At 38.3% G+C, this 61851-nt stretch overlaps 7 protein-coding genes and 1 non-coding gene across 8 annotated transcripts; all 8 read right to left on the reverse strand.

Moving 5' to 3' along the window:
• Positions 1–2226: 2226 nt before the first annotated feature.
• LOC147293909 (zinc finger protein GIS-like) lies at positions 2227–2787 on the reverse strand. Its single transcript, XM_086234209.1, has one exon. The coding sequence runs from the start codon at positions 2785–2787 to the stop codon at positions 2227–2229; it is 561 nt and encodes a 186-aa protein (XP_086090335.1).
• A 13104-nt stretch (positions 2788–15891) lies between these two features.
• On the reverse strand, positions 15892–16740 carry LOC147293910 (transcriptional regulator SUPERMAN-like). The gene is made up of 2 exons (XM_086231145.1): positions 16098–16740; positions 15892–15992 (listed from the first exon to the last, which is right to left on the reverse strand). Exons 1-2 carry the CDS (start codon positions 16738–16740, stop codon positions 15892–15894), a joined length of 744 nt encoding a protein of 247 aa, XP_086087271.1.
• Positions 16741–19966: 3226 nt separating this feature from the next.
• Positions 19967–20734, reverse strand: LOC147293911 (uncharacterized). Its single transcript, XM_086231146.1, has one exon. The coding sequence runs from the start codon at positions 20732–20734 to the stop codon at positions 19967–19969; it is 768 nt and encodes a 255-aa protein (XP_086087272.1).
• Positions 20735–23766: 3032 nt separating this feature from the next.
• On the reverse strand, positions 23767–23869 carry LOC147293912 (U6 spliceosomal RNA). Its single transcript, XR_015120969.1, has one exon. It is a non-coding gene; the product is annotated as a U6 spliceosomal RNA (small nuclear RNA).
• An 889-nt stretch (positions 23870–24758) lies between these two features.
• On the reverse strand, positions 24759–26773 carry LOC147293913 (Protein kinase superfamily protein). The gene has a single exon (XM_086233163.1). The coding sequence runs from the start codon at positions 26742–26744 to the stop codon at positions 24993–24995; it is 1752 nt and encodes a 583-aa protein (XP_086089289.1). The 5' UTR covers positions 26745–26773; the 3' UTR covers positions 24759–24992.
• A 2192-nt stretch (positions 26774–28965) lies between these two features.
• LOC147293914 (quillaic acid 3-O-glycosyltransferase CSL1-like) lies at positions 28966–34064 on the reverse strand. The gene is made up of 8 exons (XM_086231736.1): positions 33322–34064; positions 33126–33224; positions 32312–32446; positions 31929–32141; positions 31702–31801; positions 30917–31095; positions 30426–30779; positions 28966–29911 (listed from the first exon to the last, which is right to left on the reverse strand). The coding sequence occupies exons 1-8, from the start codon at positions 33931–33933 to the stop codon at positions 29366–29368; spliced, it is 2238 nt and encodes a 745-aa protein (XP_086087862.1). The 5' UTR covers positions 33934–34064; the 3' UTR covers positions 28966–29365.
• Positions 34065–38806: 4742 nt separating this feature from the next.
• Positions 38807–39894, reverse strand: LOC147293915 (uncharacterized). Its single transcript, XM_086231147.1, has 2 exons — positions 39484–39894; positions 38807–39385 (listed from the first exon to the last, which is right to left on the reverse strand). The coding sequence occupies exons 1-2, from the start codon at positions 39892–39894 to the stop codon at positions 38807–38809; spliced, it is 990 nt and encodes a 329-aa protein (XP_086087273.1).
• A 10469-nt stretch (positions 39895–50363) lies between these two features.
• On the reverse strand, positions 50364–56322 carry LOC147293916 (quillaic acid 3-O-glycosyltransferase CSL1-like). The gene is made up of 8 exons (XM_086232508.1): positions 55460–56322; positions 55261–55359; positions 53841–53975; positions 53458–53670; positions 53229–53328; positions 52277–52461; positions 51782–52135; positions 50364–51270 (listed from the first exon to the last, which is right to left on the reverse strand). Exons 1-8 carry the CDS (start codon positions 56069–56071, stop codon positions 50725–50727), a joined length of 2244 nt encoding a protein of 747 aa, XP_086088634.1. The 5' UTR covers positions 56072–56322; the 3' UTR covers positions 50364–50724.
• Positions 56323–61851: the final 5529 nt, after the last annotated feature.

Consider the following 61851-nt stretch of genomic DNA (forward strand, 5'->3'; position numbering starts at 1 on the left):
TGCTTTTGGGACCACCACATAACTAATCTCATAATCCAAACTATTAATTATTTAGGTCATACTTCAAAGATCATCATTGCAAAAAATCAACTAAATCAGAAATTATTTAGTCATCTAATTGAGATTAAATAAATAAACGATCAGTGTTTTCGATAAAAACGTATAAATAGTTATTGTTATAATCAAATGACTAAATGCCTTCCGATTTTGGAGATTTTTTACAGGGATGATCTTCGAAATAGGGCCTAAAAAATAGACGATTCAGATTTTGAGATTACATTGTGCGATAGGCCCAATATGGTGGTTAGCTTTATATTAACTTACTAATTAACCAGTTATCTTTGTATAAAAGACAAAGAAAATATGAACCATTATACATGTCACATTTGTGCGCCAATTAATTAGGCAAGGTTAATTAAGATCGAGTTGAGACAAAATATTGATTAGGATTTTTTAACCTTTGTGTGCCCTATGACGTATAATCTTCTTTCGGTAATAGGCTCCAATTAATGATGTATGTATACAGTATATAAAGTGTCCAATTACCCTCTATAGACTATAGAGTATAGTTGGTTTCTGATTTTGCTAACATAGAGCAGGCACTGTCTCTTCCAATAGGGCCTAGACATGGCCGGAGCAAAACGAGGGATTTCGACCTGAAAGTGAGGCTTAATAATGGCAGTTTGTAGTCATGATCATCAATTAAAATTAAGATTTATTGTTGATCATGCAGCACATCTACTATATATTATGCTCGAAACTACAAATTCAAAAATAATTTATTAATTAGTAGTATATTTGTCTTCAATTTTTTTGAATGATTTGTTCTCTTAGTATAATAATCTATATATATATTATGCATAATGCATGTGCCTCCACGTGCACCCTCTCAACAAGTAGAGTAATATTCTCCCTTCGAAGAAGTTTGCAGTTTGTACGTACTACATATATATTAGCATCATAACCTTTTGTATATATCAATCAATACATAAAAGAATTATGGCTATCCGACCTATAGTCTTCTCTAAGTAGTGTACATGTTCTCAACAAAGAAAAAGAAAAGGCTTGGAACCTATCATCATTAATTTTAATTCTTTTTGTTTTATAATTAAAGACCTTTAATCACTTTGTCCCTATATATACGTTCTTCATCGCCAACTTACTATTTTGGGTCCTTAACCACACACAAAAAAGGAGAGAGAGAGACAGTGTACCAAAATAAAGGTTATGATCATATAGAGTTGTAGACCTTCCTCTTTTAGTGAGAAAAGATACTATTGGCTATAAAGGTCCATCAGTTGTTCAATTCTATGACCTTAATTCATCAATCTTCTGTCATCATATGTGTGCTTTCCATGGCAGCTGACGCTTCACATGTGATGGCATTCTTATACTGCTCAGTGTTGATTTATTATATATGGTGTAGCAAGCATAGGGCAGATGACCATCCTTTTAAATAATATATATGTTAGTTAGTAATTATTAAATCATGAAAAAATTGCCAAAGAAATTTATATAGGGTACTTGATCTTCACTATATATTAGCTGTTAATCTTATGCTCTGTGTCTTTTGTTCTTACATGAGAAAGGTAATGTGTGCATGCTATAAGATTTCTGTAAAGACTAAAGAATTTTGAAAGATTAGCATGTCATGTTAATAGATAACCAATTTAAAAAACACAAAGGAAATCATTGGAAAGTTAATAATTATAGGATATATATATCATATATTCTACAGCAGATAGGGAGGGGGGGGGGGGGGGGGGGGAATCATATATATATATAGTAGCTAGAAATTAAGTAGGATTAATTAAATCCGCTATAATTACTAATGCAATGTACTTCTAAGCTATATATATGGTTAATTTGTATACAAATATATGATTAATAACATAATAAGCTGTACAGAGTATTGCAATAGTACTATTTCATTAACAAATTATTTGCCCCCCCCCTTTTTTTTATGCATTCTATATAATTAATATGTACCAAGGAATATCATTCTTCTCTTCTCCATTCTTTTTGATATAGACGATTAAACGAAAAAATACACACACATATATATATTTACAGTGAACTTCTTGAACATATAGTTTATATGTATACCTCAAATATATAGTTCGGTACTGGAGGAATCTACTGATATATGTATCTGTTTCCTTGGTACTAGTAGTACTGCATCCTTAGGTTAATTAAGGTATACACAAAAAGGTGTACATACATGAATCATCCATGGCCAAGTCGAAGCTCCAAATCTACTTCGTCACCATTCCTCACTCCCCTTCTCAATTCATGATCATCCTCCAAATGAGTGGGGCTGAACCGCAGGCTCAAATTTGCGCCCCAAACTTCATGGTTGACACTCAAACCCTGAGACCTTGGGGCAAGTGAATGATGATCATCTTCCATGGCATAACCATATGGGAGTCTAGGGGCAGACCCAGATGGCTGAAAATAGTAATTTCCGTGTGCATGCCAAACCGGGTAGGCAGCCGCCGGCTGGCTTGAAATTGGGGTGCTAAGTTGAGAAGAAGTCATGGACATGAATTCGTCGTTCGAGTAGTAGTGGTTATTAGTAGTACCTGAGATGAGTTGCTTCGCTTTGGCTCGGTCTTTCCGGTGGATGTTCATGTGCCCTCCCAAGGCCTGAGCGTTGGTGAACCCTCTCTTGCAGAATGTGCACTCGTAGCTTCGTTTCACATCTTTGACTCCTTCCAACCGTTGATCATTTTGATCGTCTTCATCACTTGAAGTCTGATCTGGGCTTCCTAGTTTCCAAGATTCCATGGTGGAATTAAGGCCTTAATTGCTGATGATCTTGAATAATTATGGTGGTGATCAACAAGTTGAGAGAGAGAGAGAGAGAGAGAGAGAGAGAGAGAGAGAGGGTTATATTAATGGTGTGAGATAGATGCAAGCTAGTATGACATTGGCATTGTCATTGTGGCTTTAGTGGATTTATATTAAGGGGGAACACAGTTTTGGCATTTGTTGAGAGACTTTTTCTTGTAGCCGGCTCTAAGATGGATTTATTTTGAGACATTAATTTATATATATTAATTACTTGTTTATTTATTTTTGTATTCTCACCCTTAATATCTTTCTGCCCCCCTCCTGATTTTGGGTTTGTACCATCTGGTTGTTATTTGTCATCATCTCTCGTATGGGGATTTTCTGCAGCTAGCATATATACTTGAATATGACTAAGCTAGAGCTACTATTAACAGCATGTACAACTCAAATCCCACATGCTATATATTCTTATTTTGAACAAGTTTTTCTGTTCACACTTTCTATTCATAATGTGAAACCTTCCCACTCTGCAAATTCTACACTCCAAAAAGGGAGTTCTCTTAATTACTTGTATCTATATGCAGATATAACTTGTTTTCTTACCCTACTTGGTAGGTTGATTGGAAAGAAATCATGTGACTAACTTGTTAGTTTCTTCGTCCGGAAGAAAGTCAAACTCTGGTTATAGTGTGAGAGGATAAGTATTTTACCAATTACACTTACACCCCCTGAGGTTTATCGTCTTTTCACATACACCCCCTGGGGTTTCAATAATTACACATATACCCCATGAGGTTTTAAAACGGTTGCATATAACCCCCTACAAGAAAAAAAAATAAATAAAAAAGAAAATATTTGTATTCAGGTTGGACCTTACACCTTGAATAATCTTATTATGCTATTTAATCTCTTAGCATGTTTTTTTGCATAATTTCTCATCATTTTCGTCTCACTATAAGGGGTTATATGTAACAGTTTTAAAATCTCAGAGGGTATATGTGTAATTATTGAAACCCCAGGGGGTGTATGTGTAATTAACTCCTAAAACTATATATAAACTCTCACATTAGCCCATCCGTGTAAATTGACGGTAATTAAATTCCTATTATTCGATCTATACTGTATCCCTATTCCATATTCATTTGAACTAAACTAATTAAGACCCAACTAAACAACTATCTCTAGTCTTATTATCTATTAGGACATGAGAGATGGGAATAGGGGAGCAGTTCAAAAGGAATAAATAGATAGTAACCCATTACTTTTAAAATGGGAAAATCTCTACCACACCATTTGTCTCCTTGTGCAGTAGCAGTTATTAGCTGGTTCTTTTTGTACCAGAGACTCGGAGAGACGGCCAAATTACAAGACGTCTGCAGTGCTGTGGCATCTGATATATATGGTACCATTGAACCTAATTGACCATGTCTCTCAAATGATATCAATTCTTAGTAGGAGGAGACGGCTGCTTCCTTCTTAATGTTTTATAATCCCCCAAATTAATCTAAAATTATAATAATGATGATAATGATAAGAGGGCAACAGTCTTGGACAAATGGAAGATAAGAGGGGTCAATGACAGCAACATGAGTGCTGTACTAGTGCAAGCACGTACTGCCACTTCAATTTTGATTAGGAACCATAACATAAAATAATGAAGTGGGTTTGTGCAGGTACAATCCAAATTGTGTCTGCATCTCCCTGGAATTCGAATTTGCAATCAATGTATAGTGGGTGTTCAAACTAGGCTTACTTATACTACATAGACATATAATTTGACAGACAATTGGTTCTAATTAATCCTTGGGCCTATTTGAACCAAAACATGACCGGCCTGCTATTGTGGGTTCAATATGGTTGGGCACCCAAGAATATTAAGATAAGAGTAGTGCTAGGGATTATAAATTTATGTGCTAAATTTGAGTCACAAATGATGTGGCATATGCCACATCTCCTTCATCAGCTTTAAGTTATTGAAAAATAATTTACCCTCAAAATAAAGGTTATAATAGGGGTGGTGTTATTAATACTATACCTTATAAATATAAACTCGTCATTCACTTATTTTATAACATGTGTATTGATTACATCATATGACCGTATTATGGTTATACATAATAATATTTCAAAAAGAATGTGAGTGAACCCTATGTGGCATATGCCACGTCATTTAAGATTCAAATTTAGTACACAAATTTAAGATTCCTACCATTATTATTAAGATAAAGAATGAGTGTGATAAGAGTTATGATTAAATTAGGTCCATGGTTAATTTGATCCTACCAATGTAACCAATTAAGAAAGGGTGGGGGAGGGAAAATTGAGAGAGTTGGGTTAGTTATAGGTTTGCAGTGCACCCATACAATTTGGGCCTAAATGTTGGGCTTCTGTTGAAACTAATACACTATATTACTGTCTAATTGAGTAATTGTCCACAACAACTTAGTTTGGTCGTTGAGTTATTCACACATGTGGCTCTAATTAAGATCGAAACTTTTCTTGCTAAAAATATCTCGAATTTTTGGTCCTCCCACAAAAATTTCCAAAATTGCATAGTTGGATTAGAGGGGTATTGTGTCATGGGCTCATTTTTCACTCAGCGGCCGGAATATGTCCATGCGACGCCAAGATTCCTCGGAATCAAGGCCAACCTTTCCTTGTCGTTTGTTTCTTTCAAGATTTAGACCCATTCGTTATCGTCTCAAGGTTTGTCAACAAGAACTACTCGTCTCGAGTCTCGCTTATAGTGACTATACAATTGCCTTATTGCTTCCTTATGCCAAGGTTCTCAGCCAAGACACTTACCCGATCGATAAGTCCTTATGATGCCGACATTCCATTTTCTCATGTCGGGTCTTACTTTATTCTCACATCTTAACCGTTGTGGCACTAAGGGCTAACTCATGCCCATAGTCCTTTCCTCGAGTTGAACATGTAAGCCAACTTGCAAGCATGCCATCCAAGTGAGCAACTCTTGTCTGATGCCCCATATTAACTTTATCTCGTTAGCACAGGGTCGCCCCCTCCCGTGCGTGCTGGCATCACCTATTGCGTATGGCCGAACCTAAGTCGATGCGTTCATTGAGTACTACGTGGTCAAGGTGCACCACAGAGTCTCCGGGAGTTCGCATAAAGCCCACAAGTTGTCAATACGGCGCGGCATAAGAGAATCTCTCATGTAGCCTCGTTTGCAAGAGCCTAGCGAAATACACAAGCTCTCACGCTCGCTTGTACTATCCGTGGAACCTCCTGTCCCACAGAGACACATGACTGCCCCCCGGAAGTCATGTGCCTACCCCTAGGTCCCCAAAGGTTTCTAGAATAGCTCGCTTAAGTGCTGGCGTCGGGGGTAGTGGAGAGCCTAACACCATATTTCCCCTTAAAGAGCATTTTAAGACTTTTTTCTCAAACTAGGAGGAAACATATATCAACTTGCGTGAGGACTCATAATGGCCCATAATAAATTGATTCGAACTCCGAATGACGATCCATCAGTTACGTTAGACTCGTTTCGACCTCCTGAATTTATCGGTATTTTTTAGTTTTTTCAAATTCCAACCGAACCCCTAATCTAAACTACAGAATTACCTTTCTACGCGCGCAACCCGGCCATTCTTCGTCAAACGAATGCCACACTTTTGCCATTCAACCCCTCATCCTTCATATTAATGTTTCGAAAGCACATCTATAAATGAGGACCATGACATCCTCCCCCACTTATCATTTCGATGCCTTCATCGACGTGCCTCCGTCTTTGCTCAAAACACTCTTCAGGTCTTCTTACTCTAATAGGGTTGATAACAACGAGTACTGTCCCTCTACCTCCATAGAATCACCTCTGTGACGACCTTCTCGAGCCCACTCTTGGGACTTGGCCAAAAACATGTACCGAAGCATTCACCCAAACTTAATTTCTCATTTTCCTAAACTCAATGTTGATTTGATTCCACTACTTCAATTGCCAGCTTTCCTCCTCCGAGCTTGGATGTGTCCATTCTTGTGTATGGAATTTCTTGCTTGTCTATTTGGAATGCTCCTCTAAGCTTCAATGAGTTCACTCTAGGACATAGAACTTCTCTCATAGTTGTTTGATAGCTCCTCAAAGCTTGAGTAAGTCCATTCTTGGACTTGCAGCTCCTTTTATCTATTATTCGACTCAACTCAAAAAGAGATGCACCCTACTGGGTGTGGTTGAAAACCAACCGCACTCCTCTGCGGCACCTCGTGCTCATTCGTAGAGGAAAAGACCTATTGCATTTTTGCGCGCACTTGTTGGTTATTTTCCCATCTTAGCTCTTCTTCCTTTCTCTGCTATTCTTTGGCACTTAATTGCCTCGCTTGCTGGCACCAATCAACTCTTTGACATAACCGTCATACTACAAGACTTCGTCGTCTCACATACTAGACCCTATAGTAGAAGTCATGCACAAGTCACTGAGCTGAACAACCTCTATTGTAGTTTCACCTTCATAAATCCGTTTACCAACACTAAACTCTTGTTCCTCGATCTGTATTCATCTCACTTGTGTATTTATCTCAAGTTCTTATCCTGCACCTCTGTGTGTTCAACTCTATTACTTTCGCGGGCTCCCCCACTTAAGCTAGGAATTATTGCCCCAAATCAGTCTCTTGTTGCGCACATCCGTGCAGTCATTTCATGATGACACTCGTGGGCTCCCTCACTTTTTCTATTGATGCTCTCGACGATAGCCGTGCAGTCAAATATGGCTCAATACAAACTTCTCTCAATGTCCATGCGGTTGTCTCGCAAGTTCTGAAAGAAGTGCGCCCTTCTGGGCGAGGTTGTCTAACTTACTACATTATACAGCTCAAGTGATCCACCGCAAATCCCTCAAGTGAAGCACATACGGACTTTGTCCTCTTTGTTTCTTGTATTGTAACCCTCGTGGCCTCCGGATCTTATGTATAATTTGCCTTCATGGCTTTTTAACTTTTCCATTCGACCCTTATGGTCACGTATTGGCTCTTTCGCCTCTTGTTTTACTCTTTCTCACATTCTTCGCCTTTGTTGTTCTCAGGATGTTGCCTCTTGCAACCCTCATGTGGCTTTTCCACTCTTGTGTAGCTCTTTGCTCCCTTTTGTGCCTCCGCACTAAGGTGCTTTCGCTTCAACTGTTTTGTACAATGTTACCTCTTTTCTTGTCTCGATACCTCGATAAGAATGTTGGCTACCATATGGCAACTGCCGTGATTTACATGAACTCGACAATCGCAAGAGCAACACACGAATTCAGCTTACAAAGTACTTATGAACCCATGCGCTACTCTTACGGCTTATATGCTTCAATAGACCAATGCGCCACTTCGACGGCTTACAAGAATTTATTAAAGAAAGCGCAACTTCAACTCTCAAGCTCTTGTGACTCCTCCTTGAAAAATGCACTATTTTTTCATAGCTGTCAACGCTTCCATTAAGCCTATCCCTTCATTAGGGCTTCACTCTAGCCCATTTTCTTACTAGGTGCCTCCACAATTTGTTCTTTTGCTTGCTCGGTGCCTCTGCACAAGTATTCTCAACGATAACCGTAGGGCTGTGTCTCTGTTGCTCATCCACTGGTTTTGACTTGCCCTCTATGGGCTTCTCCATGTCACACTCTTTGGCCTTCGGGTTCTCTTTCAACTTTCAATGTTGCCCCGCTCAACATCTTTGTTTGTGTGCACCATTCAAGTTAGTGTTGTCACCAATTTGGCCATTCTTGACCAATATGGCTCTGATACCAACTGTTACGGGCTCAAATTTCACGCAGCAGCCTGTGCGCCGCTAAGATTCCTCAGAATCAAGGCCAACCTTTCCTTCTGGTGTGTTCCTTTCAAGATTTAGACCCATTTGTTATCATCTCAAGGTTTGCCAACAAGAACTACTCATCTCAAGTCTCGCTTATAGCAACTATACGATTACTTCCTTGTGCCAAGGTTCTCAGCTAAGACACTCGCCCGTTCGATAGGTTTTTATGACGCTGACATTCCATTCTCTCATGTCGGGTCTTACTTTGTTCTCACATCTTAACCGGCATGGCGCGCACTAAGGGCTAACTCATGCCCATAGTCCTTTCCTCAAGTTGAACATTCAAGCCTGCTACTCGAGTGAGCAACTCTTGTCTGATGCCCCATATTAACTTTCTCTTGTTAGCACGGGGTCGCCCCTTCCCGTGTGCATGCTCTTTTATATATTTTAGCTAGCTAGCCATATCTCTTAATGACCACTTTCACTTAAACAACTACCTTTGCAGCCTCTTCATAATCCTATTTGTCTCCCTCTCTTTGTATGTACTTTTACACTCCACATGCGGGGAACCGTCTAAGTTATTTTTTCATCCCTTGAGGTTTATAAGGTTAAGCTTAATTTGTTCATGCAGAAATCGGTTTGTATAAAACATGTAAGTTCATAGCACATCCACATATACACCATACATTCCAACATTTGATTAATTTGGTCATCCTTCCACCAATCTAGTATATATCCTTTATATATTGTATTAAATACAATTAATTTAAAAAAAATATTTAAGTTTCAATCCAAAAGCTAAAATAGCCTAATTCAAAAAAGCCAATCTTTTCAAACAAAAAGCATCTATATATTTAAAACTTTAATGTAATTATAAAATTTTTTTTGCTTTATATTTTATTTTTTGTTTGGTTATGCTAAAACTTTAATTTTGAGTTATTAATATAGTGGTTTCTATGAGTATTTACTAACCGAAGAATAAAAAAAAAAAGATGTAAGTTGAGAATTGAGGGCCCAACTTTTATGGTTCGCCTCGGGCCTCACTACAAGAATTATGGGATATAACATCTGATCCGATGTGTCTCCTTTGGTGAGAAGTAGTGACTATTATGAATTGTAATGGGCTATAGTGACAGTGCAGCTAGTCTTGGCCTGCCAATCCCCTATATCAGGGTTCCTAAAGCCCAATCCATGCTGAAAGTATGTTCGTCTCTCACTATTAAACCCATATTCCATTATTTTTTTCACTTCAGTTGCATCTCTGACATTTTGATTTGACTTTGTCGGGTAATCTGTTCCCTAACCATGTTCCAACCCACATGTCATTGCAACACTCAATGTATGCATAAATCAGTCCCTTACAATAAACCATACTCAATGGAGGCTTCCAAATCTAAACTCCAGCTTTACCTACAAGACTAGCTCCATTGTTGGCATACGTTTTTCATTTCTTTATATACCAACTTATACTTATTATTCAAATGATGTGAGATTATATACACGGTGCCATATAATAGGGAAAATTATAGGGAAATCCTTTACACGTTTTATAATAGGGAAAATTATAGCAAAAAGGCTATTAATATACCTCTCTTTTTAGGCGATAATCCCGTTTTTACTATTATAAACGATTTGTTTCAATCAAGGATTTCCGTCAATTCTGTTATAATTTCCGTTATAACCCTCAGCCTTGTCACAACCCTCCTTCCTAGCCCAGTCATAACCCTCTCCCCCTCCCCCTAACCACCTTAGCCTCGTCGCACCCCTCTCCCCCAGCCCCATTGCGCCTAATAGAGAGAGAGAGAGAGAGATATATATATATATATGTGGGGAGTCACCGATGGAGGAGGGTATAGGTCGGTGGTGGGGAGGATTTTTCATTTTAAAATTAATTAATTAGTTTTATTTGTTTATAACTATTTTAGTTTTATTTTTTGTAATTATTTATTTTTATTTTTTAAATTATTTTTTAGAGGAAAAGACACTTGTACCCTTAAACTTGGCCGGTTATATGCAATTTTTAACAAAACTTTTGACAGAATTGATGGAATATCCTTGATTGAAGTATTTTGTTAATATTGGTACTTGATTGAATCAAAGTGAAATCGAGACCCTCAACTAAAAAATGGGGTATAATAATAGTACTTTTGCTATACTTTTTCATTTATAATACATATCAATTATTTCTTTCTTTAAATAAATGCTAATCATACGAAGCCAACTTAGTACTCTCCTTCAAATATTTTAGCTAGGAATAGTCATTGTGTGTGACCTAATACATACAAACATTTTTGGTCCAACCATTTTTGTTCAATTGATTAAAGAAAAATATGAGTTAATTAACAAAGGGTTAATTACATATATATACCTTAACTATATATCACTTATCAGTTGGGTACCTATGGTTTAAAAACTTTCATTAGAGTACATCAACTTATGTTTTTTGTCAATTGAATACCTCCGTTAGTCTGACCGTTAAATGCCTACGTGGCGCTGACGTGGCACACGCGGACCCCACCATTAAATATTAATTTAGCATTTAAAAATAGCCACTAAACCAAAATTAATTAAAAAATAAAAAAAACCATTAAAATTATATAAAATTGGAAAAAAAAAAACCAACCCCCACCTAGCACCCTCCCTCCCCTTCCTCCCCCACCCTTTCCCCACCCAGGCCATCGCCCCTCCCCCCCAAACCCAAGCCACCCTCCACCTCTCCCGCCCTTCCCCCGCAAACCCAGGCCACCCCCTCCACCTCCCTCACCCCTCCCCCCAAACCCAACCCCCCTGGCCCGTCGCACCCCCCTCCCCCAAACCCAGTCGCACCCCCTCCACCTTCCCCGCCCCTCCCCCCCAAACCCAGGCCACCCCCTCCACCTCCCTCGCCCCTCCCCCCCAAACCCAGTTGCACCCACCTCCCCCTCCATTTCGTGGTCCAACAATACATTGCTTGACTTCATGTCTCTGTGTATAATGTGAGGGATGCAATTGTGGTGGAGGAAACAGAGTCCTTTTGCTGCACCTCTTGCAATCTTTTTCCTTTCCTCCCATGTTAATTAGAATCCGTCTGTCACGTGTCTTGGTTCTCCCATGAAGCATTTCTTCAAGGCTTCCATACTCCATGTATTCGTACACCAGGAGCCTCTCTTCACCAATTTTGCAATAACCCAATAGGGGCACAAGATTTCGATGCTTAATCTTCCCCAGAGTTTCCATCTCTGCCATGAATTCACGGTCGCCTTGGCAGCTTAACCTTATAAGTTTCTTGATTGCAACACTGGAGCCATCTTTCAACGTTGCCTTGAACACTTCTCCAAAACCTCCACACCCTATAAGACTATCTGCTGAGAAGCCATTGGTTGCTTCAATGAGTTGGGAGAATTTGAGCTTCCTTAGCTGTCTTTGGAAAGTTGCAACATTAATTACAACTAGGTTTGGGGGGGAGGGGCGAGGGAGGTGGAGGGGGTGGCCTGGGTTTGGGGGGGAAGGGCGGGGGAGGTGGGGGGGTGGCCTGGGTTTGGGGGGGAGGGGCGGGGAAGATGGAGGGGGTGCGATTGGGTTTGGGGGAGGGGGGTGCGACGGGCCAGGGGGAAGAGAGGTTGGGGTTAGGTGGGAGGGGGGTGCGACGGGCCAGGGGGGTTGGGTTTGAGGGGGAGGGGCGAGGGAGGTGGAGGGGGTGGCCTGGGTTTGCGGGGGAGGTGGGGGGTGGCTTGGGTTTGGGGCGGAGGGGCGGTGGCCTGGGTGGGGAAAGGGTGGGGGAGGAAGGGGAGGGAGGGTGCTAGGTGGGGGTTGGTTTTTTTTTTTTTTTTTCAATTTTATATAATTTTAAAGGTTTTTTTTTATTTTATTAATTTTGGTTTAGTGGGTATTTTTAAATGCTAAATTAATATTTAATGGTAGGGTCCGCGTATGTCACGTCAGCGCCACGTAGGCATTTAACGGTCAGACTAACGGAGGTATTCAATTGACAAAAAACATAAGTTGATATACCCTAATGAAAGTTTTTAAACCAGAGATACCCAACTGATAAGTGATGTATAGTTGAGGTATATATATGTAATTAACCTATTAACAAAATGTGAAAATGATTGTAATAGGAAAAACTGTCCATAGACGCAATCCCTTAATGTGATAACAAACAAAAAGAAGAAAACAACAATAAGAATGTTAAAGATCAGCCTCCTTTCTTTCTCATTTATATTTGGTTTACATATTAATTCCATGGTTGAGTGGCTGCTTAATTTATATTTAGAGTTAATTTTATTATGATATTAGCATAAAATGGTATAATATATATAATAATGATGGTTCTTATGGACTGAATGGGTGGGCCAAAAATGAACACTGCAAGGCCTAGAGTATTGATTCTTTAACAATATATGGGTTGTATGCAGCTGGGAGTTGTATTCTGTACTGTGGCCAATTTATGGGGTCCGTTTGTCTTAGCCAGACAAAGTCTGTATCGATCTGGGAGAGCTACTATTCATTCAACATGAAATGATACGAACATGACGTGGTGCATGTCCTGCCCTTGTAAATGTTCGAAAGTCGAAACTCATTCACAGACCATGAGACCAGTAAGCAGAAGCTGACTGAGTGACTTTTAACTGAGTAGAGTTTTGTATGGTACATACGTGATGATTACAAAGGAGAATGGCCACGTGGTCTCTCTTCAATTCTTTTCCGTTCACTTAGAATTTGTACCAGTGATAGAAAGCGAGCACGAACCTCGTGCATACTGGGTGCAAATGTCTAGCTTATGTTAAATTCACCTAACGGGACTCAAAATATTCAGTTTAATTAATATTTATAGTTTTAATTAGAGTTCATCTTTTAGGACCTAGGTCATAATGTATGGGACGAATCTATAGGGGTAAATGGGGTCAATAACACTATGAATTTATTTTTATTTTTCCGCTCTATATGTTAGAAGCTTCACCCGTGATTTTTTATTTGATCCTTAAAGTTTGAAGGGGAAGGGCGCGCAATATATTTATAGAAATGTCTCAAAGAAGCTGTTGATTTTCTAAAAATAAAAAGAGGAGCAGTGGAGCACGTATTTTCCGAGAAGCCATTATATTTACTGACTTGCTTAAAGCAATGTCATTTTAAGTAGTCACTTAAAAACAATTAAAACATTTCAGCAAACACACCCTGCAGATCATGAGCCCCAAGTCATAGTTCAGTACTTTGCATCTTGTCCAAATTTTTCCCTTCACTTCTTAATCTTGAACCATAAGCAAATATTCTTGAATCTGTCACTAATCATATAGGTTAATTTTTATGTTAATACCAATAAGCTCCGCAAACAAAAAAACAAAAAAATTCCTCTCTTTGTAGTGTAAAAACTCATCTACTAGAACTAGTTAATATGTATTGGCAATGACCAATTAATTTTTTCTTTTTACTTCTCTTTCTTTTGTTGGGGGATGTGTTTGTAACTACGTGAGTGTGTGTCCTGACTGAGTACTATGTTTGGCTAAGAGTTTGGGGTGTCTCAGTTGTCTGCAACAGTTTGAAGTGACCAAAAAATTTCATTCCATGTAAAGGAAAAGGGAAAAAGCCATCATACCATTTGACATCCAGACATTGTCGGGAACATGCAATCCATCAGATTTGGGGAAAAGCACCCAATGAAATCGACCCACTAAATACATGTATATCATTGACATGGCCAGTGGCAACCCATGGTTGATGGTACTCTCTCTCATATGCAATCAAACACATCAACGTATGTTATAGATCTCTAGCTAGCCCTTTTATTAATTTCCGATGGTTTGTTGTTTTGGAGTTTGTTTTTTGCCGATTCATTAACCTGTTGAGTGAATATAAAAAAGTTTTGTTTGGCCGGATTTGATTGCATTATCATCAAGCTATAAGGAATGTTAACTTTGGAGAGGACCAAGCTATAAGAAATAGGTGTATTGACTATATATATATATATATATAGAGAGAGAGCTTTTAAGTGCGAATTAACATTTGTAATTTTGTACCATTGTTGAGCACTCGGGAAGAGGCATCAAGTGCTTGGTGCTGTTTTTTCATTTGTTTACAGCTAGCTGCTTCTTGCTGATTGGTGCCTGTTTAATATTATTTTTCAAATGATTCACCTTTATAAAAGTGTACAATAACTTTTAGAGGTTTTATGTTAAGTGCCTATTTAAAATTCTAAAGTTAAATCTAACATAAAAATTAATAAATTAAATTTAAAGGTCAAATTTTTAAAATTTTACATTATTGAGAATTTGACAGCAACAAATACGAACGTACGTGCAAATGATATATATAGAAAATATGTTTTTAGGCGGGATGCAATTGCATGGGAGAGATGATTTGGAGATAAATTAATTAGATGATGAGCTCTATATATAGTGTACGTAGTTCATTATAATTATTTTTCTCTCTCTCTCTCTCTCTGGTAATTGTGTGGAATGTTGGAAGTTGTTAGATGGCTTGTAAGTGACCTAGCTAGCTAGCTAGTTAGCTAGGTCGTCGGACATGATGAAGACCACATCTGCTGTTTCATTAATTATAATCCTTTACTAAGAGGAGTACCTACGTACGTACATTGATTTTCTTTTAATAATTAATTAGAACATTATTATGAGTAGAATAATCCAATAGAAGATCGATAGGCCTTCAACTCAACCATTTTACTTTCTAATTAATATATATATATATATATATATTACACCACCCGTTGTGTTGTTATTGTCAAGTTACAGTTAACCTAACAAGTACCACATGCACCATGCCACCATATATTAACAATGTTTATAGCTAGAAAACAGCAACAACAAAATAAGGGAGAGAAAAAGAAAAAAAAAAAAAAGATTCAATTCCTGGATATATATATATATATATATATATGGGAGCACTCTCTCTCTCTCTCTCTCTCTCTCTCTCTCTCCTTCAAGGGAAAAGGAGAAGACATCAGTCAAACTTCATAATTGAGCTATCATTTATCAAAACTGCAAACTGCTACTTAATTAAATGTCTCTGGCCATGCCATCTTATTTAATTTCCTCTAGCAAGCAAGAACTTAATGAAAAATATGCTCAACTTAATTTCCACTTTGTTAAATACTCATCATATATATATATATATATATATATGATCAAATAAAATAAGCTATAAAATAGAAAATTATGTTGTGGGAATTCGTAGTTCAATGGGATAACATCTGATCATTAATACAATATTTAACTTAAGCATGTAATCTTACATTAATAGTAATGAAGCATCTCCTAGTTAAACACCTAGCTAGCTGTGTGACTCTTCATAATAAGTTGTTGATCGATGATCAAAATTAAGCAGTTAACATACCTTGTTAATTAGCGAAAGCTTGCTAGCTAGGCAGGAGTATATGATCCTAATCGAAGTTCCAAATCTAAGTCCTCCTTTGAGTCACCAAGCACTCCGATCTCCAAGTCCAACCTAACATTAATCTCAGCTGCTGCCTTGTTCAAATTAGTCATATTGCACCCATGCTGATGAAGATGATCTTCTTGTGATCTGAAACCATCACATTGATCTCCAACTCCAACCCCAACGCCACACAAAGATTGTGCATTGATCTTCATTTTATTGTTTAAATCCCATTTAGGTTTGAGGTTTAAAGGAAAGGGAGGAGGATCAAAAAGGGCATTACCATCCACATTAACCCATTTTTGATCACTATGGCAAGCTTTAGATGGTACTGAAAATATTCTAGGAGGAGGAGGTTGTGGTGGTGATATCAAAGACGGTAGTGAGCTAGGAAAGGGTGATGTTGATGATGATGGTGGTGGTGGTGGTGGGAAATTAGGGTTAGGGTTAGGTTTAAGGTTGAGATTAAGAATAGTAGTAGTAGTAGTAGCAGTAGTGTACTGACCATGGTCGTGAGAATCTACTAGTGTTGGGCTTGGGGGTGAGTAGTGTGATCTGAGCCTGGCTCGGTCTTTCCTGTGAACATTCATATGGCCGCCCAGAGCTTGAGCAGATCTGAATTCCCTTTTGCAGAAGCTGCATGTGTAACACCTTGGAGGCCATGAAAACCCATCATTCATGTAACCATCTTGATCTTCATACCTTTGTTGGTTGATACACTTCTTCCATGAATCTTTAATCTGGATTTTGTCGTTGTTGGAATCTCCAATATTATTAATGATGGCCCTAGTGACATTAATACCATGGTCTTGTTTCAAGCTGTTCCTCTCCATGTGTATACTTTGATTCATTGATCAGACCTAACAAGATGAATAAGAAGACAGCAGTCTAGAACAAATCATATACATCATCAAGTTTAAAAGGATGAAAGAAAAAAAATTAAAAAAATACATAAATAAAATAGAAAGAACAAAAAGTAAGGTGATGACTCTGACCTGCTGAGAAAAATGGTGATGATGGACTAGTATTGGGGTTTGAGTCTGAGAGCGAAAGAGAGAGAGAGAGTCGTGTGTACGTAGTGATTAAACTATTAAAGCCCATCAAATTTGTAAACCAAAGAGTACTGAAAATCCAATTGGAGGGTACCCCTGAGAGCTAGCGTTCCATATGTTAGGTCACTACTTACTATACGTCCAACCTCGGTCTGCCAGGGTTATGCCTTTTTGCCAATTCTAGCTCAGTTTTTGTGGATCTTATTAAATTGTGTCCAATTATCATATATATTGCCTTCGTGAGCTTCACCACATGTCTCAATTTAATTGGTCAATGTATAGCCCCTCGAGTATTCATACATCAATTAAGTTCCCAAGTTCCCATGAGCAATATTAGTAAGAAATAAATTCTCATGCTCTCATCCAATATTCATGTACATCTTGGGCACTCGATTAGGAATTTGGATCTTTATTAATCTTTATAGTGCTGATATTGTGCTTATATCTAATACTACTTGATCTTGAATATAAGCACGATATCATCAACAACAAAAATCAGCAAATGATCCTATTAATCAGATAAATGTACTATTTCACACAAAATCGAATGCATTTGTCAATTTAGTATTTTTGATGAATTGACATACTAGTTAAGTTTTGATCTAATAATTTGCACGTATGAATGTTTTTGCTTCATTGCCAAAATTCTCAGTTATTCACTATTGGTCACACTCATTTGTACGTATAGTTATCTACGAATGAGTTGAGTGTATGTAAGTTGAAATACAAAATGAATATAAGTTGAGATAATACCCAGGGTTGGTTCTAGTGTACAGCCAGGGCTTATATAGGTATGTGAGACATTTGTATATAAAGAAGTTGAATTCGTAATATTTTTTGAGTATGTGTGAGGTTATATGCAAAATGAACACATATGGGCTTCGTATTGTATAACTTTGATTTTTAACATAAATTCTATTATAGTATGGGATCATTAGGATCTAACACAAAATAGATTATTAGATTTTGCACCTGAGAGTCTGAGACAGTTTCCTCTTCTCACGGGAGTTGGTTTAATATTTGGACAATGAATTATAGAATCTAATAAAAAGATTGCAATTTCATACATCCATCTTACTTATCTTTTCTTTTTTTTTGACAGACGCTTCTCTTGGAGTTTGTACTTCAAAATTCTATAATGCTTGGCTTTTTATGTGTAAATAGGAAATAGTCATTAGAAAAGAGAAATTGACAAATAATTAAAAACGTATCAAATTATAACTTTAAATAAGCGGTCTTAATTCAGTACTTCCATAATTTTCTTGTATTTATAAATTATTAAACTCTAAAGTATAAAGAAGAACCCTTAAATCTATAATACACTATTTGAATTGAAAGCAAAGAAAAACAAAATTAAGTAGACAATTCAATTTCAATATTTTCATGTCCTCGATCTTGGTCAATTTTTCTTTGACGCATGTTGCATTGCATATAGCACTTTGCAAAGCTGATAAGTGGGTAGGTCGAGTTGCTAAACCGCTTAAAGTGTTGCCACACGTTTATTAAATTAATATATATTATAAATTTAATTTCAAAGGGCCGGAATGCATTGGTTTACACACCGTCGTCATTCGTCAATGTCCAAAAAGAAAAAGATATCTGAGTGCACCCAGATTTCCATTTCCATTTTCCAGTATAAAAGCAGTGAAAGTTTTATCAGAAAACCCACATAGCCAAAAGATCCTACCAAAACAACTCTGAGATTTAGTGAAAGACACAGTGGCCAATTGGGTCAGTCCATGTCAACCAAAAATGGTGTGTGATTTTATAAGGCTTCTAACCCCAGTAGCATGGTTTACCCGCAGTGCAACTCTGCTGTGCCGTCTCTTCCACTCATAGTTTTATTGTCAGTTTGATATTTGATATTTGATTTTTGGACCACCCGGCCAATCAAAATTTTGTCTAGCATTAACTAATTAATGTGAAGTTATTTAATTTTGTTACTCATAATTATGCCATGTTTATGTGTTAGGACAAGAGGAAAAAGACGAGACCAAGACTATATATAGGCCATTGGGGCATAATTAATTGTGTCAGTCACTATAATGGTTGTTTATGAGAATCAATGCGATTTTCCATTGATTGCTGTCTCATCAAATTAACTTGTTAACTTGAAATGCTAGCTAGCTTTAATCTCTCGATCTTGTTTTTTTTAAGGGAGAAAAAGATAACTTCCCATCACTCTTTTCTCCATCTCTCTAGATCTCTAAACTCTGCTATAGGAGCATAAACAATGATCTTTACACAATTTTGATGAGAAAGAGAACTATTGGTTGGTTTGCAACAATGATCTTTACGCAATTTAAGGCCTTCTACTATGGGGATCCCTAAATACCCAATACCCAAATCAATTTTAGGGATTAAAAAGTGTAAAAATATAGATTTTGGGGATCATTAACACAATGGTATTGATGTCCAAATATGGGGATATTAATATTTAACTCATTTACTTAATTTTAAAATTGATTAAGTGCCCGTTAATTAAATATTTAAAATATTTTATGATTAAGAATATTATATCATTGTTAATAATTTAATTAGCTTTTCAAAATGACACCAATATTAATATATTAATATTAAAATATTAAAAACGTTAAACACAATACAATTTATTTAATTTCACAATACAAACACATAAACTAAACCACAAACACATAAACTAAACAACATTGGCCCCTCAAGCATGTGGTGCGCCTCCTGCTTGGATCCATACGTGCTCAATCAAATTTTCCTTCAAGTGTTCATTCACACGCCTATTTCTAATCAAATTGCGACGGACATTCTTCTCAGGTAAAGATGATGGAGGCCCACCTTGTATGCTTGGTTCCACGCCGTCATACTCTGATTCTGCTCTTCTAATCGCCTCTTCCGCGTTAAACTCCTGCTAGGCTGGATCATCTTGTTGTCGCTCATCATCGACAATCATATTGTGCAATATTATGCACGCTTTCATGATATAACCTATATCATCCATATCCCAATAACGAGCGGGTCGTTTGATAATCTGTCATCGGGCTTTTAAAATCCCAAACGCCCTCTCCATATCCTTACGGAAGCCTTCTTGTTTCCTCGCAAACAACCTGTGAGGTTCCGAAACTGGATTGTGTATTGATGAAATTAAAGTCGCCCACTTAGGGTAGATCCCGTCAGCAAGATAGTATGAGATTTTGAATTCCACATCATTGACACTATATTTCACCTTGTGGGCTCTTCCAGATATCTCCCAATCAAAAAGGTGTGAGCAGTCCAACACGGTAATGTCATTGTTAGAACCCGGAAATCCAAAGTTTGCATGCCAAATCCACGTGTCGTATGAGGCAACTGCTTCCAAAATAACGGTAGGTGTATGATAATGCCCACGATAGTGAGTTTGCTCAGCCATGGGGCAATTTTGCCACACCCAGTGCATGCAGTCTAAGCTTCCAATCATTCCTGGAAATCCTCTCTGACGCCCCTTTCGTATGAGTCTTCTCATATCCTCCAAGTTAGGTCTGCGGAGATACTCCTCCTCATAGACGTGGGTGATGGCTCGACAGAACTTATATAGTGCATCCTTTATGGTGCCCTGGCTAATGGTTAGTAGCTCTGCAACCCCATCGAGGGGTTGGCCATACGCCATCACTCTCAATGCCGCAGTCACCTTCTGATGGGGTGTGCAACCAAGTCTACCGAGGGCATCTGGCCTGGATTGGAACCAATCATCATGGAGGTACACATCGTTCAGAATCTTGTTGAATAGGGGTTGATGCATACGGAAGCGTCTCTGAAACGTCATTGTGTCTTCTATCGGTGCATGGATGAAGTAATTATGCATCAGCCTCTCGTGAGCGCCTTCCCTATCCCGACGTGTGTAATGCCGACGAGAACACGTACCACCGTGACGTGGACGTAGGGCGACGACTGATTGCCCCATGGACATAATTACACACCCCATCAGCCTTCTGCCTTCTGCCTTTCTCTACCCTCTCGTAACTAGTATCGGAATCGTCATACTCGATCTCGGGAGGACTCGAAGATGACGATGAAGACGATGCGTAGTTGAAAGGATTCATCGAAGTTTTGATCGGATGATAAATTATCCTGAATAGATAAAAACTATGTGAATTTCAATTGACGAAGTTATCACAATTTATAGATAGTTCATAATAATAGGGTACGTGACCTATCATTTCATGCAGGGTACGTGAATAGTCATATCATGCAGGGTTAGTGAATAGTCACTTCTGCAGGGTACGTGAATAGTCACTTCATGCAGGGTACGTGAATAGTCATATCATGCAGGGTGCGTGAATAGTCACTTCACACAGAATACGTGAATAGTCATATCCTGCAGGGTACGTGAATAGTCACTTCATGCAGGGTACATGAATAGTCACTTCAAATCCATTACATAATTCAAATCCTACCGGTAGGGGAATAGTCACTTTAAACATAATAATTCAAATCTTAAACATAATTTAACTCTCAAGCATAATAAAAACATAATTCAACTCTCAGACATAATAAAAATATAATTCACATCTCAGACATAATAAAAACATAATTCAAATCCACTAATTATTTGGAGGGTACCCTGGGTATGACTGGTTGAGGTCGGTCATATCCGGGTAGTATCCGGCTGAACTAGAGGTAGCACGTGCACGTCTTCTTGCAATTATTTCAGCTTGCTTTGATCCCCAATACTCTCTTTGCATGTCATTCATGTTTGTCAAGTCTTTGTCCATAATCTGACCTTCCTCCCACTCTATTGCCCTGTCAAGCTTCACCTGTTCTCTTGCTTCTCTTGCCCTTTCTCTTGCTTCCTTCGCCTTTTCTCTTGCTTCCCATGCCATGTTTCTTGCCACTTCTCTTTCTTGCCTCGCCTTTTCTCTGTCATGTCTCATTTCCTCAGCTACACGTGACCTATCATTATATTCGTCAATTGCCTCCAACATATGAATTTGGTGGGGATCAGCTGCCTTGGCTCGCTTTGCTTTATTTCTTCCTAGTGGCCTTGGGCGTGAAGGACCTACCGGTTGCCATGATGGTGGATCATCATCTGTATCAAGGCAAGTCTCATCTTGATCATCCGGTGTGTAATCGGTCGGTGCGTCCTGATCTCTGACCCGCACAGTTGAATTTGCAGCTGAGTACTTGACGCATTCTTTTAAATCCTTCCAAACGTGGAGCATGCTAAACTTTTTTCCATTGTTCTTGTCTTTATATATCTCAAGTGCGTCCGCAAACTACAAAAATTATGGCACATGAATAAATTATCAAGTATCAACAATGGAATAAACATACAACATTCAATTAAATATATATTCATAAAATAAAACTTATCACATCGTCTGAATTCGCACCGCTTTGATGTCTCCTTTCGGCATCCAAAAACGAAGCATAAAATTTGTTGCAAAAGGCGGCAATGTCCTTCCACCGTGATCTAATTGCGCCCATCGTTCTGCCCGTTGATCTGCCCAAATTACGCTGAAAAATAATGTAAACTTCGGCCTAGAATACATCATTTTTTTGTTGTGCACCGAGTTCCGAATTTGGAGACTTCTCTAGCCAAGCTTGAACTAGAGCAATATCTTCATCTTTGGCCCAACCAAGACCTCTAACCATATTGAATTCACTAAATTTGATGAAAATGTGGTGTAAAAGAGAGAAAGATGTGAAGAAAAAAATAAGAAGAATGAGGTTTATATAGAATTTCTGGTGTACTAGCCGTTATAAAATTAAAGGAAATTTTTAAAAAAAATTCTGAAATTTTTTGACAATTTTTTCGACTTTTTTCTATATTTATTATTATTATTTTTTTCAAAAATAACATCTAAATTTTATGGGCCGTTGATCTTCAACGGCACACACATCTTGACCATTCATTTTGAAATGACCCACACAAGGCCCACCTTTTCTGGGCTATTGGCAGGGAGCCGTTAGCCAAAGCTCTCTCATTTGGCAATTGATGAAGATGTATGCAGGAGCAGGAGTTGTCAGCTGATGTGGGAGTATCAACTTTAGACAAAGCTCCAGTGGGTCCCGCGGCTTGCCATCATGTGAATGAGAGAAGTGTTTAGTTTTTTATTTTTGGTGGGCCAGCATGTGTTTTGGGGATTAAAAATTTTTGGGGTTAAGATTCCGGCCCATTGTACATGGGTTATACCCAAATAATACCCAAAAAATAGAATTGGGGATCAGATACAGCCCCCACTGTAGAAGGCCTAACATACCCATATCCCTAGATTTATTAGTTGGTTAATTTGAATTGTACGTTCTAACATCATTACTTGTTTTTCTTTTCTCCTTTTTACATGAAGGCTTGAACTAAATTAATAATAATGTTTGTGTAATGAGTATTAACTCAAGTGACATGAGATGAGTGAAATGAAGGTAGACATCCTATTATTCGGATTTATTGTGTCATGTAAGGTGTTTTTCTAATCAGTGACAAACCTGTGTAAGTGTTTTATTTTGACTTAATAGCGCTTTTTTTAATATTTTTTTAAAGGGGAGATGAAATTTAAACTTAGGACATCTCTAACATTATGAAGATAAATATCACAAAACTACAAACTAGTTAGTCACTTTTCTTTTTTGTTAACAATAAAAGTGCCTCTCTAAACAAAACTTTTCTTTTATATATTTTAGCAAAATACTACAAATGAAAAACATTGTTTTCCTCTATCTATAAAGTATATATATTTTTGCATTGCAAGAAGAAGTTCAATTGTAACTCCTCTAACTGCATTCAATTTGTTCTTTGGCTCTTAATACATACCTTAAACACATCAAAGAACATCACCCAAAAATTGAAAAACAAAAAAAAAAAATTTGGACCATTTCTCGATTTATGCGTGTCATCCTTGCGCAGGGGCCATGCTAATCTTCTCTGTATTGTTCCAATTTTATCGGATGTCTCCGAAGGGACAATATAGGCAGCGGAGAGAACCAATATAAGAAACTTATGAAGGGTGTTGCTTTTCGATGTGAGATTATATGCTTCCTTGTTTAATAGTCACGTGGGCTTCCTTCTTTGATAGTCAGGCCCAGCCCAATGTCTCTTTAGCACCTGGGCCTTTCTTGGAAGAGTCATCCCTAAACTACTCTGAACGAATAGAATATAAAAGAATGAAGCCCATAAGAAACCTCATTCCCAATTTCTTGTTTTTAAGTAAGGAATGGTGTGTGACTGGTGCCTGGTGGAGACAGTTGATATATAGACGAGTGAGTAGTGACTCATCTCAGAAAATTGGATTTGCATGCTGTCTGTTACATAACAATTAATGTACCTTCGACAAAAAATTAAAAATAAAAAGAAATAAGAAAAGTAGTCCAACTGGAGGCTTGGCCTCATCTCAGAAAATTGGTTGCACTGTCTGAATTAGGCAATGAGTGTTCCTATTTTTCACCTCCAAAAAAATACTGTCTAGATTTCTGCCATACGCTGATACGCCTGAGTAATAATGATTAATGACAATCTATCTCTCTTGTTTCTTTCTCTGGGAACCAACGAGTACTTGTCTCAACCCAACTATAGCCCAAGCCCAACCTTACAGTGAATAGCTCGCAATTCTCAAGCCCAAACCTTCAAGCCTTGCTTCCCTATTAATGTACCCTATGAACTCAGTAATTTGCATAACTCTTAATTAATATCATAACTCAATTTGCATTTTCCATAAGAATAATATGGCCATAATGTTTCATGATCACTCAGGCTAGGCATATTTTTTAGTCCCATAAATCATAATGGAAAACAAAAAACAAACAAGGAAACTACATATGAGACAAAAAAGGAGAACCCCTCATTGAATGAAACATAATGGTTTATTTTCTTAGAAATTGACCAACTCGATCTATTTGATGTAATCCGATTATCCGACACAAATGTAAAGCCTCCTATAGTAATAGCAAATGGCCTTCAACTCATACATGCCTATGATCACTTATACTCACTAATTTCTAACCAAAGTAAAAGGAATACAAATTGTGTACTATTATATACTATACTAGTTACAAGTTACAAACCAAACAATGCCTTGAAAGAGGTAATATTAATGAATGCCAGCAGCAGCAGCATTGTTGTATGCACCAGAAATCTGAATCCTCAGAAACTCCAACTCCATCTCCAACTGGAAGTTCCTCTCCCTCTCACTTTCCAACTCAGACCTCATCCTCTCAATCACTTGTCCCATTTGCTCCTCTCTGCTCACTGGCACCTCCCAATTACTTCCTTCCTCCCCCCCTTGCAACATCCCAATCATAGTCATCACATTCTGCCTCTGATCATCCAAACTCATCACAAAAGCCACCAGACTCCCCACCATAGCCTCCCTATCAACACCCCCATCCACACCACTGTAATTACTAAATTTGCCCACATTCATCTCACTACACCCACCCACTTCCAATTGTGTAATCCCCTCCTCCCCAACTTCACCTGGTGAACTCGGATTTGACTCGAGTGACTCACCCCCCCTGTCCTCAACTATGCTTTCATCACTCACATTAATCTCCTCACTATGCCCACCCACTTGATCTTCCTCCTCCCCAAGCTGACCCGGAGAGCTCGGATTCGACTCGTCCTGAATGTGAAAGATGGTCTCCCCACCAAACCTCACCATCTTAACAAGCGAGTCGCCCTGAGTCGACTCAGTAGCCGAAAATGGAAAGAGAACCGGGTCGAGATCAAACCCATCCTCATTGAAATTCCACCCACTAATCCTCCTCTGCCTCACCAAATCCCCAGCTTCATCGTCCTCTTCTCTGTCCTCATGACCGCCATGAATCTTGGTCATCGTCTCCTTAAACCTGTCCTCCACGCTAGGCAACTCCTGCACCACATTCTTGACCAGAAAGTCCGAGCCCAATTTGCAATTCTTGAAAAAAGAATGCTTCAACAACTTGTCCGCACTGGGCCTCTTAGTTGGGTCCTGTTGGAGACACAAACCCACCATGTCCTTAAACGCTTTGGAAAACTTCTTGTGCTTGTAATTCTTGTCTGTTTTATGCCCCTTCTCATAATCCGAAAAGCGAAAGCGCTTGGTAATCTTCAGAAGCAGAGACTTGGAAGGAGGCAAATTGGAGAGAGGAGGACCTCCATGAGCCAATTCCAGAGCTGTGATCCCAAAAGACCAAATATCAGCTTTCAAGCCATACCCATTGTGCGAGTGAATCACCTCCGGCGCCATCCAATACGGCGTGCCGGCGACATCAGTGAGAAAAAACGAGGACCCAAGAGCCGAATTCTTGTCGTAGACAGAAGCCGAGACGCCGAAGTCGGCGAGCTTGACGGAGCCGTTGGAGTCGATCAATATGTTGCCGGCTTTGATGTCGCGGTGGATGTGGCCCTGGTCGTGGAGATACGAGAGGGCGTTTAGAGTGTCTTTCAAGACGACGGCGATGCAGGGCTCCGGGAGGCCGGTGGGGAAGGAGGAGGAGATGATGGACTGGACGGAGCCGGCGGACATGAAGGGCATGACCACCCAGAGGCGGCGGTCCACGGTGAAGGAGCAGTGGGCGCTCAGAATGTTGGGGTGGGAGAGGAGCGACATCGTTTTGGTCTCGAGGCGGATGTTGTCCAAGTTGGTGGTGGCGGTGCTGTGGGACCCGCGGTCGAGGTCGATGGCTTTGATGGCCACCAGGGCCAAGTTGACGGGGACGCAGATGGCCTTGTAGACCACGGCGGAGACGCCTCGCCCGATTTCGTCCAGGATGTGGTAGGCGTTTCGGTCCAGAGGGAATTTGGTAATTGCTTCTTCATGGCTTTCTGCTTCCGCCATTGGTTGGTTCAGTACGTGATCCATCAGATGAATGGGTTTTCAAGGAAATGAAAAGTAGGGTTTAAGCGGTATTCTTGTGAAGGGTTGATGGGGAAAGAAGAAGAGAGTCGGTGAAAGACTGTCTTTCTTTGGACGATGCATGTGAATAATCAATATGGCTTTTATAGCTTTATATGGAGGATGGTGGCATTCAATATGTAATTTTATTTATTGTTAAAATTTACATATATTTGATATGCAAATTATAAGTTCAATATGATATGATTGAAACTTTACGGACCAAAAAAGATGATGGAAACTTTTCTCTTTTCCTTTTAATTTCAGATTATAGGAGCACAATTGGGTGGTTAGGAGAAGGCCTTCGACATGAACAAAGGTCTAGAAGGATTATGGGCTATGGCGGGCATGTCAATATATTGTTATGTATTGTTGCTGTTCAGGCCCACATTATTGGGTTAGGCCCAGTGCCGTGGAAAAGTTTCATGCTGTGAATTAAATTTGGTCCAGAATTTAAAATGTGCGGAAGCATATCTTGCTTGCTCGAGCATGATAAGTATATATTACAAGCTAGTCCATATTATTGAATATATCAAAGTTTCCTTCTTCTTTCTTATTGGGTAATTTGCCATGTTCAATGTGAGTGACTTTTGTTATTGGGTAATTTGCCATGTTTATGTATCTTCTTTTTTTTTTTTTTTTTTTTTTCTTTTTGTCAAAATTAACAACTTTCATTTAGATTTGGGTTGGGGTTTGATCAAGCCACAACCATATATGGACAAGGGCAAAGAAAAAAGAAAAGAGATTGATGATGAATTGAGTGTCTGTCTCTCTTCGCAGGCCACTGTCACTAGGGGCAACTTTTGATTAATTGCAAAACATGTCTTTGATAGCTCTAGCCCTCTTTCCTTGGGCCTCCCTTTGTAACCAAAAAGCTGCACATACGAGCACACATTAATTGTGACCTTAACAAAGAACCCTTCATTCAATCAAACATCATATATGGCTTAATTTTTTGGATGGAAAATGTCAAATTCCATTTCATGTAATTCGGAACAAATGTAAACTTTAATTGCTCTAGCAAATAGCTATAGCATATGGATAAGCCAAGTGGGCTATTGGGTCAAATTGGGCTTAACCTGGAATTGGACTTCAAGTTCACTCAGCATTGCTACTCAGATCCTAAGCCCATAATGGGGATAGGATAAGCCTAATTTGTGTACCTGGTGTGTGCATGTTTCATTGTTCGATAATACCCCTTACCCCATACATCATATTATGTTTTCCTTCATACATAGATACCAATTGATCATTGTTAATTACCACAATATTGTGAAAAGGTAATTGTTATCAAGTTTGAAACCAGGTGGAGATCAAATATTACATAAGTAGTGTCACACGAATTCCATTTCTTATGTTCCATTTCTTATATATCATGAATATATAAAATGGCGGATGGAGGGTACTTAAGGTACATTTGATATTGGTGCTAACTAGCTAGCTTGCTCTTCAAGTAGCTAGCTAGCCAGATAAGGGTGAACGTGAAGGCATGCAGTACTGTGAGTCCTTGCAGGCCACTAAGGCTACAAACAGGCTAAACAGCTACCTGCAGACTCCACCAATATTGGTTTGACCAACCAGCCATAAACTTTTACCCCAAATTAACAAGACTCTCTCAAAACAAATGTTCACTTTTTTTTTTTGTTTGGTTGCAAAAATGTTCACTTTTCAGGTCTCAGATAAACTATTACCTTCTTTGTCGTTTGTCCTGCACTACCAGGCCTCCAAAATCCATTAGGTACATACTGAAATATTGTTATCCTATATATTCGATCATAGCCAATAACCAAGGTTGGTTTAGCAAAGCGCTATCTCCTTCTAATATTTTAAAGGGATGACACTAAATTTAGAGCACCAGGTGAATAATGTGAACGGATTTCTACATATGAATTAATTAAATCAACAGATGATCTTGAGTGATATATGGATCAGGTTTAACTCATTAATTTGGGTATTGGGTTAAATTTGTTGGAGTAGATGGGTTAACTTATGGCTAGTTGGCTACTTATTAGAGAAAACAGAGAGAACCATTCATATTCATAAAAATGCCATTTTCAAAAAACTCAAAACTCCAAATCCATTATCCATTAGTATGTTACCATAAAAATGTCATTTTTACGGTAAATAACAAAGAGAGCCATTCCAATATAAAAATGTCATTTTTTTCTCGAATAAAAGGCACAAAAGATACTCATAACTCCATAACCATCATCCATTCAAAGTATGGTACCACAAAAATGCCATTTTTAATCAAAGATAGCCATTCCTAAACTAAAAAATATAAAGCAGTACTAAACAACAAAACAAGACTTAAAATTAAACTCCATTTTTAGGTAGTCCTGGAAACAGAGACTGTTGATGAGCAGCAGCCCCAGTTGCAGTGGTTGAGTCTCCTCCACCATCTTGACCTTGGTTGTTCTTCATTCTGTTGTGCAGAAACACCCGAACAGTAATAGAGATGTATATATACATACCAACAGTAAAACAATGTCACGGAGTGCTTTATGTTCGAAACAAAAAGAGAGGAGCTAAATAGCATTTATTACTAAATTAAAAAAAAAAGAAAAAAAAGTTGGATAGGTAATTTGCTACATGAAAATAATAGAACCAAAACAATAGAAAAGGAGGGAAGCCATAGCAGATAGTAGAGTGACTGATGGTGGAATGCGCCCCTTGTCTTTCCTTATCAGCATTCCTTCAATAATAGGGTAGTTGATCACTATCACATATAATGGTATCAAAATTTGTATAAACATCTTCTCCAACTCCCCCACAAAGATGGCTCTAGCAACCCCCACAACAAAGGAAGCCATGTTCAAGATGACCAGTGCAACCATTGGAGCAAGAAACAGTGAAGACGTTTGGAAATCAAATACCCCCATATTGTAACGTTTGAGTTGTTCAACATCATCAACTTTATTGGTTGGGAAGAAGCTGGCTTCCCTCATACCAAATTTTTTCATAAAACCATCGAAACAACCATAGAAGTTGGATGTAACCGCTTTTATCATCCATATCCTCTGCTCATTTATCCAATGTTGAACTGTTGATCCCGTTATGAGAACTTCGTATAAATGTTTAAAAACGGCTGATATGAATACAAACAAAAATACGATAAAATATGAATTTGAAACCTGAAAACCCAAGAAAAAGAAAAATATATTAGTATATTACATGACTTACTAAATTAAAAGATTTAGTTTGGAGAGCTATTTTATAATAAGGTGCATAAATAGGATCAAGGACCAAACTAAAGGTTTGCCGGGCTAATGACCAGCCGAGCCCACCAAAAGAAAATAAATTCTAACAACTATGTTCTCAGCACATACACCCAAGGCCATGCCCCATCCTTCAACCCCTTTCTAATTTAGGACCACTAATCCAGCTTACTCCAATTTAATAAGTTAGCTTTGTCATAAAATAAACTCTTTAAATAACGTCATATTTTTAGTGGTATTTCTATCTATAATATTGGAGATATTTCAAACTCAAATACATTTTCCCCTGATAAAAAGGAAGACCATATTTAGAGACATCCCACCTACTATGCATTTCAATTATTTATATTTGATCTAACAGTTGAAAAATAGGTTCTTAGTTCTGCAAAAAAATTTGGGACAGAAACTAAAATAAACTAACTTTTATTACCTCGGGGTACAAAGGAATGCCATTGAGTAGACACAGCTGAGGTATGGTACCAAAGCACGATAATGTCAAGAAATAAAAAAGAGGAAAGAGTGCAATTTCAGCATAGCACATGCTTTCAAGGAAAGAAGCTTTGAAAGGGCCATATATAAGAGGACAGAACTTAGAGATACCCACATCAGTCAACCCAGAGGCCCATCTTGTCCCTTGGATCAAAAAATCATTCAAATTTGTGGTGCCACTGCCCAAGAACTGTGGCTTTGGTGGATTACAATACACTGAAGTCCAACCCTTGCAATGCAAGGTGACAAAGCTTGTGAAGTAGTCTTCCACCACAGACCCATATAAGAAACCAACCTGCTATGAAAAATTAGAGAGACAGAGAAACAGAGAGATCAGTAACTCGGGTTTTTTTTTTTTTGAATTTCATATTTCCATTTTTCATTAATAAGGAAATGAAAATTATTTCTGTGGAATTATATATATATACTTGCCTCTTCACCCCATTTGGTGCCATTTTCAAAGGTACAAGAGGATAGCAATTGGGTCTCAGTCAGCAATGCATTTCCTTCCTTCATGATCATATCAAGATTGTAGTTTCCGCGGAGGGATTTGATGAACTCATTGGATGGACCAAAAGATTGTCCGAGTTCCATGGGATCCCGATCCCCATCTAAACATCCGTTACTTAATATTAGTGAAACTAAGAAGTAGGATATTTGTTAAGACTAGAAAAATAGGTATCAGATACATAAATTTATAAAATTGATTGGTAGGCTATTATTGTAGTTAGAAAATGTCAACATAATGGTTTTTATGTGAGACTAATAAATTAATAATAAAGAATTGTGAATGATTGTTTCATAAGAACTCTTAGATTAATTCAATGCCACATATTTTTATTAACTTATAACCTCACTCATACAAATTTTATACTCAATAATTTTTTTTAAATTACTAACCCTTAAGAAAAAAAAAATAAAAAATCTTCACCAAAATTCATTTGATTCCTTGTCTTGTTTTTTACTCCATTTATGGATAGGTTCATCACATACCCTTTTAGGGTATAAAATGGAACTTAAAACTTGATACCCTCTTAGTGGTTAGAGGTATAAATTAAGGTGGGACCCATAAAAGTAGGTCCCACATAGATGAGTCCGGTCATTATTAAAAAAACTAGTACACTACGTAATCAATTAAAATGGTGCAAATAGAAGTACTCTATCATATATGTTGATCGATGAGCTCCAATTGCAGATCTAATAAACACAATACATACCTTCATAAATGGAACCTCCACATAACGACAACCTCTTGATATAATAGCAAGTACCGGACACACATGGTCCTTCAAGCCCATCAAAACCTTGCCACAGCACCTAAATATTGTTCAACACCAAATAGTCAAAATATTGTCTTAGGCGCGCAGCCTTAGCCCTTAGGGGCTTGATTGATATAAGGTAAAGTTGAATTTGTTTTTGTGTCCATTTATATATATATGCATACCGAAATTCCGGATCTCAACTGACTGTCATAAATGTCATTCTTGCTGATGTTGTGGAATTTTTGGGGGAATTGAACAAATGCTAAGGAGGGTGATTTGTTGGGATCAAGGAGGAAACACATTGCTTGCCGAGCTGAACTTGGATCATTGCAATACATGTCACAATCTAACCCTAATATATAAGGAGAATTGCTTATCACACCAGAGACTCGAAGCTGCAATCAATATAAATGCATAGGAAGTCATCCATTGATCACCAATAGATTAATAGATAAATAGATATAAATAGATAGATAGAGAAGAGAGAAAGTGTGTGCCAGGTGTGCAAGCGGTGGGAGTTCAATATTTAATTTGTGACCACACAGGGTTCTAGAGAGATACATACAAGAACGTTGAGAGCTCCAGCCTTGAAATGGTGGGGATGAGAAGGTCTTTTCTCACGAGAAACATAAACAAGCAGAGGCATTTTGGCTTCATTGACTTGAAATTCATCATCAGTATTGGACGTTTCTTGTATCACCTGCATGCATGCCAAATTAGCTTATAGATATATAGATTCGATCACAGGTGCGGACGACCGAATATGCCGCCAAGCGATTGACACAATGACCCAATAATTTACTGGAATGGTTGGTAGCTATAAAATCAACGACCCAATATATAATGAAGTTTTTTGTTGGATTGCAAATTTACTGGAATGGTAGGTGGCTATAAAATCAACGACCCAATAATTGTCATGACCAACGGCTCAATTAAAAAGCTTTCATTAAGAGAAGAGCTCCGCAAGTTATAGCTTATATATGAGTTGTGAAGCAAGGCTTACTAGCTCTCAGCACATTCTCATACCGAAAATACATATATATACATATTATGAAATCATAATTAACTCACAAATCTTCAAGTTTTGAATTTACAAATTACTTTTGGTGAGGAAATTATTTAATTACTCTCACATGCGCAACGAAAGTATGCATTTTAATTTTTTATATAATATATTAGGTTTTACTGTACTAGTCATATGATTACTTATTATGACATAAAATTTCTATAACCATATATTACATATATAAATTTTTTATCAACTACTATAAACAGGAGGTGTAAAGGATCTTCTATATTAATGAGAAGATATAAAAAAACAAACAACGTACCGATCGAACAAACAATGTCAAATGTAGGGTAAGAATATTAATATATACCTCAATGACTGCAGGGTGGTCCCGACGCATACCAGTCCTATGGTCTGATCCATGCCTTGCAAATTCTCTTACTCTTTCCTTAAACATCTCGTATTTTTCCTGCACCCAAATCATTCATATATATCAGCTCTACGTACTGCTTACTGCGGTGGATGTGAGACAACATTCGAACCCTAACAAGCTCTGATATACAAACCTTAATATTATCCCTCTCTTGTGTGAACTCAACACCCTCAGAATGATCGTCCTCCTCCTCTAATGCTGAGAAATAAGCCTCCGGGGCAGGGCACTTGATCCTATACTTCTTGCAAAACGGAAGCCACCATTTTGCAAACTTCCAAGCCTCTCTCATCCCATTCAACGTGACATCAGCACTGCCATCATCCGACAGGTACACGTGAAGCTTCTCCGGCGGATAGTCCATTGCCATGGCTGACAAGACAGTGTTCATCACCCCCACAGGCGGCTCTTTCTCCGGATCCGCAGTGCAAATGAACACGTCGATGGCCGGAAGCTTGTCGTCCTCGGGCAGCCTCTCCGGGAACACAGAACGAGTGACTTGCTGCCACCGGAAGGCTTGGCTGAGGAGCCACTCGAAGGAGAGGAGGAGCTCAGCGGCGAAGACAAGAAGCCACGGTAACGTGATCACTTTGCTTCTTTTAGTGTAGTCTTGAGAGAAGAAAGAGGCTCTGTAGTAAAGCAAGAATGATAAGGCTATGGAGTGGATGAGTATATGTGTTCGGTTGATGAAGTTTGAGAGCTTGTGGACATGGCAGAGATGCAGAGGGAGCTTAGGAGATTTCTCCATGGCTAGCTTCTCCTGATGTCAATCTTGATATGTGTTGTAGTAATACTACAGTGTTGTAGTAATAGTAGTATATATAGTACTCTCAACCCCCTCCTCTAACTCCCTTTAAAGGGCCATCATAATATCATATATAAACAAATAAAAATGAAAAAAACGAGCTAGAGAAGGACAGTGACTAATAAGTCAAACGTACACTGATTTTCTCTCTTTCTTTCCAAATACTATTCAAAAGGGTTTTGAGGTTTCTTGCCAACCACGGCCTACCGCGGCGGCTGGCAAGTCTGACATAACACTATTACTGAGGTAGAACGGTAGTAGTGTAGGACTAATTGTTTTTTCGATTTTATAAAAAAAAGTTTTGAATGGAACAGCTTAATTATATGTATGATATAAGTTTTCAGTGCTGCAACGTTATGTATTCTATTTAATTTAAAAATTATAAATTTTACTTAGAATAAGAATATGATTAGAGTTTGTATTATATATGTAGCACCCATGCTATTTCACACTTAAAAGTTTCTTGAATCTTATATGTTATATACCTTCATAATATAATTGAGGAAAGTTATTCCTTAAAAAGTTGCTTAAAATTAAGTAGACTTGCTAAAAAATAAGATATTTTGTCTTGTAATTGCTTGCAAAAGGCAGGTTTATGTCATGTTGTCATTTGGCTATGATATTTCAGTTATACGTCTCAAAATTGGCCACTATGAATTCATAGGTTAGAGTTTGGGACAGACGTCAGACAGTCAATTACGCCTCATATTGAACCTTCATGCATGCGCCCAAGTCTCAAATGAAGCCTTTGGCAGTATCGACAAAAACAATTCATGTCAATTGTTTTCCTTTTCCAAAAGCCATATCTGCAGCCACGACTTTGTGGGTCAATCTTCAGTAGCAGGATCGACGTACCATTCCTAAAAGAGTAAGCGGTGCGTGGTGCCCAAGCCTCAATACTACTTGCGCAACACTTCAAATATAGCGTGGTTCTAGACTTCTACTGTATCGGGAATACATATACGTAATTTTTATATGATAAAAAAAATAAACATAAAGAGTATATACTTACAATAAAATTATTTAAAAAAAATCTCTTCGCTCCTCCCTCTGTTTTGAGAGTCGGTGGCGATAACCTTAGGCCAGTGTGCCTAGATCTGAGGTCTCATGCCTCTCTTTTGCTTCCCTTTGTTTTTCCTTCCATGTCTTCTGCCCTCTTCATCCCTAAATCTCCCCCTAACCTCTATGTTTATTCCATTTTTCCCCTTTATCTCTTTCACCTTCTCACGGGCTTCTATCAATTCCTTTGCTTATAGCTCATTCTTGTGGCTTCAACAATCAGTCCTCGCCTCTCTGCTCAGGTGGCACTTCAAACGAGTTCTCTCATTCCCCTGTCTCCGAAGGATAAAGCGCGGGTTCTCCCATTCCTTAATCTGCTGGAAACTGTAGTTGTTGAGATACAGTAGAAATTAGCAGAGAAATAAAGAAGGAAGAATGGAGTCTGAAATCTCTTGGAGCTCTTGGAGCACACGTAGTGCTTTTGTATCAATTTATTCCACTGTATCTGATAATTACAAGCAATAAAGTGTATATATCTTTTGGCTATTGTAACAGAAAAGAAAAGGAGAGACTGTGATCTCTTCCCAGCCACAAAGACAAGACCCTATAAGGTATTGACACCTGTCCAAAATGACAGCTAACATGACTAACACCTTTCTTTTATTTAAAAAAACTGATTAACTCATTTTAACTACCTAATTAAGCTATCAGTTAAGGACCTTAATTCCAACACTCCTTTCTAAGGTCTTAACTGATTTAACTCCAAGCTTGCTCCTTAAGTAACAAAATCTGTCCTTGGCCAATGCCTTAGTGAAAATATCAGCCAGCTGCTCTTTACTTTTGCAGTACAACAGATCTATCACACCATCTTGGACTGCGTCTCGAATGAAGTGAAATTTCCTGTTTATGTGTTTTGACCTTTGATGAAATACAGAATTTTTAGACATTGCAATGGCAGAGGTATTATCACACCATAGTGTAGTAGGTTCTAACTGCTCTTCACCAAAGGCATGGAGCACAAATCTAAGCCAAACTGCTTGTGTGGTTGCTTCTGCAGCACTCATATACTCTGCCTCTGCAGTAGATAGAGCAACGCTTTGTTGCTTTACTGAAGCCCATGAAAATGCACCATTCCCAAAAGAAAAGGCATAACCTGATGTGGATTTCATATCATCTTCATCTCCACTCCAATCACTATCACAAAATCCAATTAAAAGAGCTGAGTCTCCCTTCTTATATTGGATTCCATAGTCTAGTGTGCCTTTGACATATCTGAGAACTCTCTTGGTTGCTCCATAGTGCTTGACTGAAGGGCAGTGCATAAACCTTGCTAAGAGGCTGGCAGCAAACATGATATATGTTCTTGTAGCTGTCAGATAAAGCAGACTTCCCACAATTTTTCTATATTGTTCTTCATCTGCTGGTGTGCACTCATCATCTCTCCTTAATTTTTCAGTTGTTGCAAAAGGAATTGACACCTCTTTGCAGTCCTTTAAACCAAACTTTTCAAGCAGGTTGAGAGCATATTTCTTATGGTGTATAAAGATACTCCCTTCATTTTGACTAACTCCCATTCCTAGAAAGTGGTGTAGCAGCCCGAGATCTGTCATCTTATATTTTTCCATCATGGCACCTTTAAATTCTTCTATCATTTTACCATTACTTCCAGTATACACGATGTCATCTACATAGATAGATACAATTAAGGTTCCTTTGTTTTCCTCAGATTTCACATACAGTGTTGCTTCACTTGGACTTCTCTTGAAACCACATTGTTGTAGATATGCATCAATGTTACTGTTCCAGGCTCTTGGAGCTTGTTTAAGCCCATAAAGTGTCTTTCTTAGTCTGTAGACTTTGTGTTCCTCATCTTTAACCATAAAGCCATCCGGCTGGTCTACATAGACTTTTTCCTCAATAACACCATTTAGGAAAGCTGACTTGACATCAAGTTGATACAATTTCCAACCTTTCTGAGTTGCTAAGGCAATCAAGGTCCGAATAGTATCTAATCTAGCAACCGGAGCAAAAGTTTCATTAAAGTCTACTCCAGGCTTCTGTGTGTAACCTTTAGCTACAAGCCTTGCTTTATATTTCTGGATAGTTCCATCCAGATTTAGCTTAGTCTTATATATCCATTTAACTCCCACAATTGGTTTGTCATCAGGCCTTTTCACCAATTCTTAGGTTTGGTTCTTCTCTATCATAGCAATTTCCTCCTCCATGGCCTTTTTCCAAGCTATGTCTTTTACTGCTTCAGCATACCCTTCAGGTTCAATTATGCTTACTCGACATTGAGCAAACACTTCATTGAGATCCTTCCATTTCTTTGGTGTAGAATCATAAGTTTCTGACAAATCTATTCCACTTTCAAACACATCAGTTTTAGGGGCTGATCTTTGGCTGTTACTTCCAACAGCAAAGGTAGTGATTTGTGAACACGAGCCAACATCTTGAGTACTAGAAGGTCTTGGAGATGACTGCACAGGAGTAGAGGATATGCACAAATTTTCATCTTCACTTGCTTCATTTCTTTTGTCCCATGGAACTGTCACATATGAGGTCTCATTTGTTTCCCAATTCCATAGAGCATCCTCATCAAAAACAACACTCCTTGAGACAATTACTTTCTTACTTTTCAAATCATAAACTCTATAGCCTTTTTCTCTAGTGCCATAGCCAACAAATATCCCATTTTGTCCTGTTTCCTCTAGTTTCTGTCTAAGCTGAGATGGAACATGGGTGAAGCACACATAACCAAATACTTTCAGATGCTTCACACCAGGTTTCCTTCCACTGAAAGCCTCAAAAGGTGTCCTGTTCTCAAGTGCACGAGTAGGGCACCTGTTTAGAATATATACAGCAGTATTTACTGCTTCTCCCCAAAAAGTGAAAGGCAGCTTCTTCTCGTGAAGCATTGTTCTGGCCATTTCCACCACTGTTCGATTTTTCCTCTCAGTAACTCCATTTTGCTGTGGTGAGTAAGCAACTGTCAGCTGTTTTTCAATTCCAGCTGCTTCACAAAATTTCTCAAACTCCTGTGAAGTATATTCTCCACCCCTGTCACTCTTTAGCTTCTTTATTTTAAAACCACATTGCAGTTCAACCATGGCTTTGAATTTCATAAACACTGAGAGCACACTTGACTTCAACCTTAAAAAATAAATCCAGCACATCCTGGTCTTATCATCAATGAAAGTCAAAAAATATTTGTTACCTCCATGAGTCTCCACCATTGGTCCACACACATCTGTATGAATCAATTCAAGGGGGTCATTTTCTCTTTTCACCTTTTCTTTATCAAACACCTTTCTGTGAGTTTTCCCAATAGCACATCCCTCACAAATGTGATTTTTATCTGTGAGTTTTGGTAGTCCATAAACCATGTCTCTATCCTCCAGCATCCTCAAGCTTTCAAAATTTAAATGTCCAAGTCTCTTATGCCACTTCCAGGTTGAGTCAACAACAGTCACCCTATTTGCCATTATTGGACAAATGCTTTCAAATGTAAGAGGAAAGCATCTATTCCCCTTCATTTGGATAGTTGCAACTGTTACTTGCATATTTTTGTCTTCATAAATATAGGCCATAAATCCTCCAAATACTAGCCAGTATCCATGCTCGATCATTTGTCCCACGCTTAGCAAATTTTCATCAAGGCCAGGAACAATCATAACCTCAGGTATGAATCTAGTTCCACCCTTTGTCTCTACAACCAGTGTCCCTTTGCCAACTGATTCAACCAAGTCACCAGTTCCCATCTTAACTTTGCATTTGACAGTGTGATCAATGTTAATCAACAAGGATTCACAACTAGTCATGTGGTTACTACAACACTATCCAGATACCACGCATTTCCATCTCCCTGCACAGAGGCTTTATGGCATGCATAAAACATGGTGGTGTTATCTTGTACCTGGTTTGCATAGTTAGCTTGTTGACCCTTCCTGCTAGGTTGATGACACTCCTTTGCCATATGACCAAACTTCTCACAGTTATAGCATTTGACCTTACCCTTATACCAACAATCACCAAAATGAGTCTTGTCACACACTTTGCATTTTGGTTTTCCACCATCATTGGCAGTGCCCTGTTTTGTATTTGTTTGATACCTGCTTTCCGATTTCTTTGGCTTTCCTTTCCATCCCTTGTAATTCTTCTTTCCACCTTCTTGACCATATGACCTGTGATTATCATTCTGGCCCTTTGAGGAAATGCCCATACTAGCAAATGCTTGTTCTGAAATTCCAGAATCATCATCATCTCTATTTATTCGTAACTCATAACTCTTAAGGGACCCAACGACTTCATGTACAGAAACAGTATTCATATCAGAAGTTCTTTCAATCACAACACACATCGGATCATATTTCTTGGTGAGACTAATTAGTACCTTCTGTACCATGCGTTGGTTAGCCAAAGTTTCTCCTATTTTTCCATCTGGTTTGTTAACTCAAAAAATATACTGAAATAATTAGAGAGTGACTCATTTACCTTCATCTTCATATACTCAAATTCACGTCGTAGTCCTTGAAGTTTCATAGATCTGGCCTGCTCATCTCCATGATATTCCTCCCTGAGTAAGTCCCAAGCCCCTTTTGCTGTTTCTTGATTCACAATACGTGGAAAAATTCCCTTTGAAACTGCCCCCTGGATAATTCCCAGTGCCTTGGCATCTTTCATAAGCTGCTCCTCCAGGTAAGCATCATCCTCTTCATCATCAACACTCCCTGGATCTCCTTCTTTCTTTCCTTTCTTCTTTTTACACTCTGGAATTACAATACCTCTGTCAACAAGTTTCCAAATCCCATGAGATTTGAAAATTGTGATCATCCTGACTTTCCAAAACTCAAATTCAGTACCATCAAAGATGGGAGCCCGTAGCTCACCACCAGCTCCTGCCATTTCTGAGTTGAGAGTATTCTCTGTTGGATTTCTCTCACCCGTTACACAGTGACAACGCCCAGCTCAAATCAAACCTTGGACTCTGATACCATGTTGAGATACAGTAGAAATTAGCAGAGAAATAAAGAAGGGAGAATGGAGTCTGAAATCTCTTGGAGCACACGTAGTGCTTTTGTATCAATTCATTCCACTGTATCTGATAATTACAAGCAATAAAGTGTATATATCTTTTGGCTATTGTAACAGAAAAGAAAAGGAGAGACTGTGATCTCTTCCCAGCCACAAAGACAAGACCCTATAAGGTATTGACACCTGTCCAAAATGACAGCTAACATGACTAACACCTTTCTTTTATTTAAAAAAACTGATTAACTCATTTTAACTACCTAATTAAGCTATCAGTTAAGGACCTTAATTCCAACAGTAGTAACTTCTCTGGCTGCATCTGGAGCTCTGCTCGTGGTTGTTGTCCTGGTTTGTGGTTGGCTCTTGTGGTGTTCTTGGTACGATTCTGGTGTGGTGGTGATAGGTTGTGGTGGTTGGATGGCTGGCTTTGGATTTTGGTTAGGGCTAGCTTTGGGAGGTTTTGTTGTCTTTTTTGTTCTGTTGTTGTCGTTTCTTCACTTTCTTGTTTGTAGTTTACGGTGTTTTGTTTGCTTGTTGGGCTGTGCCATTGTTTCGGTTTCTGCCCAGGTCTGGGCTTATGTAATGTGGGTTTGCCCTTTGGGCTTTTAATGCATTCTCTAATTGGCCACAAAAAAAAAACAATAAAATTATTCACATATATGCATGAGTAAAAGTGTGAGCAAGTTAAAAAGACTCCTTAGAAGAATCTCTAACACAACATTATATTTGTTCCTAAAATATGTCAAACAAAAAGTAAATTTACAGAAATCGGCTATTCGCTATAGCCCTCACACGTACCATCTCATAAAAATCATCACTTCACAGACTTTGGGGGTTCGAATCATCGATTGTCACGAAAAATATCTAGGGCTTCCCACGGTGGCTGGCCAAGAAAAGAAGAAACTGTTTCAGCCCGTCAAGGACAAAATCTGGAAGAAGCTCAATGGTTGGAAGGAGAAATTTTTATCTAAGGCTGGCAAAGAAGTATTGGTGAAGGTGGTTTGTCCAAGCCATACCAACCTATTATATGAGTCTATTTTGTATGCCAAAAGGAATCCGCAAAGAGATCACAACTTTCATATCTCAGTTATGGTAGGGAAAGAAATAAATGAAGTGAGGCATGCATATATTGGTTAAAATGGGATGAGCTCTGTATCTCGGGTTTCCCACGCAGATTTGACTTTAGAGAGCTCGACTGTTTCTTTCAAGCACTTATTGCCAAACAAGGGTGTCGTTTACTACAGAATCCGAACTCTGTTGCCAGTAGAGTTATGAGTGGAAGATACTATCTAGAAATTAAGTTCCTTTATGGAGGCTACAATTCGCTCTCGACCCTCTCTGGTTTGGCGATCGCTTCTTTGGGCTCGAGACTTACTCGATGCAGGGTTGAGGTGGTGAGTTGCGGATGGCAATTCAATAGGTATTTATGAAGACAAGTGGTTGCCCCGGCCAATCACTTTCAAAATCCAATATGCACATTCTCTTCCACTAGACATGAAGGTAGTAGAACTCATCACCCCAAATAGAAGATGGAGGGCTACAATGATATATGGGCATTTTCGATTGGAAGAGGCAGATATTATAACTAGTATTCCTTTGAGAATCTCTGCTAGACCTGATCAGCTTACATGGCATTACACAAAGTAGGGATAGACACGGTATGGGACAGTTCAGTATCGACCACTTATCGATCCCAATACCGAAATAGGTAGCCGGGACGAGACGGTATTACAATTTTTAAGATTTGAATCCGAATTATACTAATCCTGTTGGGATCGGTATGATTCGGTACCAGTTTTGAGATGGTTATAAAGTTACAAATATGGTGGACAGGTGTTGAATAGGTGGCCGTCGCTGGAGAAGAAGGGGATGAGCAACAACTTGTTGGCTAGGATCAAAGGGAGAAGGGGACAGCGGCGCCACTCGTTGTCCACCGACTTCAGCTACGGTCCTTTGAGCTACGCACTCAACTTTCAGTACAAGAACGCTGAAGGGCTCAACGGCTTCTTAGAGTGGTTTCAGCCGCCTTCGCAAAGAGAAATAAAGAGGCACATAGAGAAAGGTGAAGAGAGAGACATAAGCCAAGAAACATAGAGGAAAAAAGTATGTCGCGGGGATAAAGATAAGGTTCTCGCCCGAGATAAGGGAAAAGGAAGAGAGTATGTCGCATGGAGATGAGGGAAAAGAGGAAAAAGAAAGAAAAATATGGGGCGCTGGAAGAGAGGGATGGGAATATCATATTCATATTAGGGTATCATTGGGAATGGTTGGCTGTTTGGACAAGTCTATACTTCTACCATATGCACTTTGTTTATAAATGCATTTTTAGGGTAATGCTCATTATGTTCTCCCTAATTAGATGTAACTTTTTTTTTGCTAATGAAATTCATTCATACGGTCGAGTTTCATTCGTAAGCTAAGTTTAACCCACCCCATTTTGAAATCTTGGATTCGTCCCTGATAACACTACTAGAAAAATGGGCAGTGGGCACAAGTTAAAAGACACAAATATAGTTTTGTGATACCTTTCTTACATTGAACACAAATGGTAGTTGATATGTGCTTTGTAATTTTTGGGCATACTTGATTTATGCCACCTATATGTGTCCTCTCATAATGGACACAAATTTCGTGCCTAAATTCATATGTAAAAAATCCTCCCATCGCATCTGCATCAGATTGATATGATCACTCGATGATATGAATATACTATTTATGCTTGTAGGTGAACACAAAAGTGCTCATTTGTGACCAATTGAATATTTAATGAGATTAATTGATTAAACATTACACTTCCCAATAAGCTTCAATGGGATTACAGTTTCAAGACTATATCTTCCTCTCTCATTCTTTTTCTCGTTCTCTTTTTCTGTCTTCTCTTTCTTTCCCAGTCTCCCATACTCTCTCTCTCTCTCTCTCTCTCTCTCTCTCTCTCTTTCTGTCTCTTTCTCTCCCTCCCTCCCTCCCTCTCTGTCTCTTTCTCTCCCTTTCTCTCTCTTTCTCTACATGCCTCCGTCACCGGACCACTATTGGTGCCCGATGATCGAATCGACCTCCAGCAACGGGAGGGACACCGACAGTGGACTGGGGGTATGGTGAGTGGGTTGGGTGGGGGTAGGTTTGTTTCTGTAATTTCAATTTTTTGTCTTTTTTAATTATTTATTTTGGTTGGATGGGTTTGTTTCTTTTTTATTTATTTTTTTTCTTTCACTCATAGTTTTGTTGGTTGTTTTTACAGGTTAGGTGAAGGTGATACATTTACAGGTTGTCGATTGGGAATATTTGATAAAGAAGAAGATGATGTTCTTGTTGATGTTTGTGGGTTTGGTTGCAAATTTTTATTTTTCTGCATATCTTTGATTTCTTTAATATTAAAGCATGATCCGAAAAAGTTTAGAGCTTGGCTTGGCTGCAAGTTTTAGTTTTCTAGGTTTGTGAAAGAGAAAGAAGGAGAGTTTCACATACATGGGGCATTATGATGATTTCTTGTGTCGGCATCTAGTGGTATACTCAAGAGATATGAAGAATCTGATAGTGTTTATTTTGGTTATTTGATAGTTTTGAATTTAAAGGATAATAAAAATTATAATTGGGTGTTTATATTTTTCGTATAATTTTTGTATAAACAATACTATAATTGTATGAAAAAGGCTTAAATTTGTTGTACATACCAATATGTTTTTTTTTTCTAAATTAAAATACACTCTTTGGGCACAATTTTGTATTTGTGCCATGTGAATTTAAATGTCATGTCAAATGGACTGTGAAGACTGTGTCACTGTCAGAACGAAAGCACAAAAGGTACATGCATTTGTTGTTGGAGTTGATGTTCAACCCCATTCTGTTTTTGGTCACCTAGTTGCATCAGGAGACTTGCAGCCTAAGCATTAACCGAGTATTCCACATGGATTGAACCTTGCAGCCTTAATAGGATTAAGTATTTACAAGTTAATAAAAGGCTAAAGGGATTCCTAATCATTAAAGGACAATGAATTAGTATGCTATACTACTAAGGATATCCTAAAGAGTTTAGTTATGGGATTTAAACTCTTGAGGACAGTCAAGATATATATATATTAGATCCCTTTGCACGCAGTGAATACACACAATAAAGACTACTCCCCATATAGTAGAAGGTGTTAAGGGTGCTGTGAGTGCGAAGAAGATCTAGGCCTATCTCTGCTCTGCAATATGGATGCTGCTATGGTAAACTCAGGTAAGTGTTTCAATTCATATCAGCCTACAGATTTAACATGTGGTATCAGAGCATGGCTGTATGTTTAGAAACCTTAAGTAAAATTGACAATCTGATTGTATGTGAGGAATTATATGTTAAAGACCACTGTATGCATATTTTTGAAATCGAATTTCTCTGTTCAATCTGTATTGCCATGAAAATCATATTTTTCTGTACTAACAGTTTTATGCAGCAGTTTTATTATGTTTGTTTTGCTTTTGGGATTTTCGACTCTATAACTTGTAGTGTTGCAAGTAATATCTCCTAAAATCAAAACCTATGAAGAATGATTATTTATCTTATTGTATTATCTGAGATATTGTATATATATATATGTAAACTCAGGCATGATCAATGTTTTGGAGGGTTCTTGAATTAATTAAGCAAGCAACTCGCAGCCTAATTAACTTGAGAAGTCTCCAGAACAACAGGTTGTTGATCAAATTGCATGACCAACACATGACAGGTGAAGTACTTATCTGCTCATACGTGATAACTACTTCACTGTGGTCAGTGTGGTGATGGCTAGCATAGAAGATGAATTTACATGGACTATTAAAGGATTTCCTTCTGTCCATAGATGTGGGAAGTTCTTTATAAGGCAGTACATGTATATTCATAATCTAAGTGCTATAGCATGGTTTACTCTCAGCCTATAGATATGAGTCAACTATGTTAATAAAGTTTTCTTGGGAATTAATGTTAACACTTAGTTTTAAAATTCTCAGTTGTGAATTCTTCTTTGAATTTCAATTCCATCCAAACCTTGACTGGTACCAGCTTCAAGAAGTGAAAAGCTGATTTAGAGATTGTTCTTGGACTGATGGATTTGGACTTGGCACTAAGAGAAGGGGCACCACCAAAGCCAATTGAGAATGGAGATGAATGGATTGATCCATCAACAAGGGCAAAACATGAAAAATGGACTAAGGCTAATAGAATGTCAATTCTGATCATGAAGAGATCTATGTCTGATTCTGTAAAAGGAGGCATACTAGAGTCAGATAATGCAAAAACTTATCTTGCATCGATTGAAGCTAAGTTTAAAGAGTCTGACAAGGCTGAAATCTCTAATCTTATGAACACTTTGTCATTAGCAAAATATGATGGAGAAAAGAGTGTTAGGGAGCACATCATGAGCATTATTTAAGCAGGAACCAAACTGACAGAATTAGAAGTGCCTATGAGTGATGCTTATCTGGTTCACTTGGCCTTGAATTCACTGCCAAGTGAGTACACACAGTTGAGGAGTAGTTACAATACTCAGAGGGAGAAATGGAGTTTAGATGAACTGATAGGCTTTTGTGTAAATGAAGAAAAGGAGATTAAGAAAATAAGGCTGAAAGAGTTGTGAATTTTGTGCAAGATTCTAAGGCATCAAGTTCTAGGAATGGCTACAGAAACAATGGTAAGGCTGTAGTAGCAAACCTTCCCAATCATCAAAACTCTTCCAATCCTCCACATCGACCTAACAACCCTCAGGCTACCAAACCAAATGGATTGCAATGCTATTTTTGCAGAAAATTTGGTCACCTTAAGAGAAATTGTATCAAGTATAAGAAGTGGCTAGATAAGAGAAAGACTAAAGGTAACTTGAAACATGCTTTAGAATGCTTTGAATCTAATTTGGTTAATATTGCTAGTGATTTGTGGTGGCTTGACAGTGGTGCTACTATTCATGTGTCCAATACCTTGCAGGGATTCATAAGCAAGAGAGTGCCAAGCAAGGATGAGGTTGCTGTGTTCGTAGACAATGGAACTAAGGTGGAAGTAGAGTACATTGGAGTTGTCAGATTGGAGCTGGAATCTGGATATATTTTGGATTTAGTAGATGTAGTTTATGTACCTTCCATGAGAAGGAATTTAATTTCTGTTAGTAGGCTAATAAGATCCAGCCTTAGGTTTGTTTTTGACAATTCTGGAATTTCTATCTTTAAGAATGATGATTTATTTGGAAAAGGTTTGTTTTGTGATGATATGTTCAGTCTTTGTCTAAAGAAATCGAAAAATATTACCTGCAACACAACTAGCATTAACATAATCTTGCCTAAAGAGACCTCATCTAAGCTTTGGCATAAAAGGTTAGGACACATTGGACATGAAAGGATGCAGAAATTAGTAAAGTCAGAAGCCTTACCTAAAATGGACAATCAAGATAATGAAACCTATATCGAATGCATCAAAGGGAAAATGGTAAATAACAGGAAGAAGGGTGCAATAAGAAGTGAAAATTTACTTGAATTGATTCACACAAACCTATGTGGACCATTCCCTAAGCCAACACATGATGGTTTTAGATACTTCATTACATTCACAGATGATTACTCAAGGTTTGGTTACATTTACCTATTAACTGAAAAATCAAGTGCACTAGATGCCTTTAAAATTTTCAAGGCTGAAGTTGAAAATCAGTTAGATTTAAAAATAAAAGTGGTAAGATCAGACAGAGGGGGTGAGTATTATGAAAAATATACTGAGGAAGGAAGAAACCCTGGACCCTTTGCCAAATTTCTGCAACTAAATGGCATAGTTGCACAATATACTAACCCAGGCACACCCCAGCAGAATGGGGTATCTGAAAGGAGAAATCGAACCTTGATAGAGATGGTAAGATGCATGACCTGCACTACTAATTTGCCTACTTTTCTGTGGGGAGAAGCACTTAAAACAGCTAACTATATTCTCAACAGAGTTCCCTCAAAAGCAGTAGCATCGACTCCATATGAGTTGTGGTTTAAAAGAAAACCAAGCATCAATCATTTTAAAATTTGGGGATGCAAGGCAGAAGCAAGAGTCTACAATCCTGCTGAAAAGAAATTAGATTCCAAGACTGTGAGCTGTTATTTTGTAGGTTATCCTAATCGAACTAAGGGCTATAGGTTTTATTGTCCAAATTATACTACTAGGTTTGTTGAAACAGGGAGAGCCAAGTTTTTAGAAAATCATGCAGACACAACTGAGACTAATGATTTTGTTTTTGAAGAAATAGAAGAGCCAACAGACCAACCTATGCACACTGTAGATGAAAAAGAGCTAGAAAATTCTACTGGAATAGTGTTTTCTGATCCAAACAATGATAAGGAACCTGTAGTCGACCAACCATTAGCATTAGTTGATGTTCCAACGCTTGCAGATAATCAAGCTCCTGATAATAGAACAAAGAAGCAATCTGAAAATGCATTAATAAGGAAATCAACCAGAATCAAGAAACCTGCATTATCCAATGACTATGTAGTTAACTTGCAGGAATCTGAGCAACATGATGAAGGCACTAACACTGATCCTTACACATTCAAAGCAGCAATGACAAGTGAGGAAAATGAACACTGGCTAGGGGCTATGAAATCTGAAATGGATTCAATGAAGCAGAATGAAGTATGGGACTTAGTTGATTTACCAAAAGGAGTTAAACCTATAGGATGCAAATGGGTTTTTAAAACAAAAGAGACTTGAAGGGGCAGGTTGAAAGGTATAAGGCCAGACTAGTTGCGTGCCAAAGGGTTTACTCAACAAGAAGGTGTGGATTTCAAAGAAACCTTCTCACCAGTCTCCACAAAAGATTCCTTCAGGGTGATTATGGCTATGGTTGCACATTTTGACTTGTTTCTACATCAAATGGATGTTAAAACTGCATTCTTGAATGGAGACCTATATGAGGAAATCTATATGAAGCAACCAGAAGGTTTCATTCAAGAAGGGAGAGAAAGTTTAGTTTGCAAACTCAAGAAGTCAATCTATGGTTTGAAACAAGCATCAAGGCAGTGGTACCTTAAATTTGATGAAGTGATTCAATGTTTTGGTTTCTTTGAGAACCAAGTGGATGAGTGTATCTATGTTAAGGTCAGTGGGAGACATTTTGTGATTTTAGTATTATATGTAGATGACATTATGTTAGCTAGCACTAATTTGACTATGCTGAATCACACTAAGTCTTTCCTATCTAAACGTTTTGATATGAAGGACATGGGAGAGGCATCATATGTGTTAGGTATAGAGATCACTCGAGATAGGGAGAAAGGGATACTGGGTTTATCTCAAAAGGGTTACATAGAGAGGGTATTGAAGAGGTTTAATATGAGCAATTGTACTGGTACAGATTTACCTTTTGGAAAGGGTGATAAATTAAGCAAGAAACAAGCCCCAGTTACTGACCAAGATAAGTTAGAAATGCAGTCAAGACCCTATGCTTCACTTGTGGGAAGTTTAATGTATGCACAAGTCTGCACAAGGCCTGATATAGCTTTTGCAATTTCTGTACTTAGCATATTTCAATTGAATCCAGGTATTCCTCATTAGGTGGCAGCTAAGAGAGTCATGAGATATTTGCAAAGAACTGAGGATTACAAGTTGTGTTATAGAAGGAGCAACGTGTTAGAGTTAATTGGATACACTGACTCTGACTTTGCAGGATGTCCAGACTCTAAAAAGTCAACTAGCAGTCATGTTTTCTTATTTGCAGGTGGAGCAGTCTCATGGAAAAGTGTTAAGCAGTCCACAGTGGCATCTTTAACTATGCATGCTGAGTTTGTGGCATGTTATGAGGCTACCATTCAGGCAATATGGTTAAGGAACTTCATTTCTAGCATGAGGGTTTTAGAGAACATAGAGAAACCTATACAAGTATGGTGTGATAATAGTGCTGCAGTGGATTTCAACAAGAACAATAAAAGATCGTCTGGTACTAAGCATTTAGATTTAAAATTTCTGTTGGTAAGGGAGAAGGTCAAGTCAGGATACATTCGGATTGATCACATTGGTACTAACTTGATAATTGCAGATCCACTCAACAAAGGGTTGCCTAATTCAGCATTTCATAGGCATGTGGCAAGTATGGGGTTGTCTTCTGTTTTTGATCTGCAGAGTTAGTGGGAGCAATGTTTTTCCTGTTATTTTCCTTCTCATTTGTTTTAAATGGTCATTAAAGTTTGTTTTGGATGTTTTGGATAATTTTTAAAGACTTGCAACTTGTTATTCAATCTATTTTAAAAATTTATAGAAACATATTGGCATTCAATTTTGGTTAGCATGCCTCTGTCTTATCTAGTTTATGTTACTGAATGACAATTTGCTTAAAGGCATATAAGTTGCATTATGCATATGGATGTTTCATTAGAAACATAAGGCAGATTTGTAAAAATCTGATAAATAGAGGATCTAACAGAATAATTGTGTTTGTTATGCATTTTGATATGCATTTGAGTAACACTTTAGGAAACACATTGGTTATTCTGGTTTTACATTGTCTTGTTGGTGTCTCATGTGGATATGAGTGCTTGCATATGTAGTTACTAAAGCTCAGGATGAAATATTTAATCCGAAAGTTTTTAGAGCTCTATGTAAGAACTCATTTCTGACAGAGGCTTGTTGGGAATTAGAATTCAATGGAATTTCATGCGCACTAAAGGGTTGTTCTTAGCTGCATAAGCATCTATTTGACCAAGTGGGAGAATGTTGGAGTTGATGTTCAACCCCATTCTGTTTTTGGTCACCTAGTTGCATCAGGAGACTTGCAGCCTAAGCATTAACCGAGTATTCCACATGGATTGAACCTTGCAGCCTTAATAGGATTAAGTGTTTACAAGTTAATAAAAGGCTAAAGGGATTCCTAATCATTAAAGGACAATGAATTAGTATGCTATACTAATAAGGATATACTAAAGAGTTTAGTTATGGGATTTAAACTCTTGAGGACAGTCAAGATATATATATATTAGATCCCTTTGCACGCAGTGAATACACACAATAAAGACTACTCCCCATATAGTAGAAGGTGTTAAGAGTGCTGTGAGTGCGAAGAAGATCTAGGCCTATCTCCGCTCTGCAATATGGATGCTGCTATGGTAAACTCAGGTAAGTGTTTCAATTCATATCAGCCTACAGATTTAACATTTGTGTCTATGCAATTGACACATAACACTTAATTGTGTCTTATTCACAGCAGAAACATCAATTGCGAAAACAAATATGAATTTAGTGGCCATGCCGTTACAAATGTTAAAAGAGCATAATTATGTGTGCTGTTCTTGCTCAAGGGGCACAAATATTGCTCTATGTCCAGAGCTGATTTTTCTAGTAGTGTTAGAACCATCATCCATTCAAAGTATGGTACCACAAAAATGTCATTTTTAATCAAAGATAGCCATCCCTAAACTAAAAAATATAAAGCAGTACTAAACAACAAAACAAGACTTAAAATTAAACTCCATTTTTAAGTAGTCCTGGCCGGAAACAGAGACTGTTGATGAGTAGCAGCCCCAGTTGCAGTGGTTGAGTCTCCTCCACCATCTTGACCTTGGTTCTTCTTCTTTCTGTTGTGCAGAAACACCCGAACAGTAATAGAGATATATACATACCAACAGTAAAACAATGTCACGGAGTGCTTTATGTTCGAAACAAAAAGAGATGAGCTAAATATATAGCATTTATTTCTAAATTAATTACCAAAAAAAAAAAGGATAGGTAATCTGCTACATGAAAATAATAGAACCAAAAAAATAGAAAATGAGGGAAGCCATAGCAGATAGTAGAGTGACTGATGGTGGAATGCGCCCCTTGTCTTTCCTTATCAGCATTCCTTCAATGATAGGGTAGTTGATCACTATCACATAAAATGGTATCAAAATTTGTATAAACATCTTCTCCAACTCCCCCACAAAGATGGCTCTAGCAACCCCCACAACAAAGGAAGCCATGTTCAAGATGACCAGTGCAACCATTGGAGCAAGAAACAGTGAAGACGTTTGGAAATCAAATACCCCCATATTGTAACGTTTGAGTTGTTCAACATCATCAACTTTATTGGTTGGGAAGAAGCTGGCTTCCCTCATACCAAATTTTTTCATAAAACCATCGAAACAACCATAGAAGTTGGATGTAACCGCTTTTATCATCCATATCCTCTGCTCATTTATCCAATGTTGAACTGTTGATCCCGTTATGAGAACTTCGTATAAATGTTTAAAAACGGCTGATATGAATACAAACAAAAATACGATAAAATATGAATTTGAAACCTGAAAACCCAAGAAAAAGAAAAATATATTAGTATATTACATGACTTACTAAATTAAAAGATTTAGTTTGGAGAGCTATTTTATAATAAGGTGCATAAATAGGATCAAGGACCAAACTAAAGGTTTGCCGGGCTAATGACCAGCCGAGCCCACCAAACGATAATAAATTCTAACAACTATGTTCTCAGCACATACACCCAAGGCCATGCCCCATCCTTCAACCCCTTTCTAATTTAGGCCCACTAATCCAGCTTACTCCAATTTTGTAAGTTAGCTTTGTCATAAAGTAAAATCTTTAAATAAAGTCATATTTTTAGTGGTATTTCTATCTATAATGTTGGAGATATTTCAAACTCAAAATACATTTTCCCCTGATAAAAAGTAAGACCATATTTAGAGACATCCCACCTACAATGCATTTCAATTATTTATATTTGATCTAACAGTTGACAAGTAGGTTCTTAGTTCTGCAAAAAAATTTGGGACAGAAACTAAAATAAACTTTCATTACCTCGGGGTACAAAGGAATGCCATTGAGTAGACACAGCTGAGGTATAGTACCAAAGCACGATAATGTCAAGAAATAAAAAAGATGAAAGAGTGATATTTCAGCATAGCACATGCTTTCAAGGAAAGAAGCTTTGAAAGGGCCATATATAAGAGGACAGAACTTAGAGAGAGCCACATCAATCAACCCAGAGGTCCATCTTGTCCCTTGGATCAAAAAGTCATTCAAATTTGTGGTGCCACTGCCCAAGAACTGTGGCCTTGGTGGATTACAATACACTGAAGTCCAACCCTTGCAATGCAAGGTGGCAAAGCTTGTGAAGTAGTCTTCCACCACAGACCCATATAAGAAACCAACCTGCTATGAAAAATTAGAGAGACAGAGAAAGACAGAGATCAGTAACTCGGGCTTTTTTTTTTTTGTTTGAATTTCATATTTCCATTTTTCATTAATAAGGAAATGAAAATTATTTCTGTGGAATTGTATATATATACTTGCCTCTTCACCCCATTTGGTGCCATTTTCAAAGGTACAAGAGGATAGCAATTGGGTCTCAGTCAGCAATGCATTTCCTTCCTTCATGATCATAGCAAGATTGTAGTTTCCGCGGAGGGATGTGATGAACTCATTGGATGGACCAAAAGATTGTCTGAGTTCCATGGGATCCCGATCCCGATCCCCATCTAAACATCCGTTACTTAATATTAGTGAAACTAAGAAGTAGGATATTTGTTAAGACTAGAAAAATAGGTATCAGATACATAAATTTATAAAATTGATTGTTAGGCTATTATTGTAGTTAGAAAATGTTAACACAATGGTTTTTATGAGAGACTAATAAATTAATAATAAAGAATTGTGAATGATCGTTTCATAAGAACTCTTAGATTAATTCAATGCCACATATTTTTATTAATTTATAACCCCACTCATACACATTTTATACTCAATAACTTGTTTTAAATTATTAACCCTTAAAAAAAAAAAATCTTCACCAAAATTCTTTTGATTCCTCGTTTTATTTTTTACTCCATTTATGGACAGGTTCATCACATACCCTTTTAGGGTATAGAATGAAACTTAAAACTTGATACCCTCTTAGGGGTATAATGGTGGGACCCATAAAAGTAGTCCCACATAGATGAGTCCGGTCATTATTAAAAAACTAATACACTACATAATCAATTAAAATGGTGCAAATAGAAGTATTCTATCATATATGAACAAAACTTGCCTATCCCTGGGATGCCACCTGTGTGTTATCCCTAGGGAGAGAGAAAAGGAAAAAGAGAGAAAGAAAAAAAAAAAAAAAAAAAAGTGAGAGGAGAGAGAGATAAAGAGAAAAGAGATGGTGTGGTATCCCCGGGGCAGGTAAGTTTCAGTCATCATATATATATATATATATATGTTGATGAGCTCCGATTGCAGATCTAATTAACACAATACATACCTTCATAAATGGAACCTCCACATAACGACAACCTCTTGATATAATAGCAAGTACCGGACACACATGGTCCTTCAAGCCCATCAAAACCTTGCCACAGCACCTAAATATTGTTCAACACCGACTAGTCAAAATATTGTCTTAGGCGCGCAGCCTTAGCCCTTAGGGGCTTGATTGATATAAGGTAAAGTTGAATTTGTTTTTGTGTCCATTTATATATATATATGCATACCGAAAATACGGTTCTCAACTGACTGTCATAAATGTCATTCTTGCTGATGTTGTTGAATTTTTGGGGGAATTGAACAAATGCTAGGGAGGGTGATTTGTTGGGATCAAGGAGGAAACACATTGCTTGCCGAGCTGAACTTGGATCATTGCAATACATGTCACAATCCAACCCTAATATATAAGGAGAATTGCTTATCACACCAGAGACCCGAAGCTGCAATCAATATAAATGCGTAGGAAGTCATCCATTGATCACCAATAGATTAATAGATAAATAGATATAAATAGATAGATAGAGAAGAGAGAAAGTGTGTGCCAGGTGTGCAAGCGGTGGGAGTTCAATATTTAATTTGTGAACACACAGGGCTCTAGAGAGATACATACAAGAACGTTGAGAGCTCCAGCCTTGAAATGGTGGGGATGAGATGGTCTTTTTTCACGAGAAACATAAACAAGTAGAGGCATTTTGGCTTCATTGACTTGAAATTCATCATCAGTATTGGACGTTTCTTGTATCACCTGCATGCATGCCAAATTAGCTTATAGATTCGATCACAGGTGCGGACGAGCGAATATGCCGCCGAGTGATTGACACAATGACCGAGGGCTGCACCGTATATGAAACAATGACCCAATAATTTACCGGAATGGTTGGTAGCTATCTGATCAAGGAGACAAGGACCGAATATATAATGAAGTTTTTTGTTGGGTTGCAAATTTACTGGAATGGTAGGTAGCTATGAAAACAATGACCCAATAATTGTCATGACCAACAGCTCAATTAAAAAGCTTTTATCCTTCCTACAGGATTAACAATGAAAAAATTAATGATATATATATAGTTGGACCCACATAATGTAATGAAAGGGAAATCGTATACGACTCATACCAAAACATTTGGTGGTTATTATAATTAAGTACTAACCCCATCTTGATCAGTATCCTTAGACAGACAATAGGGAGAGGCCGGTGATGTTAGCTTTACTTGTTGGTCGGCCGGCCATTACAATTAAGAGAAGAGCTCCGTAAGTTATAGCTTATATATGTTGTGAAGCAAGGCTTACTAGCTCTCAGCACATTCTCATACCGAAAATACATATATATACATATTGTGAAATCATAATTAACTCACAAATCTTCAAGATTTGAATTTACAAATTACTTTTAGTGAGAAAATTATTTAATTACTCTCACATGTGCAACGAGGGTATGCATTTTGATTCTTTATATAATACATGTTAAGAGTAATGTGGAGTAATGTCCTACATCGGAAAACTAGAACTTAGTATATGTGCTTATAAGTCTTGGGCCTCTCTACCCATTGTCAATTAGTTTTGGGTTGGATGCTCTAATTCTATCATGGTATCAGAGCCAGGTTATCCGCGTGTAAGGCCTAACGGCCACACGTGCTCCCACGTCACCCAATATAATTTGTTCACGTGTAAGGCTCAAAATCTCGCCACACATGCGGGAGCGTGTTGAAAGTAATGTGGAGCAATGTCCCACATCGGAAAACTAGAGTTTAGTATATGTGCTTATAAATTTTTTACCTTTACATCCATTGTCAATTGATTTTAAGTTGGATACTCTAATTATATCAATATATTAGGTTTTACTGTACTAGTCATATGATTACATAAAATTTATATACCCATATATTACATATATAAATTTTTGATCAACTACTATATACAGTACTATATACAGGAGGTGTAAAGGATCTTCTACATTAATGAGAAGATATAAAAAAAACAAATGACTGAACAAACAATGTCAAATGTAGGGTAAGAAAATTAATATATACCTCAATGACTGCAGGGTGGTCTCGACGCATACCAGTCCTATGGTCTGATCCAAGCCTTGCAAATTCTCTTACTCTTTCCTTAAACAACTCGTATTTTTCCTGCACCCAAATCATTCATATATATCAGCTCGATCTACAGCTGCTTACTGCGGCGGATGTGAGACAACATTCGAACCCGAACAAGCTCTGATATACAAACCTTAATATTATCCCTCTCTTGTGTGAACTCAACACCCTCAGAATGATCGTCCTCCTCCTCTAATGCTGAGAAATAAGCCTCCGGGGCAGGGCACTTGATCTTATACCTCTTGCAAAACGGAAGCCACCACTTTGCAAACCTCCAAGCCTCTCTCATCCCATTCAACGTGACATCAGCACCGCCATCATCCGACAGGTACACGTGGAGCTTCTCCGGCGGATAGTCCATTGCCATGGCGGACAAGACAGTGTTCATCACCCCCACAGGCGGCTCCTTCTCCGGATCCGCAGTGCAAATGAACACGTCGATGGCCGGAAGCTTGTCGTCCTCCGGAAGCCTCTCCGGGAACACAGAACGAGTGACTTGTTGCCACCGGAAGGCTTGGCTGAGGAGCCACTCGAAGGAGAGGAGGAGCTCAGCGGCGAAGACAAGAAGCCACGGTAACGTGATCACTTTGCTTCTTTTGGTGTAGTCTTGAGAGAAGAAAGAGGCTCTGTAGTAAAGCAAGAATGATAAGGCTATGGAGTGGATGAGTATATGTGTTCGGTTGATGAAGTTTGAGAGCTTGTGGACATGGCAGAGATGCAGAGGGAGCTTAGGAGATTTCTCCATGGCTAGCTTCTCCTGATCTCGATCTGGATATGTGTTGTAGTAATAGTAGTATATATAGTACTATCAACCCCCTCCTCCAACTCCCTTTAAAGGGCCATCATAATATCATATATAAACAAATAAAAATTAAAAAAACGAGCTAGAGAAGAACTGTGACCAATAAGTCAAACGTGCAGGACTAATTGTTTTTTCGATTTTATAAAAAAAAGTTTTGAATGGAACAGCTTAATTATATGTATGATATCGTTTTTCAGTGCTACAACATTATGTATTCTATTTAATTAAAAGATTATAAATTTTACTTAAAACAAAATTACGATTAGAGTTTGTATTATATATATATATAGCACCCACTGCACACTGAAGAGTTTCTCGAATCTTATATGTTATATACCTTCATAATATAATCGAGGCACGCTATCCCTTAAAAAGTTGCTTACAATTAAGTAGACTTGCTAAAAAAATAAGATATTTTGTCTTGTAATTGCTTGCAAAAGGCAGGTTTATGTCATATTGTCATTTGGCTGTGATATTTCTCAACTTGTCAAACATTGACTGACTACAGTCCAAAAAAAAAAACTTTGACAGACTACTATTATACTATTTGCAGATAGCACGCATTATTAATCTATGAGTTATTATTAACTTGTGAGCATTATTATTAGATAAATAATGCTAATGCAGCTCTTGTAATACACGGCTCTGCATCTATAATCAGTCACTATTTTTTTTTTTTGGCCAGGATAATCAGTCACTAGTTAATTATTATAATAATCGATGAATCTCTCACTTTTTTTATATGTTGGATTTTCAGTTATACGTCTCAAAATTGGCCACATACTGCTTCATAGGTTAGACAGACGTCAGACAGTCAATTACGCCTCATATTGAACCTTCATGCATGCACCCAAGTCTCAAATGAAGCCTTTGGCAGTATCGACAAAAGCAATTCATGTCAATTATTTTCCTTTTCCAAAAGCCATATCTGCAGCCACGACTTTGTGAGTCAATCTTCAGTAGCAGGATCGACGTACCATTCCTCAAAGAGTAAGTGGTGCGCGGTGCCCAAGCCCCAATTCAATAGGTATCTATGAAGACAAGTACGTGGTTGCCCCAGCCAATCACTTTCAAAATCCAATATGCACATTCTCTTCCACTAGACATGAAGGTAGTAGAACTCATCACCCCAAACAGAAGATGCAGGGCTACAATGATATATGAGCATTTTCGATTGGAAGAGGCGGATATGATAACTATTATTCTTTTGGGAATCTCTGCTAGACCTAATCAGCTTATATGGCATTACACAAAGTAGGGATGGGCACAGTACGGGACAGTTCGGTATCGACCACTTACCGATCACAATACCAAAATAGGTAGTCGGGACGGGACGGTATTACAATTTTTAAGATTTGAATCCGAATTATACTGATCCCACTGGGATCGGTATGATTCGGTACCAGTTTCGAGATGGTTATAAAGTTATAAATACGGTGGACAGGGGGTGGAATAGGAGGCCGTCGCCGGAGAAGAAGGGGACGAGCCACAACCTGTTGGCCAGGATCGAAGGGAGAAGGGGATAGCGGCGCCACTCGTCGTCCATCAACTTCATCTACGATCCGTCGAGCTATGCACTCAACTTTCAGGACGAGAACGCCGACGAGCTCAGCGGCTTCTTAGAGCGGTTTCAGCCGCCTTGGCTAAGAGAGATAAAGGCACAGAGAGAAAGGCGAAGAGAGAGACAGAAGCCAAGAAACATAGAGGAAAAGAGTATGTCGCGGGGATAGAGAAGAGGTTCTCGCCCGAGATAAGGGAAAAGGAAGAGAGTATGTCGCAGAAAGATGAGGGAAAAGAGGAAAAAGAAAGAAAAATGGAAGGCGCTCGAAGAGAGGGATGAGAACATCATATTCATATTAGGGTATCATTGGGAATGATTAGTTGTTTGGACAAGTCTATACTTCTACCATAGGTCGACATATAATACAAAATAAATAAATTAAATTAAATTAATTATAATCGGTACGATACGGGATCAATTGAAATGTTGGTACAGTTACTATCCTATTGTATTCGGTACCATACGGAATCATACCAAAAATTTTAAAAAATAAACAAAACGGAACGGAACTGGTATGGGTTCGGTATGTGTTCGATTTTCCGGTTTTAATGCCTAGCCTTAACATAAAGGATGGGGTGTATCAAGTGAAAAGTGGCTATTGGCTTTCAAAAAAGATGGTGGCTGATATACCCGATAGCAGTAATTCGTACTCTAATCTTCTGCAAACTTATGGAAGGATATATGGGCTCTCAAGGTGCCAGGTAAAATAAAAACTTTCTTAGATGCTGCCATGAAATCATTCCCTGTAATTATAATCTATTCAGGAGAACCATTATACCCTCTCCAAGATGTCCATGATGTGGAGATGTTGCTGAAACAGCTCTGCATATATGCAATTTAGAGCTGCCCAATGTCTCAGTGGGTCTGGCAGCACTCAACACTTAGCGAGGAGGCAGAGTTTGCCTTCGAAGAGCGTTTCAAGGTTTTCTATAGATATGCGATGGTGGTGTTATCAGAAACTGAAAAAACTTGCCTTGCTTTCTTGTGTTGAGGACTGTGGAATGTAAGAAATGACTATGGAAGATGCTCACATGGTGTATAGTAGGTTGCTGCAATATGCAACAGACTACGAACATGCAAATCATACAGACCTATCCTATATGCAGGCCGTGACTATGACGAGTAGGTGGGAAAGATCAGGAGAGGGTTTTTTCAAAATCAACATCGACCGGGGGGGTTCAATTCTAGCAATAGATGCATAGGCTTAGGGGCTGTGTGTTGAATTCTAAGCTCAATAATCTGAAAGAAATGCAGGAAATGAACAGAAAGAAGATGGATTAAAAACGTGGAGCAGAGCTCACGTTGTGCTCTTCATTCCAGTATATTCATTTCTATTTTCTGTTATACCCACGCCAGGAGGCTTATAGCCACTACAACAGAAAAAACAAAAAAAGAAGGAGAGAGAGAGCCTATATCTCATCTCAACCATTCATCATCATCCTCTAGATGATGCCACCTGTCAATCTTTAGTTTAATTACAACTGATTAACTAACAAACTAATCTAATTAAGGCAACTAATAAATCAGTTAGCAGCCTTAATGTCAACACTCCCTTCTAAGGTGTTAACTGATGTCACCCCGAGCTTGCTCCTTAGGAAGTTGAACCTGTCCTTTGTCAATGCTTTAGTAAAAATGTCTGCTAGCTGATCTTCACCTTTGCAGTACAGTAAATCAATCTCTCCATCTTGAATAGCATCACGAATAAAATGAAACTTCCTCTTAATGTGTTTTGATCTCTGGTAGAAAACAGGATTCTTAGACATTGCTATAGCTGAGGTATTATCACACATAAGTGCAGTTGGTTCCATCTGTTCTTCCCCAAAGTCTTTCAACACAAATCTCAGCCAAATAGCTTGGGTGGTTGCTTCTGAAGCACTCATGTACTCAGCCTCTGCAGTGGACAATGCAACACTTTGTTGTTTCACAGAGGCCCAAGAAAATGCTCCACTGCCAAATGAGAAGGCATAGCCTGATGTGGATTTCATATCATCATCATCACCACTCCAATCGCTGTCACAGTAGCCAATTAAGAGGGCTGAGTCACCTTTCCTGTATTGAATGCCATAATCAATAGTCCCTTGTATGTATCTTAGTACTCTCTTGGCTGATCCAAGATGCTTGACAGAAGGACAATGCATGAATCTGGCCAAGAGACTGGCAGCAAACATAATGTCAGGTCTAGTTGCTGTCAGATACAATAGACTTCCTACTATCCTCCTATACTGCTCTTCATCAGCAGCCTTGCATCCATCGTCCTTCCTTGGCTTATCAGAGGTTGCCAGAGGAATTGCCACTGACTTGCAGTCCTTTAGACCAAATTTCTCAAGAAGGCTGAGAGCATACTTCTTCTGATGAATGAATATACTCCCTTCATGTTGGATTACCCCCATTCCAAGGAAGTGATGTAATAACCCGAGATCAGTCATCTCATACTTATTCATCATATCTTGTTTAAATTCCACAATCATCTTTTCACAGCCACCAGTGTACACAATGTCATCTACATAAATCGACACTATGAGTGTTCCTTGTCCCTCCTTCGTTTTCACATAGAGAGTAGCCTCACTTGGACTCCTTTCAAACCCACACTGCTGCAAATGAGCATCAATGTTTCCATACCAAGCTCTTGGAGCTTGTTTAAGGCCATATAATGCCTTTCTCAATCTGTACACCTTGTGTTCAGCTCCCTTGACAACAAAACCATCTGGTTGATCCACATAAACCTCTTCCTCAAGAACACCATTTAGAAAAGCTGATTTAACATCGAGTTGGTACAATTTCCATCCTCTCGTGGCTGCCAATGCAATCAGAGTTCTGATTGTGTCCAACCGTGCTACAGGAGCAAAAGTCTCATTAAAATCTACGCTTGGCTTTTGAGTGTAGCCTTTAGCTACCAGCCTTGCTTTGTGCTTTTGAACCGTGCCATCTAAATTTAGCTTTGTCTTGAAAATCCACTTCACACCCACAATTGGCTTGCCACTTGGTCTATCAACCAATTCCCAGGTTTGATTTTTCTCTATCATGGTGATTTCATCAACCATAGCTTTCTGCCAAGCTTGATCTCTAGCTGCCTCATTGTAATTTTCAAGTTCAACAACACTGAGCTTGCACTGAGCAAATACTTCATTCAGATTTTTCCATTTAGTTGGAATATGATCATATGTTTCTGACATCTTGATCTCATTTCCAGTTTCGGTGGTTGGAGGAACACCACTTTGAAAACTTGCATCACCATTGAAGATTGCATTCTGTGAACTGGAACCAGCTTCTTGAGTATTTGACAGTACACGGGGAGTTTGAACTGACTGCATAAGAGTCTCAGGCTCATTTTCAATCTCAGTAATACTGACTTCTTCTTCATTGTCCCATGGCACAGACACATGCATTGTTTCTTTGGTATCCCAATTCCACAGAGTACTTTCATCAAACACAACACTCCTTGAGACAATAATCTTATTGCTTTTCAGATCAAATACCCTGTATCCTTTCTCTCTAGTTCCATAGCCCACAAATACACCCTTCTGTCCTGTCTCATCAAGCTTCTGTCTCTGTTGAGATGAAATATGAGTGTAACACACAGACCCAAATATTCTCAAATGCTTCACTCCAGGTTTTCTTCCACTGAATTCTTCAAATGGAGTCTTATTCTCCAATGCTCGAGTGGGACACCTGTTCAAAAGATAGACTGCAGTGTTAACTGCCTCACCCCAGAATTTAAATGGCATTTTCTTCTCATGTAACATAGTTCTAGCCATTTCCACTACAGTCCGGTTCTTCCTTTCTGCAGTGCCATTTTGTTGTGGTGAGTAAGCCACAGTCAATTGTTTTTCAATTCCAATATCCTCACAAAACTTGTCAAATTCCAGTGAAGTATACTCTCCTCCCCTGTCGCTTCTGAGTTTTTTTAGTTTAAAACCACATTGCAATTCTACCATGGCTTTAAATTTTTTAAAAACAGTAAACACTTCTGACTTGAACTTCAGAAAATATACCCAACACATCCTTGTTTTGTCATCAATGAAGGTAAGGAAATACCTGTTGCCTCCAAGAGTTTCAACCATTAGTCCACAGACATCTGTGTGAACCAATTCTAGTGGATTTGTTGCTCTCCAGACCTTGTCTCTATCAAAAGCTACTCTATGAGCCTTTCCTGTTGCACATC

The sequence above is a fragment of the Dryas octopetala genome, chromosome 2 (assembly GCF_963921425.1).
Source record: "Dryas octopetala chromosome 2, drDryOcto1.1, whole genome shotgun sequence".
Lineage (NCBI taxonomy): Eukaryota > Viridiplantae > Streptophyta > Magnoliopsida > Rosales > Rosaceae > Dryas > Dryas octopetala.

Bases quoted from the DNA above. Each gene is read 5' to 3' on its own strand.
- LOC147293909 (XM_086234209.1), bottom strand. From the start codon at position 2,787: ATGGAATCTTGGAAACTAGGAAGCCCAGATCAGACTTCAAGTGATGAA.
- LOC147293914 (XM_086231736.1), bottom strand. From the start codon at position 33,933: ATGGAGAAATCTCCTAAGCTCCCTCTGCATCTCTGCCATGTCCACAAG. The intron at 32,447-33,125 runs GTATATATTAAT...GCATGCATGCAG, and splicing joins ACCACCCTGCAGTCATTGAG to GTGATACAAGAAACGTCCAA. The intron at 30,780-30,916 runs GCAAGTATATAT...TTTTCATAGCAG, and splicing joins GCACCAAATGGGGTGAAGAG to GTTGGTTTCTTATATGGGTC.
- LOC147293911 (XM_086231146.1), bottom strand. From the start codon at position 20,734: ATGACGTTTCAGAGACGCTTCCGTATGCATCAACCCCTATTCAACAAG.
- LOC147293916 (XM_086232508.1), bottom strand. From the start codon at position 56,071: ATGGAGAAATCTCCTAAGCTCCCTCTGCATCTCTGCCATGTCCACAAG. The intron at 55,360-55,459 runs GTTTGTATATCA...ATTTGGGTGCAG, and splicing joins AAGAGAGGGATAATATTAAG to GAAAAATACGAGTTGTTTAA. The intron at 52,136-52,276 runs GCAAGTATATAT...TTTTCATAGCAG, and splicing joins GCACCAAATGGGGTGAAGAG to GTTGGTTTCTTATATGGGTC.
- LOC147293910 (XM_086231145.1), bottom strand. From the start codon at position 16,740: ATGGAGAGGAACAGCTTGAAACAAGACCATGGTATTAATGTCACTAGG. The intron at 15,993-16,097 runs GTGGCGTTGGGG...ACAAGGCAGCAG, and splicing joins GATCAATGCACAATCTTTGT to CTGAGATTAATGTTAGGTTG.
- LOC147293915 (XM_086231147.1), bottom strand. From the start codon at position 39,894: ATGGCAGGAGCTGGTGGTGAGCTACGGGCTCCCATCTTTGATGGTACT. The intron at 39,386-39,483 runs GTAAATGAGTCA...CGCATGGTACAG, and splicing joins TTGAGTATATGAAGATGAAG to AAGGTACTAATTAGTCTCAC.
- LOC147293913 (XM_086233163.1), bottom strand. From the start codon at position 26,744: ATGGATCACGTACTGAACCAACCAATGGCGGAAGCAGAAAGCCATGAA.